The following is a 67084-nucleotide window of genomic DNA, read 5'->3' on the forward strand; positions in this document are numbered from 1 at the left end:
CCTGGGCCCCAAGGTCTGGGGCTGCCTACAGCTGTCGTGTCTACTCCTAGAAGCACCAGGCCCGGCTCACCCCTGCACCCCTGCTGAACCTATCAGAGCTGGCCGGGCCCAGTTTCAGCCAGGCCTGTGCAGGACGCCTGCCCGTGCCAGCAAACTGTGAGAGCAGCCTAGCTGCTTGCGTACCTCCAGTCGGTGAGTTCCATTGCGAAGTAAATGCTGCTCTCCCGAGTCTGCCCCTTCCTGCTCCGTGCCTTTGGGAAATGGCACCACAAGCACCGCATGCCAGGTGCCAGACCACTTCCATCTGTGATGCCCCAACTTGTCCTGTGTCTCCCAATATCATTGTAACGAACAGCAGGGCCCACCAGGTGCATCATGTCCCTGGGGGTGGGGACTATCCCGAGGACCCTCCCCAAGGGGCAGGCAGTGGGGCTTGGGGATCCACAGTAGCCAGGGCCCAAAGGGCAGCAGGGGTGTCAGTACCCACCTCCTGGGTGGGCGCTTGGGTCAGAGGGGTACAGAGCCTGCCTTAAACATCGTGACCACTGTTGAAGAACCATAGTGTTCAGAGCCCATGGGCATACCCAGGGCCACCCCCAGATTCGAGGGGCAGAGGGAGGGTGCAGCCCTATGGCCGCTCCATCTTCACTTGGAGTCCCTGGTCTCCTCTCCTGACAGCACAGGCCCCTTCCCCTTGTGTCTCCCACTCCCAGCCCTGCAGCATCCTTTCTCCTCCTGTCTTCCCTCCTTTTCCTGCCCATCCCTGCCCAGCCACAGCTGGAGAGAAGCTTCCAGAATGTGCCCCCCCCCCCCCGCTGTCACTGTCCCATCTCTCTCCACCTTGCAGCCACTTCTAGCTCTCCAATGTCACCAACGACCTTCTTGCTACCAATGCCTCTTGGCAGCTCCAGACAACAGACCCCCCCCCCCTTTCTGGAAGGGTGTCCTTGGCTTCTCGTACTGACCTTTCCCCGTGGCCTCGTGTTGGGTAGCTTCTGGGCCTTTACCATGTCTCCAGTTGGTAAAATGCCTCAAGGCCCAGTCCTCTCTTCTCTTTTCATGCTACACTCTCTGGAAAGCCCCCTCACCTGTCCTCAGAGATCCTAGGACACCCTCTCCACACCTCACTCCTGTCCGACGTCAAAGAAGGCTGCACGGGGCTCTGGAACCAGACGACTGGGCCAGGCTCCCACCATACACCCTGACGATCTCATTCATGCTTCCATGTCCACCCTGATGTCCTGGATGAGTTCCTGACCCCCATGTCCCGTGTCCAGTGGATGGCTCCTAGCCACCCGAGGGTTCTTGTCACTCCTGAGCCACGAGGCACTAGCACAAGGCACTCAATGGCCATCTCTAGGGTCTGAAATGCACAATGGCGTCACTCCGCTGCAGTGGACAGCTGCTGCTTGGCCCCACCATTTAGCCCTGGCTTTTGTAGGGAATCCTCCTGTCCCTCCCTCCCATGGGAATCCAGGGGGCTGGCCTCCCACCACCCATCCCCCCGCTGGCCAAAATGACTGGAGTGTGACCTGAGCAATAGAACAGCATTTATTTGCTGGGGGCATCCGAGAAAGAAGCTACACCTACACCCCGGGGGGAGAAGGTGTGCCTTGATGGCTGTGAACAGGAGAGTCCGTGGATACAGAGAACAGCCATCTTTTGATCCTGAGGCAATGGCCTGGACTGGAGAGGGGAGGCAGGAGGAGACTGTGCATCTGGCGGAACCGTCCATCTGCTGCCAGTACCCCTGGACTTCTCAGCTCGGTCAACCGGCGTTTCCTTTATGGCTTAAACCAGTTTCTTTCAAGGTTAAACCCATTACTGGATGCCAAATGCAGTTCCTTCCAGTTCAGAGTCCGTCTCACTCACCTTTAGTGGGATTCGAAATTTCAACAAAAATTTCCTGACTCAGAATAGAATGAGAGCATTGCAAAGTGCCAGAGAAGCTTCCCTGCTGTTGGACATTCCCAGCTCTGGGGGGTGGGGACAGGCAGGGACTTCTTTCTGCTCTTCAAAGCCTTCACCCTTTGGGCCTCTGTCTTCCCTGCCTGGCCACCCAGAATTCACCCTATGAGGCCCAGCAGGAGGGCAGCTTCCTTCTGGCCTTGACCGTCCTAGGTGTCCTCTGCCAAGGAGCAGGGCCACCAGCCCATGCTTCTAGCCCCTGCCCAGCAATCTGAGCGCTCCCCTCAGGCAGTGAGGTGTGTGCAGAAGGAAAGGCCCTGTGTCCATGTGGCAGAGGAAGGGTCTACTTCCACACTGTGGGTAAGCGCAGGGTGTGGGGGCCTGGCCAAGGCTGAGTGACCTCAAGTTAGTCACCTGTCATCCCTCGGTGAGACATGCCTATGTCCAGGAGAAAATAAGCAGAGGGAAAGGTTAACCCAAAGAGCTGTGACATGAAGGACCAAGACATCGCATCTCTGGGCCATGCTTGGCCACTGCTCGGTTTTTGGCCTGTGTGTGTATGGAGCACAGACCCCTCACCCCGGGGCTGGGTAAGGATGAAGGAAAGGGAGGTTTCAAGAATGGCCACCACGGTGCAGAGTTAACAAGTAGGAACCGGCGTGGCACTGGGACTTGCCTGAGGTCATACCGCAGAGGTCTCCGACTCCCTAACCTGCTTTTCCTTGTCGGGGGCACACTGGCTGCAGCAGCTGCGGGGGCCCCAGGGCTGGCTGTCACTTGACCCCCTGCCAATGTCCTGAACCTGTCTGAGGTCAGGTGACAGGACTGGGCAGCCTGGGCCAGCTGCTTTTCCTTTCAGGCCTGAGGAGTTTCTGGAGGTTTATTTTCAGTGGCCTAAACATGACAGGCCAAAGACCATCCCTTGGAACCTGTCCAACAGCCCCTTTTCCCCTCTGCACCCTGAGGCACTTCTAGAAGCTGGCCATGCTCAGATGCTGGCTTCCCGGCTTCACTGCTTGATGCCTCCTCACTGTCTTACCTTTCATGGGAGGTGGGGGGAGAGCCGCGTCCAGTGCGTGTGCTGTGCCTGCCCCCAGGGCAAACCAGGTACGTGGACCCGGGTGCCTGCCGGCTGTTATTCTTATTCGTATTATTATTATGAGTCAAATCGCAACAGGAGAACACATTTAATGCTACATGCAGCTTGTAGCCTGGCTGGGCTCCTCCCCACACCGGAGAATCCTATTTGGAGAACCCCTTCTCCACAGCTTCAGTCACTTCGGGGTGCAGAAAGCGGCCAGCGAGGCGCTCGATGTCATCCAGAGTCAGGCGGTTCAGGGACCTCTCATAATCCTGAGGAGAGAAGGCAGGATTCAGGGGGTGCCAGTCGGGGGTACCCTGCGGCAGGGGATGGGCGCAGCCGGGCTGGGGATGAATGTCCTGGGCTGCCTTGCTCACCCTCTGGAGCTGATCCAGGACCCTGGCCGCGTCCGCAGCGCTGAAGTGGCGGGCCAGGACTTTGGAGACGAGCTGCCAGGCGGGGGCCGGCGGGGGTGGGGCCTCGGCGAGTCTCCGGGCGGCGCTTTCTTCCAGCAACACCTTCTCCAGAGGTTTGACCACTAGGTTGAGCTTGGAATTGGGCCCAACGCTGTAGTCGGAGAGTCTCTTCCCATCTGGCAAAGAGAGATTGATAGAAGTCGTTACCCACAGGCGAAGCTCTGCGGCACCTGTCTGAGGAGGGTTCGGTCACCTCCCTGAGGGCAGAGTGACCAGCACCCCATGTCACACTCCTTCTCGGGCTCGGCCCAGACACCCCGTCCCCCGAATTCCTGCGCGGCTCCCTGGGCGGCTCCTCTGCCCGGGTACCTGCCAGGGCTTTGCCCTTGAATAGCAGCCGCTGCTGGCGCACGGGGACGTTGAGCTTCTCGGAGACCAGATGTTTCAGCGTGGACACCGGCTCGTCCTCCGACACCTGTGGCCGGGCCGAGGGTGCGAGGCAGAGGCTGAGTTCCCGGGGCCCCCGCTGAGGTCGTCTCCCCGGCCTCCCCCACTGCCCATCCCCCGCCCCGCCCGTCCCGTCCTTGCGCCCAGCGCGGGGGGTGGGGAGTGCGCGAGCCGGCACGCTGGCGGGGCCCCCCGCGACGCTACCTGCAGGCTGCACTCGCGGCCCTGGAGCGCTTTCACTGTCAGCTGCATGGCGGCCGCGGCGGCATCCACTGCGGCGGGCGCGCACCCCGACCGCCCCCCGCTGCGCGCCGCCGCCCCGGGCGCGCGCCGGAACCGCCCGTCGCCGCCGGAAGCAGCGCGAGGGACGCGCCCGGCCCCGCCCTTTCCCGCCCCGCCCCGCGCGGCCCGGCCCCGCCTCCACCGGCCCGCGAAGAGCGGACCCGGAGTCCCGCCTCGGGAACGTCGGGGAACGCCACGCGCGCTGCCGGATTTCCCTGCGGCCACGGTGCCTGGCAGCCCGCCACGACAGGGAGGAGGAGCGAGTTGGGCCAAGTTGGCTTCCGGTGGAAGCTGGGGCTTGGTGGGGGGGACGGAGGGCCGGGAGTGCTGTCGTCCCTGGCGGGCTGCTGGGGCTCGTGCAAACCCGGATTCTCTCGCTCGGGAGTCCACGTAAAGGCCCAGCGCGGCCAAGCTTTTGCCCTACTGCCCGAGGGCCCTCTGCCTCTCTTCTCTAGCCTGGCTGCAGAAAGTCAGCTGAGTTTGAGAGCTGGCTGGGGAGGCCGGCCTCTGCACTCATCCTGTCTTCATCCTCGCACGCTCACTCGAGAACAGTAGGGCCCACCTCTCACTGACAGGCAAATGCATGGGAAAGGAAGGTTAGAGAGAAAGCCTGCAGAGATCACATGGTCACCCAAGCCAGTTCCTCCATCCTGTGTACATCTCTACCCAGCCACACCCTTCCTGCCCCCACCCCAAGGGCAAAGACTGGAAGCCACCCAATCTTGCTTCTCTCTTTTATTGAAATATATTTTCTGAGCAGTGCTCACCTACCTAACTCAGCATGGCCTCTTTGGCACTGAAAGCTGGAGAATAAAAAACCAGTAAAAAAAATAAGCCTGGATTTTTTTTTTTTTTTCTGAGTGCATAGTGCATGAGAGCTGAAGGCCTTTGGTACACAAGAACTGTGGAGACAGTGGGCGGAGGGTAGGGGCGAAGGGTGGTGAAAGCTTGACCCAGGGGCCTCAGGGGACTGGGCACAGGCTACTGTAGATGAAGTGGCCGATGACCAAGGCCAGCATTTCTGAGGTGCCACTCAGTGCTACGATGAAGGGGGCCTGGGAGGCGTAGTCTGCTTGAAGGCGACGGAGGGACAGCTGCAGCATGGCCAAGGCCAGCAGGCTGTTCTGTACCCCTACCTCGATGCTGACCGTCCGCCGCTGGGCCACTGGCAGCTTCAGGCATGTAGCCAGGCAGTAGCCCACCAGGAGGCCAACCAGGGGCACTGTGAGGCCCACCAGCACGATGGGCAGCCTGACGCCTGCCAGGATGAAGACCCCCATGCGGTAGGCCAGGAAGAGGCCACCTAGGAGGAGCACAAAGCTGAAAGGCTTGATGACCTGCAGCAGCAACTGGGAGAACTTGGGGAGCTTGGACCTGATCACGACACCTGCTGCTATGGGAACGGCGATGAAGAGTAGGGTCCCCAGGATCTTGGAGATGGGCACATGCAGTGTTTCATGGATGCTGAGCAGGCGGCTGTAGAGAGCTGAGGACAATGGCAGGAAACCAGTGGCAGCCACTGTGGAGATGAAGGTCATGGAGATGGCCAGAGTAACGTCCCCTCCGAGGAGGAGGCTGAAGAGGTAGCTCCCCCCGCCGCCGGGCGACGAGCAGGTGATGATGAGGCCAAGAGCCAGGGCCTTGGGCAGCATGAAAACCTTGGCCATCAGGAAAGCATATAAGGGCATGACCAGGAACTGGCCCAGGAGGCCCAGCAGCATGGGCTGGGGGCTCTGCAGGAGCCCCTTCAGAACCTCAAGTTCTACTTTGCACCCAAATGAACACTTGTTGACAAAGAGAAGAGGCAGAAGCAAGTAGAGTATGGGGCTCTCTGAGAAGTGGACCAGCTCGGTGCCAAGACTGGTGGGCGTGTCTTCAGCAGGTGAGACCTTGATGCAGAAATCTCTCCGTTCCTCAATGAGCATGGGTGGGGCCTTGTGGGGATCCATAAGCTGGATGTGGAGTGGGGCCAGGCCGGGCAGGCCCGAGTGGATGCTGACCACAAAGCCGCCCCCGCCGCCCCAGGTTATGGCACTCACGTTTCTGATGGTCAGCACCTCTGTGTCCAAGGAGGTGACCCTCAGCGTGGGACCAGGTCCTGTCCTGTTGCCCTGGCCTGGGTACCGGCTTGAGATCACAATGATGCCCTCGCTCTCCTCTGGGAACTCAAACTCCATCACAGAGCCATCCCCAATGCTCAAGTATTGGCTCCCCGTCAGTGGCACGGTATGGCCCAGAGCTGTGCCGAGGTTGATGCTGGCTATTCCGTGGGCTCCCAATGGTAGGCTGACGAGTAGCAAGGAAACTCTGAGCAAGCCTAGGGGGCCTGGGCAAGCCCTGCCCTCACCCTGTCCAGGCCACTGGGAGCTGCCCCTGCCCCTCCTAAGCCCCATGGCTCCTCCCAGAGGACCGTATTCCCAGGCCCTCTGTGGCTTAGGAGAGCAGCCCCACTCGTGCCATCGGGTTGTCCGGAGAAAGGTCCATGGGCCGGGCCTGGCCCTGTGCTGTGTTCTGTGACAGTGGAGCTCTTCCTGAGGAGAGAAGGGACACAGAAAGGTATCTGGTAACGGTGAGCAGCTGTGAGTCCAGGAGCAAGGGGGTCTGGAAGCCCAGTGCTGGGAGACCCAGCAGAGCCCCTAGCCGCAGTCCCAGGAACAGAAAGGCAATGCCTAGTTGCGGCCCTTGAGTGCCATTTGTCTGTCCCCTTCCCCCGCATACCTGTCTCAAGTTTCCGAACCCTCACCCAGCGGGGCCGCCTACAGAAAGGAGTTCCCTTTCAAGCTGCGGCTACCTGCTGCTTTCCCTGGACTTTTCCAGCACAGCGAACATGCAGCAATGGCCTGATACCCGTGGATCTCGGAGAGCCACCCCTAACCCTGTCACCACCAGCCTGTTGCCCACGGGCTTCGAGACAGAGAGGGACCACAGTGACACTGCACTAGGATGAAATCTCCGAGAGACTGCACGGGGATGGCATGGAGACAAGCCTGCTGAGAACCGGGTGTTGAAACCCGGCTTGGGCCAGATCTGAGCGGCCATCAGGCTGTTTGAGTATCATCGGCCAGGCAGAGAGCAGCTGGCAAAGCAGGATGTATAGTGAGTGGGTAACCAACTGGTGAAGGGCCTCAGGGTTAACGTCCATCATCGCCATGCCATTGTGAACAGCCCTGCTGTGGCTTCATGGCCTACCGTACCTGCCGACAGTGGTGAGGCCGGAGTCCTGGGGCAGGAAGGAGGTCCTCTCTCCCCAGGGAAACTGCCAGAAGCGGGAGCAGGAGGTGGTCAGATAAGACCCTGTGTTTGCAGGGTGCCTTTCTTCCTCCTGTTGGAGCTCCCACTCCTCTGGCAGTCCGCAGTATTTGAGCCCCTTAGGAGCACTGTGTCACCTCTGAGAGGCTCTGTTCTGAGTCCAGGGGCTCCTCCCCATGCCCACACGAGGCCCTACCGAAGCTGAGAACTTCCAGTGGGACTATGAGCGGTTCTGGGTGGGGGGAGGGTGCCTGAGGATGAAGGGTTTGTCCACTTCCACTTCTCAATCTGGGCAGCCACTGTCACCTGCTGGAACTGGGGCAGCCAGGGTGGGTTGCCTAACCCTACCCTCACTCCTGTTGGTTGCCTCACTGCAGTGTCCCAGTCCTGGAAGAGGCTCTTGCCTCTCCAGATCCTATCAGTCGTTGGACCTGTTCCCCCTCATCTGAGACTGGGGGGCAGGGGAAGTAGGGGGTGAAGGGCAGGTTAAATAAAGCTCATCCCTGGGAACGTTCCCCCACCCCTGCATGCCATGGCCTCTGCTGGTTTGGAGTTTGGGTCACTTACCCTGGAGGCCTTGGTCCAGCTTTGCATGCCACCGCTGAAGAGGGAGGCAGGAAAACCAGAGGGAGTATAAGAAGCAAAGCGGAAGGGAGTCACAGGGAAAAGACGACAGCACTCGGGACTGAAGCCACTGGGGTGGTTTGAATCAGTTCAGAAAGGAGAGGAGGCTAAGGGCCATCCACCCTGTCCTTCCAGGTGGGCTGGCGGCTTTGAGTCACTGCAAGAGGGTTCTGGCCCAGATCCCACACCATTTCTGCTTGAGGGACTGGACGAGTTTGAGCAGCTGCACCCTAAGGCAGGGAAGGGAGCCCTCGGCCGACCGCTGTTTCCACACCGGCCTTGTGGTCGGTGTGTGCGCAGTCGGCATTGCTGACCCGGCTCCTCCCAAGCTGGGAGTCCGGAAGTTGCCCGCCTGGGCACAGAGCTCGAGCGCCAACCGCGGAGGGGGCGACGCGCCTCGCCGCCGGGCTCGCGCTGCGGTCCTGCAGTCGGCAGGAGGGTAGGCCGCCCGGGCGCTTCCCGGATCGCGCCAGGGGCCCTCACGCCACTCCCAGGCCCTGCGGCCGCGCCCGTCCCTGGCTGGGCCCGGCCGTCCGAGCGAGAGGGCGCGGAGCCGGGCCGGGGCCAGAAGCCGCCTTCTGCCCGCCCTTTCCGGCCCAAAGCTCTCACCTGCAGCCGAAGCCCGGGAGCTCGGCGCCGGGGCCAAGCGCCTGCCCGGCCCGCGGACGCCTGCGAGCTGGGCCCGCCGGGCCCCGCCTCGCTTGCCGGGGCCCCGCCCCCGACCCCGCCCCGCCGAGGCTCCGCCCCCAGGCGGCCGGCACGCCTCTCGCGGCCCGGGCCAGTTTCAAGCGGATATGACGTATCTGGAAGCGACGAGTCGGCGCGGGCGCACGGAGCGGGATGTCTTCCGGGTCGTGCTTGGTCCACGCCGCGTTCCCCTCGGGCAGGGGGTGCGAGTCTTCTGTAGCTGCTGACGTGGCTCCGGGCTCCGGGTAGGGGCCTTGCTCGTGCACAAACGCCCTGCGGCTGGCCCCAGGTTCCCGCCACCACCACGCAGCCGCCGGGCGAGCGAGCCCTGATAGCCTCCGCCTAGTTCCACCTCCCTTCGTTCAAGCAGTGACCGAGTGTCTATTTCCAAACTGGGAGGCATCGGTGAGCTTGTCCGCCTTTCAGAACTAGTTGGCGCCACTAGCAGAGTCTGAAGGCGTCGCTGGAAAGGAATGCAAACTGATGGCATAAGTTGGGCACAGAGGTGGTGAGAGTGTAGAAAGGACATGGGGGGGGCAATAAGCGAGTGCTGAGTCTAACGGGATTTATATGTTGTGAAAGGCTGCTGGGCAACTGCAGTCAGTCAGTGGCCACCCGCTGCTCTGGAAAAATTTGTCACGGCTCTGATGGAGGCTAGTGGTCCTGAATCACCAGTACGTGCCCACAGGAGGTGCTGGATCGTTGAGAATGGAAACAAAACAAACCAGCGTCTGTATTTTAGGTTAATTTTTCAGGCACCATGCTAACTTTAATAATAAAAATATTAGTTTAAATTTAAATACATTTTACTTAAAAATTGTATGTTTCATAAAGTTTACGTGGGCAGTGTATGTGATATGTAAACAGATAAACACATGGTGGGCTTTATGCTCCAGAGGGTTTGATCAGAAACATTCAGAGGCCCTAGCTCTCCGCTCTTCTTTAGCCTCAGAGGACCAGTAAGGCGTAAGCCATTTGTGTGTACTGTATTTCAACATCCCTGCTACTACCCCTCACAAATGAGGCAAACGGGGTCCTGATGGAAGTGGCCTGGTGCAGGAGAGAGGCCTGCGTTTGGCACAATACTGCAATGGAAAGTGCAGTTTACAAAAGGGCAGTGCGGGTCGGGGTGTCTGAGGACGGGTATTACCAGCCAAATGGAGAAGGCGAATGGGTCAGCCGGGAAGACCTGGGGAAGGAGAACCTAAAAGACTTGTCCTCCCTGGAGGAAACCTGTGTTTTAATACAACTAAGGGGCTCAAGGGGAGTAAATGTAGTTAGGAGGCTGCCCCCTTTACTGTCAGTCACCTGAGCCCTCCCTGAAAAGCTAGAGTGGGCTGGAGGGATGTCCAGCATGAGGGGATTTAGAGGTTTGTACAGAGGAAAAGGACAGTTACATTAAAGGTAAGAGAATATTCATAGTTGCTTTGGAGGATTAATAATTTACCTCAAGAGAGGAGGACGGGCTCTACAAATCAGTCAAGGACATCTACTTCCAAAAGAGAAGTCATCCGGACTGAGAGAACATGTGGAACAAACAGTGTGACAGTCAAAACGTAAATGCAGTTCAGACGGGAGCCCTGCCACCGTACTATGTAATAGGGCCACGGTGGCTACCCTGAGAGGTATGCTTACCTCCTGGTCTCCGGGCAGCCATCTCTAGGAATCTGTGTGGTGAATGAGTGTGCAGGGAAGACACGTTCTACACAAGCACAAGTATGGCATGCATTTGCTATTTATAGGGACGGGTGACAACTGTCATTTTTGCCTGCCCAACATCAGGTAACAGGACCTCGGTTTTCTTTGTGGAAGATGTCCCTGCTCCACATTTGGTACACAAGATCTGGATGTGGGTCACTGCAGCACTTGCCTCTGGGGTGGGCACATGCCTCAATGTAGCCCAATCGGAGCCAGCCATATCATAGGAGGATACGCCCATAATCTGACCTGGACCAATGAGAGCTAGTTCCCAGGGACTTGTGCTAGAACTGCTGGGAAGGCGGGAGTTCTTTTTTGGCTGGGATTACTAAACTGGGACCTCTACTACTGCTCCCCCTAAGTGGGGGAGACGGCATGTTTGAAAATGAAGCAAATTACAGAGAAAAGTAGAGCCAAGAGATGGAGGAAGCTCATGTCCCGATAACATAATTGGGGCTAAAATCACCTGTGAGCATTGGGGTCCGATATATGAGAACACTAAGTGTCCTCTCCCATGTCACTACTTAATTTTGGTTATGTCACTTTGGGTTCGGATCCTGACACTTAAAACCAAAGGTGACCTAACTCCTCAAGGGTAGGTGGGGAGAGGGGCACCAGCCCCGTACCCCGGTGGAGGAGGACCAAAGGATACAGCTTTGCCTCCACTTTGGAAATTTGGGCAGACTGTGCTCCACACCATCATTCGCTTCCTAGCCTGGGTTGGCCCAAGGGGGGATTTAAGCTGGCTTGGTGTTTCCATCTGTGTGACTGGTGACTCCTCGTGAGGGCAAAGCCCCCTGAGGAGTTAGGGACCATCACTGGGGCTCACTCTGACGGTCCCAACATGTAACCCAGCCCCGGCAGGCCCTTGGCAGGCATTTGGGAACAGTCAAGTGACCGCAGCAGTGGAATGAGGCAGTTAAATAGGGCTGCATGCCTCCCAGCCTCGCAGTGTGGACTTTCTTTGAGGTTCTGTTTCCTTTGGGACACGCTACCAACCTTGGGGAGCCCCACTTACTTGGCTTCTGGCCTCTCAGCTGCAGTGAAATTCTCCTAAACTTGCCAGGGACTTGTCTCTATCCTGCAAGTGGGGACAGTGACAGTCCCTTCTCGCTAGGGTTGTTGTGAGGCCCACGCAGGTAGTGTGTGTAACTGGAGAGCTGGTGGGAGGCGACGTTGGAATGCTGGCCCCACAGTGATCACTGGGGCAGCTCAGTGGGTACACAGGGCTTTGCGATGCTGTTCTCTCTCCTTCAGGGGACGTTCAGAATTTTTTTATGATAGGTTTAAAAGTGCATGCTTGTATGATACTACCCATTATCCATATGTCAAACCCATAGCCTGTATAACAGCAGGAGGGAACCCTGCTGTCAACTTGGGGTTCAGTGATGACACGTCAGGGTAGACTGGGGATGTGGAACTCTGCAGTTTCTGCTCAACATTGCTGCAAACCTAAAACTGTTCTAAGAATGTCTATAAATAATGCATGCACATTAAGCACTTGGCTCAGGGCCGGGCTGGGAGTGGACTGCTACGATCAGCATCTGGGCCCTTCTGGTGTCTCCACCTCCATGACCTTTGAGGTCCCGGCATCACCACCACAGCCTCTCCTTCTGGGCGGCCCTGGGGGCCTCTCACTCTTTTCCCTGCTCCTCACTTTCCTTTCTTGACACTCTGTTCATTCTGGCTGCAGTGAACTCTTAAAAGGTGAAGGCTCGGGAAGCCTGTCTCCAGAGCAGTACTCATGAAGTCCTGCGCCCCTGCCCCATTGAGGTCGCTTGGCTGGCTCCTGGTTTCCCCAGATCTAGGAAGTTCAAACTGCCTTTTTTCCTGTTTCTGAGTTCAGACCGCTTCTTTGCTCCTGGATGTGCCGTTCCAGCAATACTCCTTATAGTTTCTTTTTTTTTTTTTTTTAAGATTTTATTTATTTATTTGACAGAGATCACAAGTAGGCAGAGAGGCAGGCAGAGAGAGAGAGAAGAGGAAGCAGGCTCCCTGCAGAGCGGACAGCCCGATGTGGGGCTCGATCCCAGGACCCTGGGATCATGACCTGAGCTGAAGGCAGAGGCTTTACCCACTGAGCCACCCAGGCGCCCCCTCCTTATAGTTTCTTGCTGATTCTCACTCAATGAAGGGAAACAGAACCGTAATGTTTAAGAAATGATGAATAGGGGCATCTGGGTGGCTCAGTGGGTTAAAGCCTCTGCCTTCGGCTCAGGTCATGGTCTCAGGGTCCTGGGATCAAGTCCCGCATCGGGCTCTCTGCTCAGCGGGGAGCCTGTTTCCTCCTCTCTCTCTGCCTGCCTCTCTACTTCTGATTTGTCAAATAAATAAATAAAAATCTTAAAAAAAAAAAAAAAGCCAAATAGCTCACAACTTGGGCTTTGAAGCCCTGATCTCAAAGACATTCAAAGTAAAGTGACGCAGGTCAACACAAGCTCCTGAGGGAGGGTGTGGGCAGTGGGGAGGCACCTGCCTGTTTTTAATTCTCATCCCTGTCTGTAGCGGCCTTGGGGTGTGGGAAGGAGTAGGTGGCAGAATGCTCTCGCCTGGGCAGGGTTGCGGGAATGCCAGCGGCGAGCTGCGTGTCAGGGGAAGGAGCCCCGGAAACTAGCGTTGTCTATGGAGGCTGTGGGAGCGGGTCCGCCCCGGCCCCCGGCACATGAACGCACTTGATACCACTGGGGGCTACTCGTTTATTAAGAGCGCGTCCCGCAGGCCGGCCCCCTGATGGCCGTCACAAGGCCCCGCAGCGCCCCGCCAGCCCCGCTCCCCAGGGGCCGTTCCCGCGCAGGGCGAGGCCGGAGGCCGCCGGCTCCAGAAGTGCCAGCAGGCGCGGCCCCTCGGAAGGCGTCACACCGGAATTCGGATTGGCCCGAGAGGCGGCGAGCGGCTCCGGGACCCCAGCGCCCCCCCCCCGCAACCCCGCCCCGGGAGCCGCTGCCGCCGCGCGGGGGTCGGGCTGGGGCTCCCCGGGGGAGGCAGCTTGAGGAAATACGGAGAGGGGCGCCTGACCGCCCGATCAAAGCGGCTCCCGCCGCCCCCTCCCTCGGTCGCGCCCGGCCCCCCCTCCCCCCCGGCCCCCTCTGCCCCGGGGCACCGCCTCGGAGCCCCGACGTGCGGGGCCAGAGCGCGCTCGTCTGGCCTCGGGCCCGCCGCGGCGCCTCCTCCCGGCCGGGCGCACGCGGCCTCCCTGGGCTGGTCCTGCGCCCGGCCCGGCTAGCGGGCCGTGGTCCTCCTCGGGATGCAGCCCTCCATCTCCAGCGCCTCGGGCCAGCCTTCGTACTTGTTGGTGTGCTTGCTGTTCTTCACGTGCTGCGGGGGGGGGGGGGGGGGCGGGAAGCCCGGCCTGAGCCCTCGGGCGGAAGGGACGCAGGAGCTTCGGTCGCTCCGCGCTGGCGGCGGCCAACCGCGCGCGCTCAGGGCACCCCCGCCCCCTGCCGTCCGTCCCCGCGGCCCGATCCCGCCATCTGCAGCAGGGCAAGCGCTGCACAGGCCTCTCCTGACCCCACAGGGGGAGTGTGGGCGCCGCACGCCCGGGAAGGCGAGGAGGGAACGCGATGTCCGTTCCGCCCTCACCTGACCCGCAACGAGCTGCTGGAAGCTTCAGGAAGAACAAAGCCAGAGGGAACATTTCATCTCTTTTGTGGCAGCCAGAGCCTTCCAGAAACCATGGGAACAGCCTATTTGTCTCGTCTGGCTGTGCGTGGGGGTGGGGGTGGGGCCGGGCTGGGGGGGCGCTGAGGCTTTCCACCGGCCAAAGAGGAGCCTCCCAAAGAGGAGGATGGTGCCTGGGCCTTCCCAGCCCCTCGCAAGGGGCTTGACATGGTGGGTCTGGGGGACATGGCGGGTCCCTTAACAAGGGGCAGGGTGGGGTGAATTGGGGCACTGGGTCGTAGCAGGAGGAGACAGCACTGAGCATCTGGAAGGCGTCTGGGAGAAAGATTTCCTAATCATGAAAGCTTTCCCTGTGCAGACGGCCGATTCGGGGGGGGGGGGGGGGGAGTCTGAGGTGAGGGCTGAGGCACGCTGATGGGCTGGAGGCAGAGGGGTGGGAAATACCTGCTCGAAGGGGCTCTTGTTCTGCATGCCCTTGGCCCCCACAAACACCCAGCTATCCCGAAAAGCCAGATCCTTCACGTTCCTGCTGCCCAGATCGCTGAAAAGCTTCCTGGTCTCTTCATTCATCCTGGCACACACAAGGAAGAGCCTTAATTGGTCACCGTGGCAGCGTGAGGCTGAGGCCAGCCTTGGCAGTCACTTACTTGGTGGCTGGGTCGTCGTAGGATGCCACAAATACCAGGGTGCCTTCATGCAGCGGCCGAATAAACTTCAGCAGGTCGTTGACATCTGGGGTGACAGGTCCCATGAAACACGGAGCATCGGGCAGCACGGGGTGCCCACCCCCACCAGCCGCCGCTCTCCAAATAAAGAGACTAAAAGAAGGGATCAGGCCAGGGACACACCCATGAAGGGTCGCCGTGGGAGTGCAGGGACAAACTGGTATAGCAACCCCGATGAGTGTACACCTGTCCCTGTCCCTGCCTTTTCCGAACCCAAGGAGCCACAGCCATGGGCAGAGGGTGGCATGTCAGCGATCTGGTGATACATGGCGACTCACCTCCTGCCCACATGTCAAAGGCCCGGGCCTCGATGAGCTCGCCGCTGACCCCTGTGGTGACAGGGAGGGAAGGGGGTCCTGCTGCTCGAGCTGCCGGGCAGCTCCACCCGACCACCGCAGCCCCCCTTGAACGAGGCTAAGGACATGGCCCTGGCCACTGGGTGCAAACCTTCTGGAAGCTTTCTTTCACACCCCCTGTGCCCCCTCCAGCTTCCTGGAAACTTCTGGTTCTTTACTGCTACTGTGCTTTGCTTACTGGGTCACTTCTTCTGTGGAACCTTCAGATTGCATGAACATGAACCCCTGCCTAGGCCGCCCTGGGAATTCCCAGAGGGGCGGGCGGGGAGGAGAGGGCCGAGGCGAATGTCCAGATGCCTCCTCATGGGGAGGGCACGCGGAAGGAGGGGGGCAAGCCATGGCATGGCCCTGCTTCTCTGGTAGCAACTCTGACCCCACATCACAAGGACTCACCATTCACCAGGGCGACGTTCAGTCCACGGCCCACGTTGTCCTGGACACTGCTCATGAGCCTACCGGGGTGGGGGGCAGAGCCCTCAGATGGCACGTTTGCTCCACCGTCCTTCACAGATCCAGCTTCCGGTCTCCCGTCCCCCCACCGGCCACCCCGAGGAGCTCACATCTTATCTTCGAGGCAGATCTTCGGTCCGATGACATTGGCAGCCCCACTGACCATGCGGAAGGCTAGGTGCTCCTCGGGGCATGGCTGGGGCAGGCCACACTTGTACTTCCTGGCTCGTGGCTCTGAGCATGAACAGCAGGAGTGACCCATGGGCCTGGCCCTGGGATCACCTGAGATCTGAGACAGGAAGGTCAGGACCAGCCCACAGGGAGGAATGAGTGGCCACAGAACAGGGGACCAACAGGGGATAGAGAGGACATGGCTCAGGCCAAGGCCAGGGACACTTACACAGACACTCTGTGTCCTGCTGGGGCTGGCCTCAGGGCAAGGTGACAGGGATCTTAGGGAGGCCTTTATGCCACCGGTGGGAGAAAAGAGGTAGGAGGGCTGGCCTTGGCTGTGGCCTTGCAGGGAAGGAGCACAGGTAGGGGAGGAGGGAGCAGCTGGGAAAGTGACTCAGGGAAGTGGCGGTGAGGAAAGCACCTGACTCCCTCCCTTGGGCAGAAGTGGGAGGACCAGAGGAGGGGCTGTGTTACAGGTTAAACCGCAAAAGATGTCCTAACTCCCGCCATCTTTGAATATAACCCTATTTGGAAACAGGCTCACTGAAGGCCTGGTGGGTTAAAATGAGCTCATTGTGGGGTTGGGTTAGTTAGTTAAGCCTAAGTCCAAGGACAAGTGTCCAGTTCATGGCATTTGAGTCCAGAGGCCCAGGGACACTGGAGGCAGGGGGTGGGGTGCTGGCCGTGGAACTGGGTTGCGAAGGGAGGCTGTAGAAGTCTGTGGAGCTGGGGTGCCTGGGCGGCTCAGTGGGTTAAGCTCTGCCTTTGGCTCAGGTCATGATCACAGGGTCCTGGGATCAAACCCCGCATCGGCCTCTCTGCTCAGCGGGGAGTCTGCTTCCTCCTCTCTCTCTCTCTGCCTGCCTCTGCCTACTTGTGATCTCTGTCTGTCAAATAAATAAAATCTTAAACAACAACAAAAAAAAACCCGGGGAGCAGCTAGACCAGGCCCAGATGGTCTCGTGGGAGTGCCGACAGAAATATGGATGTTCAAGGTGCTTCCTGTGTGAGCCTAGGGTGAACGGCGCGGGGAGCTTGTCGTGGCTGTGGCCGGTGTGGGGTGGCCATGGACTGTGGTCTCGGGTGGAAATGGGAACGTGTTACTGGGCACTGGAGGAAGGGCGGGCCTCATCATAAAGTGGTAAAGAACTTGGCCCAGTCTGGTTCTGATGTCTGAGGAGAGGAGAACTTGTAGACACTGAACTGGGAATACCGAGCTGAGATTTCCAAACACAGCCTGGTTTCTCCTTGATGCTTGCAGAAAGATGTGAGGAGAGAAAGATAAACCGGAACGAGAATCGTTAAGCACAAAGGAACCAGAATGTGAGAACCGGGAAAAGACTCAGTCTAAGTGCACTGGTGTGGTCGCAGGACCGATCGCTAACGAGCAGAGGCGCGTGACTCGCGGTTCTACTTGGTCCTGTCCCCAAAGTCAGGAATCGAGGTGGGATTACCCAGAAGAGGTCTGCAGGGCCCTCCTGTCTCACACCTTAGAGTCTCATGAATCGCACAAGACACCAAGAAGGTTTTCGAAAATTTTATACCAGGAGAAACCCTGCCATCCTGGGCTGAAAAGGACAGAGAAAGGACAGAAGGCACAAGGGTGGCTCTGAGGGCGGAGCAGCGGCTGTAGAGGGCAGAGTCAGCACAGGCCCAGAGGGTAGGACTGCCTCCCCAGGAGCGTACCCTGCTCCCCCACCAGCTCCAGTGGGGCCAGAGGACAGAGCATTGGGCCTCAGAGGAGGCCTCTCAGGCCTTGAATCCTGACAGCATTTGCCCTGCTGGGTTTCAGACTTGCTGGGACTGGTGACCCCCTTATTCCTTCCAGTTTCTCCCTTTTGAAATGGAAAGATCTATCCTAGGCTTGTCTCACCAGTGTATTCTGGAAGCAGGTAACTGGTTTTCGAGGTCTGCAGCTGCCAAACAGTTGCAGTGGGCTGTGATGGCTAGTTTGGGGGGGGGGGTGCGTGCAGGGAGAACAGAGACTCCGGAAGTCTTGAGGCAGGCGGAGCTGAGAGCTGGGAGGACTGGGGAGGTGACAGTAGCCTTACCTGCGGTCCCTGAGTTCTCTGGGCCTGTGGGGAGAGAAAGCTGCTTGTGTTAGGGTGGAGGCCTCCAGGGGCTGGCAGCAGGGCATCCTGGTCCTGGCCCTGTACCATGGACTTGAGATGGGGGGCTGGTCAGGCTCAGGGGCTAAGCCAGACTCAACAACCCCCCCACCCCGCATGGCTCCAGGAAAAGGGTCAATGGCACTGTAAACAACACCCAGCGCCCCCTCCCCATTCCAGAGGCCTGGGGAGAGCCCACAGGGAGCAGCCAGGCTGTTTTCCCAATGTCTGGAGGGGTCCCCCTGCCCCTCGCTCAGACTCTGCTGACTCCAACAGGGCCCAGGGTTTTAACTGGCAGAGACGAGAGCAACTGGGTGATAGGGGGAGATGACCCGAGGGCAGCTAGATGGGGCCTGGCAAAAAGAGACATCCCCACCCCCGAGCCTCTGCCCCCAGGCCCAGAGTGCCCCCCACCGCCTCCGAGTGGCAGCCACTGCAGAGCGAGGAGGCGTCCCACACTTACTGGTGAAGAGCTGCTGGATGCGAGGAAAGCCACTGCCAGGCCCACCCAGGAGGATGCTGACCACGATCCACGTAAGGCCCACGGTGACAACCAGGGCCACAATGCGGAGGGGACCTAGAGGCAGGACAGACAGGGTAAGGCCACCCTAAGCCTAACCTGGGGCCTCTCAGGACTGCATCTTCCTGCCACTTGGAAGAACTGAGCAGAGGACCAGAAGGTGGGGGCCTGCTGCCATCCACGAGGCCTGGGAGGGGGACTTGAGCTCCTGTAGGTGGAAGCTTGGTCCTCTCAGCTTGGTCCTCTGTGGCACGTATGGAGCAGACATGACCGCTCCAGAGGCTGCCAGCCTCCCTCAGGAGTCCCCAAACTTTATGTCTTGGTGGCCACCAACATATTCACATCCCACCCGTCCTGTTCTCTTTTTGTCCCGTCATGATGAAGGAGAGGGTCCCTGCTCCTTCCAAAGACCAGTTCCTGCAGCTGCTGTGGAGCTGGACCTGAGCTCTCCTCCCGAGAATCGTTATCCACTCTTTCTCCTTGACCTGCAACACCTCCCATCGTAAGACAGCACAGGAGAGACCGTCAAATCACATCCCTAACCAGCCACTGACCTCTCTCCCCTCCCTTCCTCTTCCCCAGTGTCACCATCCACTCTCTTCCAACCTACTCCGGTGTAGCCTTGTCTCCATCAGCCCACCAAAACAGCTTGTGGCCAAGGTTATATATGATCTTCTTGGGGTAAACTCCCTGGGTCACCTGTCAGCCCCAATGTTCCTGACCTCTCAGTTGACCGCCTGGGTCCTCATGCTGGAAACACTTCAGTGGCTTCTGTGGCAGCACATCTGAACCCCCCACCTCCCTTAGATTGCCCTCTCCTCTCCCCTGAACTGCTGGCCACACCCAGCTTCTGGCCAAGGCTGTTTTCTCTGCCTACGGTCTACTCTCCGGAGAGGTGCCCTCACCTCCTGGCCCCCAATTTACCTACAAAGCAGTATTTTTTTGCTCCAGCCCTCGAGGATCTTGAGGCCACACCCTCCCAGCCAGTTCCTAAGCAGCGGCTCTAGTGGGATACATTTACAAGCAGCCCTGAATTCCAGTTCTTGAGTTCTGCTCGGCATCACCCACTCTCATCTGTTCCTCCCCCAGCCAAGCCACCTGTCTTGCTGTCGGGTGGGCCTAGGGCAGGTTTGCCACCGGTTCTTATCCAGCCCCATCGCTGCTCCAGTCAATTTCCACTCTAAGACCACGCCCCTCCGCGACTGCACCCCGTCCCCCGTCCCTAGCCGCCATGCTCCCTGCAGCCTCTCCCACAACTCAGGTTACTCAGTTACCCGCGTTGGGAGAAATCGACTTCCCTGATCCTCATTTCACAGCTCTTAACTTCCTGGGAGGTGAAAGGATTTACTCGAGGTCACAGAATGGGTGTTTGTGTAGGGCCCTCCATTTACAAAACCACATTCATCTGTCCACCCGGGCTCCTCCAGACACAGACCTCCGGACACCTGAGCCTCCAGTCTGGTCCCTTTTCCAACTACCTCCCATTCACTGTGGAAGCCACCCACCTGCCAATCTCATGTCCACTTCTCCCGCTTGGTTGGGGCTGCCGGCAGGAGCACTGCTTGGGGACCGTGCGCTGTGGGAGCAATACAGCAGAAGAGCAGGTTTGGGTGGAACTCAAGGATGGCCCTGGGCTTGGCCCCTGCTGCTGGGAAGACGTGATCGGTGCACCGGCTTGCTCGTCCAACGAGCTGGTGAGGCTCGTAGAGCACGCGGAGAGAAGCACTGCCAGGACAGGAGACTCCTCTGGAACCCGTCAGCTCACGATCGTGCCCACGGGAGCCTCTGGGGCCGCGAAGAAAAGGTGGTTCTCCCGGACATGGGCCTCCTTCGTGGGAGGCCCTGAACTCAGGCCGTCCCCCAACCTCCAAGGCTGGGGGACACGGACGACACGGGCTAGGCTGGTGTAGACTTGCTTGGCCGTGGGGGAGATACAAGCTGGCGTGGGCGGCAGTCCGGTCAGGCCAGCTGCCCGGCTGTGCTCCGCGACGGGCAGCGAGAGAGGTGCGCAGCTCCGCGGACCGGCACGGCAATGGCGGCCCGGGGCGGGGCCACAGCCCGCAGGCACCACCCCTGCCATCCGCTCCCGCCCTGCCGCCGCGCGGTCAAGGGTAGAAGACCGTGGAGTCCCTGCTCCCAGGTCCGCGGGTCCCGCCCATAGGCCCGCCTCCAGCAGGCGTTTTGGCCGGGGTGGGAGGGGTCTCCGCTCCGGTCCCGCCCCTGAGTGTTCTCTGGTCCCGCCCCCGGCATCAGCACCGGAGGAGCAGGGTGGTGTCGGCGGGATCCTACTTCCGCTCCGCGGCAGAAATCTCTCCTCGGGCTCCTCCAAAGTGGGAGATGCCTGCTTCGAGGACTGGGGTTGAGCTCCTGGCCTGTGGTCGGATTTCTGAAGCCTGGATGAAGCGACCGTATCTAGGGGTGTAATTAGAAATTGTTGGGGGGGGGGGGCGCCTGGGTGGCTCAGTGGGTTAAGCCGCTGCCTTCCGCTCAGGTCATGATCTCGGGGTCCTGGGATCGAGTCCCGCATCGGGCTCTCTGCTCAGCAGGGAGCCTGCTTCCTCCTCTCTCTCTCTGCCTGCCTCTCTGCCTCCTTGTGATCTCTGTCTGCCAAATAAATAAATAAAATCTTTTTGGAAAATTGACATGTGTGTCTTTAGAAAGCTGGAGACATAGAAGAGTCCACGGGAAAACGGAGAAGGTGAGCAGGTCGAGGCCAGAGTGACGCCTTCCCTCCCGCTCTGTTTTCCAGACGGAAGCACGTCCACGTGCTGTCGCCGGTCGCAGACTACGGAGGACTCGCTCCCGCCCTCTCCTCACCTCTCCCCTCCCCTCCCCTCCCCTCCCGCGGGAAAGGCCGCAGCACTCGGCCCAGCACGGCCCCGTCACGCATCGCCGGGAGAGCAGCACCCGCCATCGGGCGGGCCCGCCTTGCTCTCTGGAGGGCAGCGCCCCGGCGGCAGCAGAGCCCAGGAACGCGGCGTGCCCTGACCCGCCCATCGCGCCTGCGGAAACCTTCCCCAGTGAAGAATCCCAAACAGAGAAAGCTTGTAGCGCCGGGCAGCGACAGCTCGGGCTAGGATCCAGTACCTTCTCGGTGGGAGGAAATCAGTTCCCAGCCCTGCTGCTGCAGTCCGCGCTTAGCTTTTTTTTTCTTTGCCTTCTCATGGAACTTGGGATCCGAGCTAATGCCGACCACCCGTCAAACTCTCACAAGTCTTTCCTAACCCCAGGTGCACCGTCTCTCCCATAAGGCTTGCAGGCGCCGACGCCGGGCAGAGGGAGCTCCTGCTGCCCGCGCTCTCACTGTGCCCGCCAGGTCCGGAGCACCCGCCCACTCGGCAGTTCGGAGACGACCGTGTTTACATCTTGCCCAGGGCAGGAGTCTCGGAGAGGCTGCTTTAATGAGTCCCCCTGAGGGGCCAGAGGCACAACCGCACAACCGCCGTCCCCACAGCTACCCAGCAAGACACGGGATCCGCTCCAGGCCGTCGGGCCTGCGCGGCAGCCTCGCGCGACTCCCAGCTGCGCTCGCGGACTGGTTTTCAGCCAGGACCGGCAGCGCGTAGCCGCCTTCACGTCCCCGGCCCTCACGTCTCCGCCCACCCCCGTGCGGGCACGGGCCGTGAGGGGACACAGAACCTGTCCTCCAGGCGTCCCTACCTGTGCCCGTGTAGTCCCGGTAGCTGAGCTGCCAGTGGATGTCCTCAAGGGTTCTGTCACCTGCTTCTCTCAGTAGACACCGAAGCAGAGTTAACAGCGGATGGGGACCACCTAAGGTCCCATCGCCTGGGACCTCTCGCCTCCCCTCTACATGAGGCGACCAGACCTCAGGCGACAACTGATTTCTCCCACGCAGTCCTTCCTGCCTCCGCCTGTCTTTAATAACCAACAGCTTAAGGGACAGCAAAATGTCCTCAGTAGCCCCTCAGTCCAGTCTCCAAAACAGGCGGCAAGATTCGTCCTCATCCAGGCTCTCATGTCTCTCCTCAGTGCCTCCTCCTCCCTTCAAGCCAAGGGCTCAGGTCTGACCGTGCACCGGAATGCGGTCCCAGGCTGGAGGACCCCGCAGCGCTGCTCACGCGTGTGTCGGGGCTCGCGCTCTGTCTCCGGGTGGGAACCCAGATCTGAGCTAACAGCTGAACGACCTCACCAGTCCCTTGCTGCTCCACCTGAGGCTCAGCAGCATGCCCTGAGTGGGACGGGGACTCAGCACAGTCACCTGGAGCTGAGGGGACTGCTGGCTGTCCTCACCTGCGGCTGCTGCCATCCATCCCATGTAAGCACATGGACGTAAGGTGACAGATGGGTCTCCTCACCGTGTCTGTCATCTCTCTTCCCCGTTATAGACCCCCAGGACTGAGGGGACACTTGTCTTAGTTCAGCAAGGCCCAAGTTCTGTGTCAGATGGCAATGGGAGCTGAGGTGACAGCTTAATGCCCTCAGTTGGGACTTCTCTGTCTTCCCCATTGCAGGTTCCTAGAGCTGACAGGTGACTGTCATCAGGTCCCTCTCTCTTCCTCAGTCACCCAGGGGTCAGGTGACAGTTGACTATCATCACCAGGGCCCTTACGTGTATGCCCTGGTGTGGTGCTCAGATCTGGGGTGCCCTCATCTGGACCCTTCTGCCTGTCACACCACTCTCTGCACACATACCTGGTCATCCTGTGTTGGGGGCCCCAGAGGAGTTACGTCCCTCTTCTACTTTAGACTCCCGCTGCTCCCCTTATGTGGATCCTCCCACATTCCCAGGGGAATCCTCCCTGGTGATGCCATGCCAGCAGGTCCCCCAGGGAGCCTGGGGACCCAAGAGGACAATCCCCAGAACACCGCTCTCCTGGGTCACCGAAAGTCTAGGAATGTCTGTGGGTCTCTGCAGAGGACTCTGAGCTTGAGGACCCTCCCAGGGTCCGGACCGACTCCCTCATCTTCATTTATTTGACGGCTCCCAACCTCCAAGGGCTTGAAGTTATGCTGAAGTCTGTGTTTTGGGGATTAGTGAGGTTCCAGGATGGCTGAGAACTTAGAGTAGGCAGAACAGCGCCCTCTGGTGGTGAGCGGGGGGAAAGCGTGGTCACATCTTCAGGGACTCCCGCTGCCCCATTCCTTTGGTCACCCCAGCTCATCAGGCATGAGGTTGCTCTGCAGTCAAGGGCAAGACCCTTGGCAGCTCCGTGGGAGCCAGAGGGCTACAGCGGAACCTGCAAGTCCCTAGGCTGGCCCCCTCTAGCTCCTGCGGAGGCCTTTGCCACCGCCCCCTCTCCAGGAGGTCCCAGGCACCAGGAAGGACCAAGGCCATTGCCCACAGGGTGGAGCCTGGCCTCCAATCCTGTCCACATGGAGTCTTCTTGGCTGCTCTGCATGGACCTGGGCTGGGGTGGATCTTGAGGTCCAGAGCCCACTGAGGAAAGTCACCACTTAGGGGTATGTGATTTGTCCTAACCCCACAGAGCTCCCACCTTCCCTGTTTGGTGACCTCAGTGACCTCCCTCCTTACCTCATCTGAGTGTACCACCTGTCCTGGTCACAGGAGGGGATGGGGAGAGTGCAGATAGCATCCAGGAGGGCCGCTCGCGTACAGGGGCGACACATTCCCCTGGCTTATGGAGCGGAACAAGCCAGCCTGCCAGTAGCTTTTTATCTACGTATGGCTCCCACGTGGGAGCCTTGGCTCCCCCCCCCCCCCCCCCACCAGCCAGCACTCTGCCAGACTGCGTCCGTCTCCCTCGCCCTCACCAGGCTCTCCAGCTGGTTCTCACCAGCAGGACCAGGTAAGGTTTGGATGGCTGGAGTGAAAAGCTCCAGGTAATTGCTTCCCCAACAGGAGTGGGGAGAGAGGGGCTGAGCCCTGACAACCACGGAGCCCTGGGCTAAGTCTCCTCCTCACAGGGAGCGGAGCCTCCCCACTCTCCCCTGCCACCCTGAGTGATTTTCTGGACCACTTGTTCCCTCCATAAAATGTGCTGCCATCTGATCATTCTGTCCTTCCGTTCTAGGCTGGCTGCACCTCCCAGAGCCCCGGGCCCTGGTGCTGCACTATTGTTGAGTAGGGCTGTGGGGGAGGCGGGCACATGGGAGTGTACTGGGACAAGCACCCCCCCCCACCGCAACCGCCGGGATCCCTGGAACGTGGCCTTATTTGGAAAGGGGACTGTTTACAGGGGTAATCAAGGTTAAGTCAGATGGAGGTCACGGAAGAGAACGGCCCCTAATCTGATAGGACTGCTGTCCTAAGAGGAACCAAGAGACACACAACCACACAGGGCAGAACGTAGAGTTGGGTGCAGACACTGAGTGATCTGTCTGCCAGCCACGGAAGGTCCAGGATGCCGCCACAGTGGGAAGAGGCAAGGTGGGTCCCTAGAATCTTCAGAGGGAGCCTGGCCCAGCCACACCCGGATTTCCCACTTCTGGCCTCGGGAGCCATGGGAGGACACAGTCTTAGGCTTCCCCTCCCGGGCCCGTGCGCCTTGTCGCAGCTATGCCCCCTCCCCCCCCGCCCTGGCATCCAGGGTCAGTCACAAGAGCCCACTGCCTCTCCTTCCTAAACACTTCTTGCCTCCATGGATTGGCATGTAAAGGCCCTCAGCGATTCTGGGATGAGTCCTCACTGTGGTGGGGACAAGGTCAAGGCGGAGGAGGCCCATGTGGGCAGCAAGTGCGGCGGAGTGAATGTGGCCCGACCTCCATGGCCTGGTGACAAAATCCTGCGGAGGACGACTGAGGGAGGAGCACAGGTGAGTGTGCGTGCGGGGGGGGGGGCCCTCGGGGAGCAGGGCTCAGTCACGACTAGATGTGGGCTCAGGGTTAGGCCTGGACTGCCAAACCCGTGCTGGGGAGAGACGTGGCTGATGAGAACCGGGTGGTGGGATTCAGGCAGCCGTGGGCCCTTGGTGGGCCGGGCTGGCCCAGGCGCCCTCCTGCAGGGTAACAGGGTCAGAAGGAAACAAGCAGGGAGCAAGCAGGCGGGTGTGTTTGTGGATTTAATGGCAGGGGCTGGCTGTTTCTGCTTTTCCAGTGGTGAGTGGGCGGGCCATGGAGTGCAGAGTTGGGGAGTGCTGGGTGGGGGGAGGGCAGAGGGGCATCCAGGAGGCCCGAGACACCGGGGGCTGCAGGGCAGCACGGAGGTCCCTTCCAGCGGGTGACCAGGAATGTCGAGTGGCACTGAGACTGGTGTGAAAACGCTTGAGCCCGTCCCCTCAGTTCCGAGGACCTCGCTCACAGCCAGCAGGAGTGTGCGGTTGGCCCCTGGCCCACAGATGCCTGCCCCCCTCTGACATCCTTCCCCCTGCCCTGGGTGGAGGAGCCCAGGACAGATGCGAAAGCCACTCTACTTCCTTCTGTGGAGGTTCAGGCCAGTGGACAGAAGCTGGCTCAGGAAGGGCCAGTGGCAGCTAGAGACGGTCACAGCGCGAGTCTCGAGCGCTTTGCTAGTGGCGGAATGTACTGGGCCCGGGCTGGCCGGGGCCGGGAATGTGAGGCCGAGGCCTGTGGCCCTGGAGCACTCCCGATGCGAGGCTGGGGTGACGGGCAAGTGGGAGGAACAAAGACGGGGCCGAGGTGGGTGGGGTGGGGACCTGGGGCTCAGGGCTCAGGGCTCAGAGCTTGTGGGGGTTCACCCACTTGTAGGTGCCCTCGTACTGGAAGCCCACTCTCTTCATCAGATCATCTGCCTCCGCGGGGCCTCGGCTGGGAGAGTGACAGGCAGAGGGGAGCTGTGAGGGCGCCCTGGGCCCCTGCGAGCCATCCCTGCCCCCCCCCCCAGGCCCCCCGCCCGGCCCCTTACCTGCCGTAAAGGTAAGGGATGGGCTGGAGCCTCTCGTGCTCGATCTTGTGCAGCAGCGGCGTGAAGATCCGCCAGGCTTCCCGGAGCTCATCACTGAGGGGACACCGCACAGCTCTGGGGGTGCTGGCGGGGGCACGGGGCCGCGGCCCTGCCGCTTGGAGCCCAGCCCTGACCGGGTGTGCACCCGGGGCCCAGGGGCGCCCCTCACCTGCGCACGAAGTGCATCTGGTTCCCGCAGAAGACGTCCAGGATGAGGCGCTCGTAGGCATCGGGGAGCTTCACGTTCTGTGGGGGGAGGCTTTGTGCTGTGGCCGCCCGAGCCTGCACCGCCCCCCTCCCCCCCCACCGCCCGGGGCCAGGCGCCCACCTTGTATCTGTTGCCGTAGGTCAGGTCGAGCTCAGACTCCTCGGGGTTGAAGAACATGCCGGGCTTCTTGGTCATCATCTTGGTGTACACGGCCTCGTTGGGCTGCACACGGATCACCAGCTCATTGCGCTTGCACTGCTGCCGGAAGATGTCGCCGGCCACGTCGCGGAACTGTAGCCGCACCTCGGCCTTGCGCTCGTTCAGTGCCTTGCCGCAGCGCAGGACGAAGGGCACCCCTGTGCGGGGCGCAGCGGCGTCAGGCGGGAGAGGGCGCAGTGGGGCGCGGGGGCCGCACCCGGGGTTCGGGGGCACCTACCGTCCCACCTCTCGTTCTCCACATAGAGCGCGACGGCCGCGAAGGTGGCAGTGGTGGACCCGCGCGGCACCGTGGGGTCGTCCAGGTAGCCTTTCGTGGACTCCCCCTCTCCGCTGGGGTTCCCCACGTACTGGCCCAGGACCACGTTGTCCGCCTGCACCTCGGAGATACACTTCAACACCTTGACCTGGGAGCGAGCCGGGAGAGAGCGGCTCCTTGGGCGAGGGCGGCAGACGTGCGGCAGCTGGGGCACCACGCACAGCGGGCTTTCCGGCGGGGTGACCAGCCAGCACACACGGGGGGGGGGGGGGGGACACACACGTCGTCTGCATGGCTCACCATGCAGAGCCCGTGGCCGTGGCCCTCCCATCCGAGGGCTCCCTGGGACCACCCAGACCCGCCCTCCTTTTCTCCAGAAGGAGAGGCAGTGGGTGAGCCCGGGAGACAGAAGAGCCCCCTGCAGTCCTGGCGGCAGGGGGGCCAGAAGGGGACGCCTCAGGGCACCTTCTCGTCCCGGACATCGTCCGAGTCAGTGGAGGCTGGCTTCTCCATGGCCACGAGACACAGCATCTGCAGCAGGTGGTTCTGCATCACGTCCCTGCGGAGGGAGGCGCAGGTGGGCAGTTCAACTGCTGAGTCCCCCTGCGCCTCTGACCCCGGGCGCAGTTCCCGTGGAGGTCCCCTCAGGCAAGGAAAGAGATAGGGACACCCCCCTTTGCAGCTGACGCTGTCACCCACTCGTGAATCTCAATCTTGGGGGAGGAGGAGCCCCCAAGAACAGGGAGTGGTGACCCCGCAGAACAGCAAGATCGCACCCCTTGCCTGTGCTGACGTCCCGGGAAGGGGAGACACACGCTCACCGGATGATCCCGAATTCGTCGAAGTAGCCCCCGCGGCCCTCGGTGCCAAAGGGCTCCTTGAACGTGAGAATGACGCAGGCTATGTTGTCCCGGTTCCAAATGGGGCCAAAGATCCTGTTGGCAAACCTGCAGCGGGGGCAGTGTGGAGTGTGCTGCTGTACTTGGGGTGCAACAGCAGGATGGGTGGGGCCCCACGAGTGCCCACCCCATACCCAGGATCCGTCCCCACCCCGTCGCCCAGGCCAGGCCCCACCTCAGCACCATGAGGTTCTGGACCATCTCCTTGCCCAGATAGTGGTCGATGCGGTAGATCTGGTCCTCACGGAACAAGGAGGAGATATGGTTGGACAGCCTGTCGGAGCTCTGCAGGTCTCTCCCGAAGGGCTTCTCCACAATGACACGGTTCCAGCCTCTGCGGGAGCCCAGAGCTGTGTCACTGTCACCCTGCACCCTTCCTCGACAGCAAGGGCTGGCACCTCATCTCCCCCAAGGTCTCCGTCCTCCAGGAGAGGCAGAAGCTTCCCTCCCCGTCTTCATGCTCAGCTGGCCGGCAGAGCTCTGCTAGCACAGAGTCCCCAGACCAGAGGACACCTCCTGTCCACCATGCCCTCCATGCTACACCGAAAACTTCCTCAGAAGCCCTCCCACCCAGCCGGCTGCGGCTGCTCGCTGGGACGAGTGCTCCAGGGTCCTGTTCCCTTCCAGCCCCGGGGGTGGGGTGGGGGTGGGGCTGGGCTGGGTCTCTGTCAGGACTAGCCCGGGAGCTGGTGGGGGAGCAGGGGGATGTCAAGGGCACAGCTGTCTCCACAGATTTTAAAATGGAAGAACGCCCCTTTCTTGGCTAGTCCCCTTGGAGAGCTGATGTACCACTCTGCGTTCAAAACCAAAACGAAATGAAAGAGACGACTGCGGGTTTGAGGGACAAGCGGACTGGCAGAGGCCAGGGCGCCACAAAGCAAAATTCTTGCGGAGCAACACCGCCACCTCGTGGTCACCAAGGGGACCGCGAGAAGCACAAAAAAACCAGAAAACAGACCGGCGGCAGTTTCGTGGAGCAACACCGCCACCTTGTGGTCATCGCAGGAACAGCGGCGAGGGAAAGCTGATTTCTGGCAAGATGGGCCAGGAGGGCCCTTGGGAGGGTTTCCAAGGCAAGAAGCGCGGTAGCATTTCTGGCAAACGCTATTACAAAACCCCTGTGTTCATGCCCTATTCTCGTCTTTCAAGAGCTAACTCCAGTAGAGAACAAACAGGGGTCACCATCCTTTTCCAACTCAGTGGACTAGCTTGCCCCAGGGACTCTCGGACAACCACCAGGCCCGGCCACACCAGGACAGGGCACACCTAAGAGGCAGGGAAAAGACAAGCCTTACGTCTGGCTCATGCAGGTCTCGTGGATGTGCTTGGTGACCGCCTCGTACACCGTGGGCGGCAAGGCCAGGTAAAAGAGGCGGTTGGCCTGTGGCCCCTGGTGGAGAGCATTCACATGGCTGTTGAGGCGCTCGTAGGAGGCCGCGTCGTCATACTGGCCAGCCACATAAGAGTTGCGTGAAAAGAACTCCTCCAGCTTGGGCTTCTCCTCTGGTGTGGCCTGAGAAAGATTGACACAGGGACACTGACCCCTGCCCGGCCCTCCCCTACTCATACTGGTGCGCTCCCTCAGAACTCAAAGTCATTTGAGCACCACACCGGCTTCACCCCCATGTTGTCAGTTTTACATACTTATAGGGGAGGCCGAGGCAGCACACCACCACATGGGATGGGGCCCAGCAGTCACCTCTGGCGACCCCAGGCCCTGACATGAAGTCAGATTTCGGGAGGCTGAGACCTGGCTCTCTCCAAAGTCAAGGCACCAAACCATGGTGTGTTGGGGAAAGGCAGATGTGTAAGACTTTCGGGGTGAAGACACTTTTTGGGCTCTGGGCCCCCGGGGGGCGTGTATGGGAGGCGCAGCAGGGTCGAGGTCAGAGGGGAGTTGGAAACAGGGCTCCCATGCCGGCGGGCTCCCCGCACCTTGCCCTGTGCAGTGGTGCGGCTGGGCAGCACGGCTGCTGTGGGGAAGGCAAAGGAGAGGAGCGCTCCAGGCAGGAGGGGCACTGTCCCTCCTGGAGACCCCCAGAAGCCACTCACTTTGAAGAAGGGCTCGCTCTGTTTCCGGATGTCGGCCACTGTGAGGCGGGAGCGGGCGTAGCCCACGATGAAGGTGTCTTCAGGCAGAAGGCCATCCCGGAACAACCACCTGAGGGCATGGCATTGCTGGGGCCAGGGCAGGGAGGGCAGGTAGGGCTGGGGACGGTGGGGACAGTGCGGGGACATGCTTACCAGATGGTGGGGTAGATCTTCTTCTTGGCCAGGTCGCCCTGGGGCGGAGGGAACAGGCGTGGTTAGGAGAAGCTGGGGGCTGGGGGCATGACCTAGATGGTCTCCTCCCCTTCAGTCCGGACGCTGGCTCAGGGTCACCACTCAGCCGCAGGAGGCACCGCGACCAGGCCACCTGCCCTGTGACCACACGTACCACTCAGATCACAATCTCTGGTCACAGGGTGAGCAGGCGAAGCCACACCCAGGCCAAACGCCGGCTTCTGAACCGTGCACAGGCTAACGAAGATGCCTGAGAGCTCTCGAACCAAAGGGCATAACCTATGGCGTGAGATGCCGCTTTAGCTCAGGCCTAATGAGCTCAGGGACTGATTTACGAAGTCAGACAAAGGAGTAGAACTTTAAAGCCAACTTTAAAGCCAAACAAATTACAAGGCAGGGAATAATGAAAAATAAACGTTACTAAAACAGAAAATAGGGGCGCCCGAGTGGCTTGGTTGGTGAAGCATGGGCCTTCAGCTCAGGTCATGATCCCGGGGTCCTCGGATCAAGCCCCGTGTAGGGCTCCCTGCTCGGTGGGGAGTCTGCTTCTCCCTCTGCTACTCCCCATGCTCATGCTCTCTCTCTCAAATAAATAAATAAATAAAATCTTAAAAAACAAAACAAAAACAAAACCAGAAAATAAACCCAAAGAAAATATTAAGAAAGCCAAAACCTGGTGTTTGCCAAAGACGAATAAAAACACAACTTTTTAAAAATTCCAAGAATTCCACCAAAATTGCAGAAACAGGGAACTCCATTCTGGGGCAGACCCTGACTCTATAACCAGAATATATAACCCACTCATGCACCAAAGTAAGAAGACGGCCCCATGGAAAACTGATTAGATTCTAACAAACACACGAGAAAGTACCCAAGATCATCAGTTGAAGGGAAAAGGCAAGTGAAGCCCCTCGCGGCTGTTTCCCGGTCGTTGGGACGGCTGTAAGCCGGAAGGCCGGCAACACCAAGTATCAGAGAAATGGAGACACAGCCCAGATACTCAAGTGAGAGATGGAGAGAAAGGCCCTATACGTTCTTTTGTTAAAAAAATTTTATTTATTTGACAGAGACGACAGCGAGAGACGGAACACAAGCAGGGGGAGAGGGTGAGGAGGAAGCAGGCTCCCCGCTGAGCAGGGAGCCCGATGCGGGGCTCAATTCCAAGATCCCAGGATCATGACCTGAGCCAAAGGCAGACACTTAATGACTGAGCCACCCACGCGCCCAGCCCTATACATTCTTAAAAAAAATATTGATTTATTTGAGAGAGAGAGACAGACACACACACACACACAGCACAAGTGGGAGGGGCAAAGGGGGTGGGAGAAAGAGAATCTCAAACAGACTCCATGCTGAGTGTGGAGTCCAATGTGGGGCTCGATTCCAGGACCCTGAGATCATGACCTGAGCTGAAACCAAGTCAGACGCCTCACTGTCTGTGCCACCCAGGTGCCCAACAGAGTCCTATATTGTGATAAACTTGTGCAACCTACTGCACCATTGAGATTGGTGCATTTCAGTGCATTTCAACTTTGTCCAAAAAAAACCAAACCCTGAAAAACAATTGTTGAGCAAAGAGTGGGGAGTGGGTGAAGGAAGACAGAATTTCAGTATGCCTGGGTGGCTCAGTCAGTTAAGTGTCTGCCTTTGGCTTAGGTCATGATCCCAGGGTCCTGGGATCAAACCCTGCATCGGGCTCCTTGCTTGGTGGGGAGCCTGCTTCTTCTTCTACTTGCCATTCTCCCTGTGCTCTGTCAAATAAATAAATAAAATATTTTTTTAAGAAAAGAGGCAAATTATCATGGGAACTGGGCAATGGACCATGGCCATTTGTTGCGCCTTTTTTTTTTTTTTTTTTTTGAGAGAGAGTGAAACACGTAGGCAGGGGGAGGGAGAGAACCCCACCAGGCTCCACACTCAGCAGAGTCTGACACAGGGCTGGATCTCTCAACCGTGAGATCACGACCTGAGCTGAAACCAGAAGTCGGACGCTCACCCGACTTGAGCCACCCAGGCGCCCCTCGTGGCCCTACGGCACCAACTTTGCCGATGTGTGAAGTTTTCCACAACAGAAAGGTGTGAGCACACGGCAACTTCAAGCAACAAGATGGCAGATCCCAGAAATTCCAAAGAGGACGCCCTAGAAAGCATACCAGTTCGGTCCCTGAGCCACGCCAATATGCTTCAGTTCTGTGAGCAAAGGAACTCTCCAGTCCAGGTGAGAGAGGCAGAGGCAGGAATGGCCACAGGCTCCCGCGGACCAGCGGGGCATGCACCCTTCCATCTGCCCACCCTGTGATCAGGGTGTGGGACGGGCCTGGGCTGCGAACCCATGATGCTCCGGGCACTGCCGATCAGTGCCGAGACAGTAAGGCAGGCTGGAGCAGGCTGGACTGGCTGTAGGCAGAAAAGTGGACTCTGGGGATAAGGACCTGAATATTCAATGCAAAACTGCCTTTGAGAAGCCATGTAACCACTGGATAAGCTCATTTCTATGAACTCTTGGACCTGCAAACGGGAAGCCCTATGGCCAGAACCAAAGCAGGACCACCATGGTTCAACCCCCTGCCCCCACCCCTGGGAGAGCTTTAGGAGGGCCCGCAGGGAGCCCCGAGTGGGAAGTCCCTTCTCGGGGGGGGGGGGGCAGGTGCAGGGCTCAAGGGAGCCCTGTGCCTCAAATGCTCGAGTTTCCTCCTGGCCTTTGCTCCACCAAGGCTCCTGGGGCAGCCTGCCGTTCCCCCAGGGTTTCAGGTGAGGGTGTGCATGTGGGCCCAGCCTTTCATGAGCACCAAGCCCACAGTGACAAGTGTTTCCTGGTCCTCTCTGGGCTCCACCAGGATCCCCAACTCCTAAAACAGGTGGTTCCCAAACCAGGGTTGGCTGTGTGGGCACCGCTGCTCACATCTGCTCACTGTCCACAACCGATCTCCCCAGCAGTCTGCAGCAGGTCCCTGTCGTCACGGCCACCTTCCTGCAGCTGCTCTCACTGGTGCTTCCTGGTCCAACTCCAACCCCCCGCCCAGGGACCCCACTACAGCAGACAGTCAGTGGCCGCCTCTGGCTTCTCCCACCAGCAGGGCTGGAGGGAGACTCTGCTCAGGTCATGTTTGCTTATGATCAAACTCCAGTGGGCTGGGAAGACTCAGGACAGGCTGCGGGCAGCAGACTGGTGGCAGCGGACAAGCCTGCTGTCTGCTGAGTCACGACGCCCAGCACCCCAAGCTGTTTGTTCCTGCGGCTTCCCTTGGGATTAGCTACCGACAGAACCTGCTTGCCTCGTTCAGCTCAGCCCCGGCGCCCAGAGGCCTGCTGGGCTCCAAGTCGTCCAAGGGCCAAGTGAGGTACGACCCAGGACGGTGGTAGGGGTTCCTGCTGGTGGCTACCCGGCACGGGAGGTGAGCTGGTCAGCCCTCCCCACTGGCCTAGAGTAGACTCCTTCGCAAGAGTGAACATGGGAAGACACGGACCAAACCTCAGCACACGGGGTGGGGGGGGGAGGGGCGATTACAGGGTCTCTTGGAGAAATGCGAATCTTTCCCAACCCCCTTATTTCCGTCTGAGGGCACAGCAGTGGGGAAAGAGCTGCCTGGGGACATGTGGGGACATGTGGGGACTTTAGCAGAAGAAGGAGGACCTCTTAAGCTCACCAGCTACCAGCATCTGTCCCAGCTGGGGCAAAGGGACTTGGGTCACCGCCTGCCTGTTGCCACCTAGTCTGACCACAGCTTCTAGTTTTATAAGCCCCCAAACACTGTCGACATCTCTGTGAGGATCCGAGGGCAGAGTAGGCAGCCCAGTCCCTCAGAGGCCAGCCGCCAGCTGGAGGCCTGGAGGGGTGGGCCATCCCGGCCCCCAAGGGTCACCTGGGTCAAGGATGTGCCTGGGCTCTTGGAGTGGAGCCCGGGCCCTGGCTGCAGCCCAGCTCTCTCCTGGGAACTGGGGAGAAAGAACCTAGGGGCTGTTGAGGTAAGTTCCCTCCTCCACCCTGGGGTTCATGAATCATCAGGCCTTTGGGGGAAAGTGCCAAGGTCATCATGACGCAGCAAGAATCTTATCGACCCAAGGGGCAAAAGCAACCCAGAAACGTCCCCAAAAGACAGAGGAGCCAGGACTCTCAGGTAACCCATTACCTAGGCAGACATTGGGACGAGGCCTGAACAGCCATCAAGTCCATGGTCTTTATGGACCAGGTGGGGAGACTGAGGTCCAGAGAGGTGAGGGCCTTGCTGAGAAGCCTGCAGTGAGCCGGCAGTGCCCACGCAGACTCCCTGTCCTGTTCTCCCCCCACTCCTTTCTCCATCCCCTGTGGCGGGGGAGGCCTCCAGCCTGTCCAAGGTTCTATCAGGTGGGGGAGGACATGATGTGCCAGGCCCAAGGCTCCCCTCTCCCCAGCTCTGGTCTATAAGGAAAAACTGGTTTCTTTCATTCCAGAGCTTTCCAGACAGGGACATTAAGTATCTCCACTCCCTTCCTGGCTGGGGGTGGGAGTCCTGGAAAGGGGGGCAAGTGGCCACATGGGAGGAACAGAGAGCAGCTCAAAGCCTATTGGGTAACTGTGAGCCAGCATCAGGACGCTCTCAGGAAGGAAGCTGGGCGGGAGCGTGAGGCTTGGGTAAGCAGAGGAGGAATGAGGAAGGGCAGGGGACGGCCATGTGGGCCCAGCCTGCTCTGGGGCCTTTGCCACTGGGGGCTCTGCGTCTGCTCTGCTGTGTGGAATGTTCCCTGACCCTGGCTCTGCCTGGGACCTGTATGCTGGAGGTGGTGGGGGACACAAGGGCCCACTGGTGTTTTTGGTCACATGTGCCACTAGAAGCTCTGATTGGGCTAGGAACTCCCCTTGGGTCCCTTCCCCCCAGCACACAGATCACATGGGGAAGGTGGGGCCGGCACTCACTGTACTGTAGAGAAGGCACTTGGTTGCTATTTGTTGGATGAATGAGCAGTGAACTTGTGGGTTTTCCACAAGAGCAGGTCTGGGAGAGTGCGCCCTCAGCACCACTCTGCCTACCTCTTCTAAGCAGGGAGTGGACACCGGAGGCTGGATGGTGGGAGCTGTTCTAGACGCTGCCCAAGCACGGCAGGCCCACCCACCTGGTTCCAATCCCCTTGAGTGGATGATTCTGGACAGGGGGATCCCCCCACTTCCCACTTCTGCTCTGGAAGGGTCTGGCTGTCACTCTCAGAGCAGAGGAGAGCAAAGGGGAACCCTACCAGTTGCAAGGGAAAGTTGCTCAACATCGAGCCGGCCACAAGCAGAGGCACTGACCACTCAGAGAATAAGCTCAGCCTGAGGTCCCTTGACATTGGTTTCAAAAGCCCCCATTTGCTCTGCAGAAACACTGAGGTGCAGAGGAGGAGGGCCGCTGGCCAGTCCTGTGGCGAGCTTGGGTGTTCTCAACAAAGCATCTTAGGAGCTGACAGCCCAGAGTCCTAGACCATTTTTGTGGCCTGGGACCCTCTGGTGGAGCTTCCCAGGGCAGCCTGGTATGGGGGTGGGGGAAGGAAGAGGCATAATCCTGAGTAACTTTCTCCTCCAACCTGTTTCTTGGACCTAATGGTCAGACTCCCAGCTGTGAGAGCTCGTGGCCAACACAGGTTAGGGTTAGAGGAGCACACACTGGGGCCAGGGTAGAGACGAAGGCTGCTCCCCTCCAGCCCATGTCCCTATGTCCCCCTACTGTAGGTGTTACAGAATCAGGAGATAGTGCTGGCTGGCGATGGCCTACCTTCCTTCCCTCCCTCTGGCTCTCTGGCAGAGCCCCATCTCACAGCCAGCACCACCTGCTGCCTCCTGCTCTCCTTTGCGGAGTTCTCCTTGGAATCACCAAAGTTGGTGGGCACAGGCTCTGTCTACAGAGCACACCTTATGAACATGAACTAGGAAGCAGGTTCTGCCAGAGCTAAGGGGACCGTGACGTGGATGGCGCAGAGAAATAATGTCCACTTCACCAAGAGCTTGATAGTTCTGGGGGAATTCTTGCTTAAGCTTATACGACAGGTTATGGGCAGAAAGGGCCACAGGATGGTTAGCAGGGTCCTGCTCATGCTGAAGGTGAAGACGAAGAGCTGCACTAGGACTGCCCTCCCTCTCCTGTCCCCACATCACGTGTGGTCTGTGTGCTATACCTGTGCCTTGGCTTCTACCGTTTGATCTTCTAGAACAAAGTGTCAGTTCCACAGGCTGAACAATAGGATGGGGTGGGACAGGTCATAGCTTCTCTGCGGGCTTTGGGAGCCGGGGTAATGACGCGGTACTCAAAGGAAGGGCGAGTGTTTGTTCCCAGGGAATCTGTGGTACCGACAGAGAAGGTGAAGCTTGGGCCTCAGAACATGCCTTTGCAACTCACTGTGTGACACCTACCAAGCCAGAAACAGGTGTGAAAGAGATACAGAGTGAACAGCCTGTCCTGTGCATAGTTTGCCCTGCGGAGGAAGAAGTCCAACGAGAGAGTCTCTAAAGTCTCCTGCGCACAGACTGGGCGCATACTGGGTGGCACTGGGATGGGAGTGGCAATTGAGCAGAGGCCCTGGGGCCTCCAGAGTGGGCTGGGAAAGCCTGGGCACCCAGGAGGTAGGGACCCGAGGCAATGTCACCCTCCAAGCCTGGGGGAGACTCACCGATGCACCCATGATGATGAAGATGTGTGTATCAGATTGATGGAAGGCATTGCCTTGGTACAGCTCTTCACGCAGGATCCCGCACACCTGGGTCCGGCTCAGGGCCACCTGCTCTGCCATGATGCTCTCTGGTTAAAGAAAGGCTCGTTGACAAAGCAGGAGAACAACAGAGCGTGGGGAAGTTGGCCATTTTCTGCTGGGGTCCTTTGGGGTCTCACCCCAAGATGCCTGCTTATTGAAATGCTTCCCTGAATGGCAGGGAAACAGGACGGTTGGGGGCTTAGGAAAGTGCAGGCTCTGGGCTCCCAGCAGAGTGTCCAAGCGGCTTTATTTCACAGGATTACTAGGGGATCCCAGCTAGAGCCTCAGCTCGGCAAGACCAAGTCAGGCTGCTGGAGCACTGCACAATCTGCCCAAGCCACCTCTCCCCAGACGCCAGCGCAAACTCAAGGAGCTGGATGGAGCACGTTAGAGCGGGTGCCGAGTACGGAGCGCAGGCCGGGAGACGCCGGCGAGTCGCCGCCCCTCTCGGGGTCCCGGTCTCCTCGGGGGGTCCAACGGAGGGACGCAGGGGACACTGGGACCAGTTACACCCTCTCGATTTTGCCCCGCTCCCAAGCCTGGCAAATCAAACGGCCTCGCGGCACAGCACGCTACGCGGCTGGCGCGGCGCCTAGCCACTACGTTACCTGCGCCTCGCCGCCGTCGAACGCCGCGCTCCCAGCCTCCGAGTGCCCGGCCGTTTCCGGAGGCTGCTCCCCGCCGCCTCATTTAAGCGGCGGGGGCGGGGGCCTGGGCTGAGCTGACCGGCCTCAGGCGAGGCGCGTGGGTGGGGCCTCAGCGGCCCCTTGCCCCGCGGGCGGGGCGGAGCCAGGGCGCGGGAGGTGCGCGCGCATCCCGCGCTGGGGCGCACGCGTCCACGCCCTCCCGCCCTCCAGCGGCGTCAGGCTCCCACCCTCGGCCCGCCCCGCCCCTTGGGCACCTGCGCGAGCCGCCCGACTGCCGGGCGCCTTTTCTCCCCGCCGCCGCTGCGCCGCGTCCTCGGTACCTCGCGTGTTCCCGTGCAGCTTTGCACTGTTCGCCCGCGTACCCATCCCTGGCTCGGCCTAATCCTACAGTCCAGTTTTTTCGCCCGGCGCGGGCGGCTCTGCGCCCTCGCGGAGGGCTCCACTTCCGCCGGCAGTGTGGCCACGCCTCCTCGACCCTATTCCTGGGCGGGGATTTCTGCAGCTCGGTGGGCCTCTCGTTAGCTCCTCCCCTGGTGGGGGCGGGGCGGCCCGACATCCGAGAGATGAGGAAGAGAGTGAGTCGCGACGCCCCCCAAAGTAGCAAGTGTTGCGTATCATGAGGAGCGTCCTGTGGGCAGGCCAAGGCTGGCGGACTCGGGTTGCCTTCTGGAACAGCGTCTTGCACAATTCTGCTGGCTCCCAGGCGGGGGCGGGGCTTGCGCGTTTTACTTCCGGATCCCACAGCTACGACACCGGAAGCCGGAAGTGTGAGTTTCGGCAGCGCGAGAAGGGAAGGGTGACCGTGGAACCCGGACTTTCTCGGAGCTCCGGGGACCGACGAGTGCTCGCGGCTCACCGTTCCTGCCCTTCTCACGTCGGACCGACTCTGCTGACAGGTGTGGTCCTCTTTCCGATCACAGGGTACTACTGGTGGGCATTCTGCCGCCTCCGAAACTCCCCGGACTTTCAAGTTTACCCCTCCTGTTGGCCGTGGCCCATTTCTGCCGCCTGCTTTTACAGCACTGGCCAAAGCGACGCGATGCAGGAGGCGACTTACCTTGGCGGCAAGCGGGACTGTTTCCGCCTCTCTCTCTCCGCCACCGTTGCGGAGTCTGACCACACCCCTGCTTCGTGGATGAATCTTTAGTTCGGAGACATTTTCTGCTCATCAAACTTAACTGCATTCGGGGTTGTTAAATTCTTTTAAAAGGCCCCAAATATGGTTGGCCCCAAATATAGCACCTGTGTATCTTACTTCATGTGCCTCAGTTTGCTCAGTTTGCAACAACGATTAACGTACCCGACCTCAAACCGTTTTCTGTGACTTGAGGGCGCATGAGCCATCCTGGCATGTATGAGGAGCTGCAGGGACGCCACTATATAGCTGGGGCAGAGTGAGCGCGGGGAAAATACTTGCAGAGGAAACGACGAGGGACCAGATAATTCAAGGCTTTGCAGACCGTCTTGGGACCTTAGGCTTTTACACGCAGGGCAATGAGGAACTGTGGTAGGGAACAGTGTAGAGGACGGACAGGATCGGCATTACTTTTTAGGGTGATCTGACCCCTGTGGGAAGAACAAACTATAGGGGCAAAGGTAGGAGCATGGTTAACTGTCAGGATGTTATCCCAGATAAGTGTGCTTTGAGCATTTTATTATGAAAAATTTCAAAGGAAAATTTCAAAGACGTACAAAAGTAGAAAGAATAGTATAGTAAATCCTATGTCCTCACTTCCCAGCTTTGACAGTTGTCAGCTCATGCTAATTTTGTTTAATTTATACCCCTCACAATCCTCTTCCTTTGTTATTTTCCATAACAGCTTTATCAAGATATAATTCTCATACCATATAATTCACCCATTTAAAGCGTACAGTTCAGGACTCCAAAAAACCACTTGCCTCCTTAGCTGTCACCGCATTGCCGCAGCTCTCCCAGCTCTTAAACTCTTAAGCTCCATCAATAATTCTGTTTCTATGGATTTGCTTTTTCTGGACAGCTCATATAAATAGAATCATACAATATGTGTGGTCTTTTGTGAGTTGCTTTTCTCTTTCAGTGTCATGTTGGCAAGACTCGTCCACCTTGTAGTGTGTGAATGTACTAGATTTTGTTTACTCATCAGCTGATGAACGTTTGGGTCATTTCCACGCTTTAGCTGCTGTGAGTAATACTGCTCGGAGCATTTGTGTGTGCACATGGGTTTTTGTTTCTCTCAGATACCTAGGAGTTCCCATATTATTTTGAAGCAAACTTCTGACACCGTATCATTTCACCTGTAAACATTTCAGCATGCATCTCTAAGAAAGGATTAAGAAACAACCACAACACCACTATGCCACTTAAACACTTAACATTAAGTGCTTACTGTCATCAAATAGATTCTGGGGTACATTACGACAGGATTTCCTGATGCGTTAGATGTGAGCTGTGAGACAAGGTGAGGTGGGGGTCAAGAGGGGCTCTGAGGTTTTTGTCCAGTACCTGGACATCAGCTGACAAGAAGGAGGGTTGTGGGTGGAACTGGCTTTTGGGAGCCACCAGGAGTGCAATTTTAAGGTTAGTTTTGAGAACATTACCAGGTAGCCAAGTGGAGATGTTGAATTTTCTATGTGTCTGGAATTCAGGAAGGAGGTCTGATTTAGGGTGTTGTCACCATGAAGATGGGGTTTAAAGCTGTGAGGCTGAACCGGCTCTGTACCGGAGTGACTGCAGGTAGAGAAGCGATCCCAGAACAGAGCCCAGGAGTACCACAACGTGATCAGGCGGTGTGGTGAGGAGGAAGGGGCCTGAGCATTAGCAGCTAGTGAGCCAGGAGAGTGGGCTTTTCTGGAAGTCCAGGGAAGGATCAGTGGCTCATCACAGACTGCTCACGGGTTCATGGGGGGGCATTCAGTGGAGCAGGAACAGTTTATTCAGCATTAAAGCTGTCCTCTCTCAGCTTCTGCAAACTTGTATTGGGATCAGCCTCCTCCTCTGGGTAGTCTGCCTTCTTGGGCAAAATTTAAAAGGGCTCCAGGCTAGTGCCGGCCCACAAGGCCGACTTCTGTAGTTCGTAAGAGAATGCAGACAACTCTGCCTTGCTCTCTGCCGTGTTGTCTTGGGCTATGAGCCCACGTCCCATTTTCAGATTCCTCAGCATGCGTCAGATATCCCCTTCAGGCCCTCATCATGTTCTCAGTGGTGTCCTTGAAACTCATCTTACTAGGCAGATTAACTTCTTAGAGCTGCTGTGACAGATAACCACAAGCCGACTGGCTAAGACAATAGACCTTTATTCTCTCCCAGTTCTGGAGGCCAGAAGTCTGAAATCAGGGTGTCTTCAGGGCCACGCTCCCTCTGTAGGCTCTAGAGGAGGATCCTTCCTGCCTCTTCTAGCTGCTGGTGGCTCCAGTCCTTCCTTGGTTTGTGGCCATATCATTCTAGTCTCTGTCATCATGTGGCCTTCTCCATGTCTGTGTTTCTTCTGTCTCTTATAAGGACACTTGTCATCGGATTTAAGGCCACTCTAATCCAGGATGATCTCATCTCAAGATCTTTCACTTACTTACATCTGTAAAAAAAACCCTTTTGTCCATACAAGGTCACATTCACAGGCTATGGGGGTTAGGATGTGGACATACCTTGCTGGGATTCTGATTCAGTGCACTACACGAGGTAATGAGCTGACATCTTCACTACTGCTTGGAGGTGTATGTGGCACATAGCATGATACCTCCCCACAAAAACAATCCTCTCTGTAAGTCCCTCCTCTTGTGAGATGCTTACCTTGACTTTACAGCCTGGAGGTAGGTCCTAGGCAGAGTTTATAACAAGTGCTAAACCACGGCCTTTCTGACCCCACGTATGGGCCTGCAACTGCCTTTGGAATGAGAGGATATGCCACCTTGTAGACGGAAAAGCCTGTCTTGGGTTCCTGTTACACCTGATAAAGTGCTCGGTGTTCTGCTTAAAGCGTGGCCCAGAACTCCTGCACAGACTACACTCCTTGCCCTGCAAGGTAAGAGAATTCTGGGTCTTATGGGACACGTCTGCTCCCTTTTTCCTCCAGACCCTGACTTGTTGGATGAGCAGGCCCCCCTGGAAGAGTCCACCGTGTGAGATGGTGCAGCCCAGTGGCGGCCCGACAGGGGACCAGGACGTGCTGGGTGAAGAGTCTTCTCTGGGGAAGCCGGCCATGCTCCACGTCACTTCTGAGCAGGGCACTCCCGAGACCTTCCAGCGCTGCCTGGAGGAGAATCAAGAGCTCCGAGGTGAGAAGGGCGGCAGGTGTGCTGAGTCAGACGTCAGAGGTCCCAGCCTTGCTGGAGGGGGAGGCTTTGTCCCCTCCTCTGCCTGTGTTTTTACCGGGTCTGGGGTGGGGGTGCCCCTGAGAGCCAACTAGTGATTCGAACTCAGCCACTCTTCCTTTGGGTTTCAGGTGGGCTCCCTGGAAGTGGACCGTGAGGGTTAGATGGCTGTGCGGGGAGTTTATTGAGAGTGCTCAGAGGACCCGCACCCGGGAAGGGGAGGACAGGGAAGAAGTGGGGGTGGGGGGCCCAGGGAGAAGCTGGGCTGCGGTGCAGGCTGACCCCGCAGGGAGCTGTGGAGCCGGAGTGACCTTCTGAGTCGTCCCAAGTCGGGCTGGCTGTGGTGGGCCTTGTCCGTCTCCATCCCTGTCCAGAAGCGCACGCGGCTGTTCTGGGAGTGGCCCTGCGGCTCCCGGGGAGGGGAGGGTGGGTTAGGGACGGACCTGCACCTGCGGGGGAAGGGGGGCGGTTTCTGGTGCCTCTGGTGCGGGCAGGAGCACGGACCAGGTGGTGGCTCCCAGAACCATCCGGTTTCTGTCTTCACCTCGATCTGCACCCGCTCGCCTGCCACCATCTCACTTGTTTGGGTGGGGGGTGGCTTCTTCAGCTCCTAGGGGCCTGCACATGCCTCTCAGGTGGCTGGCTATCCTTGAGTGGGGCATATCTGTGGCCGCCCTGCAAGTGACAGCATCCCGCCCACCGTGATCCTGCTGAGACATCTGGGGGGTGGTCCTGGCCGCTCACTTGGTGTCGAGCAGCATCCCTGGCCTCCTCCACTAGATGGCAGTAGCACTCTTCCAGTTACCACAACCAGCACCATCCCTAATGTTGTCCAGTGTCTTGCTGTGCTGGGGTGACATAGAGCTGGCAGCCGGGTTGGGGGTGGGGAGACAGCTCAGCTTGCACAAGGATGTGTGTGGGCTCTGCTGGGTGCCAGGAGGGTGCTCCAGCAAGAGGGGCTTGGGGGCAGGAGTGGCAGGCCCGCTGCAGAGGGCTCACGGCCCCGCAGGCTCCCTGGCCACAGAGCTCTTAAAGTGGCACCCTCCAGCCACGCGGCCTGAGCCGAGGATGTGCGGTGCGTTGGTTCTGCACCTTGCTGTCAGTGAGTGCTGTGTGTCATGCCCTGGGTCACTCCTGGGGCACTGAAGGTGTCTGCCCCCAGCAACGCTCAGGATTGTGCCCAAGAAGGGCACAGGGGAGAGGACATAGACTTTGCTTAGAATGTCGGGGGGGGGGGGAACCTCATGGAAGAGGTAGCGTGTAGCTGGGGTAGGAGTCCACTTCTGTGACATGTCCAGGAGAGGCGGATCCAGAGAGAGAAACAGAAGCGTGGATTCCACAGGCTGGGGCTGACAGCGAAGTGCCTGTGAGTGGGTTCCAGTTTTTTGGGGAGCGGTGATGGAAATGTTCTGGAAGTAGCTAGAGGGGATGGGTGCATAGCTTTGTGAATAGGCAGAAGCCACCGAAACACCGGGTACTTTAAAATGATGAATTTGATGTGATATGAATTTTGTTTCAATAGAAAAGGAAGTTGCACGTGAGTTGAGGTTTAGGTGGGGGCTGGGCAGAGTTGCAGCAGGTGGAGGGTGGAGGTGGGTGGGGGAGGCGTGCCTGAGGCGGGAGGCCCCTGTGTAAGGGCCACAGTCTGCTTTGCTCCCCTGCAGGGAAGGAGTCACGTGGGGACAGAACATGCAGAACGTGTCTGTGGTGCTGGCCTCAGACGCCACTGGGGTTCATCAGGGTTTTGACCAGAGAGTGACATGAAGCTACTGCCCGTTGCCATCTTGAAGAGTTCCGTGGTTTTGAGATCCTTCGCGTGTCACGGAGCAGTTCGGTCACCGTCCACGTTCTTCCACTGCCAGGGGTGTGCCTGGGCGTGGGGCTCTCCTTTCCTCGGCCTGTGCCGACTGCCTGGCCTTGGCACACACTCATCCCTCGGCCTGGTGGGAGGGGCCTGGCTGTTCCGCGACCGATCGCTGGGCCCTGCTCCTGGGAGTAGCCGTGTTAGCCCCGGGGAGGCTCCCGGAGGTCAGTCACTGGGCCGCTTGGAGCCTCCTGGGCCTCCCAGGCTGCAGCCGCCCATGCCACAGGGTGCTCTGCGCCCGTGGCCGTCCCGGGGTCTGCGCGTAGCCCTGGTTCCTGGTTCCGAGGGTACCGACGGAGCCGCGGGCCGGCAGTCGCGCCTCCGCCTGGGGCCGGAGTACCCATGAGCTCCAGGCGCTTAGAGAGGAGGCGGCCCTTGCCGCGCGCGCTCAAGCCACGCCGAGGTGCTGCCCCGGGAAGGGACCGCCCGGTCGCCCGCAGCTCTCACCGGGTCCTCTTCTCGGCCGCCAGACGCCATCCGCCAGAGCAACCAGGTGCTGCGCGAGCGCTGTGAGGAGCTGCAGCGCTTCCAGGGCAGCCAGAGGAAGGAGAAGGAGTTCCTCGTGCAGAAGTTCCAGGAAGCCCGGAAGCTGGTGGAGAGACTGAGCCTGGAGAAGCGCGAGCTGCGGAGGCAGACGGAGCAGGCCCTGCAGGAGGTGGAGCACCTGAAGCGCTGCCAGCAGGTAGCAGGGGTGGCGGGCCGGGGTGGCGGGCAGGGGTGCTGCCCGGGGGGGGGGGGGGGGGGGGAGCGGCGGCGAGCGGCGGGGCCGGCGCCCTGCGTTCCAGGAGCACAGCGCGCCCCCGGCACCTGCCGCCTCGGGGCTCTGCGAGGAGGGTTCGCGGAGCGCAGAGGGGCCGGCCCGTGGCTCCTGGTCGCGGCCGCCGTGCTCAGGGACAGCGCCTGCGAGCAGGCGGGAATTGGCAAGGACGCGGGGGGCGCGGGGCCACGGCTGCTGCCGGGATGCAGCGGGTGGCAGCTTCCGGGGCCCCTGGCCGGCGGGGCTGTGGACTGGCCGTTTCTCCCGCGGCCTGGGGGTGACAGCCCACCTCGGGCCCCGCCATCAGAGAAGTCTCCCTGAGCGGTGCTGTCGGGGGACTTGAGCGCGGTCGCGGTCCTGTCAGCCTGGAGCTCCCGCGGGGCTGACTTTGGTCTCCGCACATCCCCGTCCCCGGGGACACGAAGCTGAGAGTGTGGCCCAGTTCGGCCCTGCCAGGAGTCATGTGATCAACAGAGATGGCCTGTCACGGCGCTCGGGAAGGGGTGTACCGGGTGCCTGGGGCGACCCTGACAGGGGACCCCAAACTGGGCGGCTAAGGAAAGAGACCTGTATTGTCTCCCAGAAGCCCAAGAGCGAGACATGGGCAGGGTTGGTGCATTCTGGGGGCCCCAGGGGGAGAACCTGTTCCAGGCGGCTTTCCCAGCCTCAGGCTGTGCCTGTGGTCCTTGGCCTTCTTTGACTTGTAGATTTATTCCTCCGTGTCCCTCTGTGTTGTCACATCACCTCACTGTGTGTTTGTATGTCTCTCCTCCTCTTCTTTTTTTTTTTTAAGATTTTATTTATTTATTTGACAGATCACAAGTAGGCAGAGAGGCAGGCAGAGAGAGAGAAGGGGGAAGCAGGCTTCCTGCTGAGCAGAGAGCCCGATGTGGGGCTCGATCCCAGGACCCTGAGATCATAACCTGAGCCCAAGGCAGAGGCTTTAACCCACTGAGCCACCCAGGCGCCCCAAGTCAGTCATTTTGTGCCTATTTTGTGTGTATTACAGTCATTGGATCCTCCCCTCCAGCATGACTTAATCTTGATTGTAACTTGATTGTGTCTGCAAAGCCCTGTCTCCTCGTCAGGTCCCATCCGTAGGTACTGGGGGTTAGGGTGTGGACGTATCTTTTGGGCGCCACCATTCAACCCATCCTAGGCTTGAACAGGTAGCCTCAGGCTCTTTGCTAAATGCCTTCAGAGCCTCCCCTCTTGCCCCACCCACGTTGAGGGATGCTGGCCTCACAGCTGACAAGTCCGTCAGTAGTGGCTATCGGAGCAGACGTGGCTTCGTGTTGCTGGTGACAGCGTCAGCTGGTGCCAGTACTTGGAAAAACGAGTCGGCATTTTCTCTTCAAGTTGCAGATGTGCTTGCCCCTGACTCAGCAGCCTCCCAGCAGGTGCACCTGTCTAAAGAGCCTGGCTCCGAAACCTGGGCATGGCGCAGGTGCCCGTCACTGGAGAAGCTGGTAGAAACGTAGGGTGGAAGTTTTTTATAACAGCTTTACTGAGATAAAAGTCACATACCGTAAAATTCATTGTTTTAAAGTACAGAATTGGGGCACCTGGGTGGCTCAGTGGGTTGAACCTCTGCCTTCAGCTCAGGTCATGGTCTTGGGGTCCTGGGATGGAGCCCCGCATCGGGCTCTCTGCTCAGCGGAGAGCCTGCTTCCTCCTCTCTCTCTGCCTGCCTCTCTGCCTACTTGGGATCTCTCTCTCTCTCTGACAAATAAATAAATAAAATCTTTTTTTTTTTTTTAAAGTACAGAATCCCTGTTTTTTTGGTATGTTTATAGACTTGTATAACCATCATCACTCTCTGGTTCTAGAACATGTTCATCCTTCCCTGCCACCGCCCTGCCAGTAAACCCCGGCCCCATTAGCCAGTACTATGCACCCTCTCCCTCAGCCCCCAGCACTGTCCAGTCTGCTTTCTGTCTCCAGGTTTGCATCTTCTGGGATCCCATGGGATGTGCCCCTCACATCTGGCTTCTCTCATTCAGCATCAAGATTTTGGGGGGGATGCTACTATGTACTTTTTAAGAGTTTTATTTATTTATGTAATCTCTATACCCTGTGTGAGGCTTGAACTCATGACCCCGATATCAAGATTCACATACCTCTCCAACTGAGCCAGCCAGGTGCCCCCAGTAGTGCTGCTGTGAATCTTTGGGTGTGGATGCGTGTTTTCATTACCGAGGACACACCTGGAGTTCCCCTGTTAATTTGAAGCAAATTCTAGACGCCATATGATTTCATCGGTAAACATTTCAGTGTCTGTGTCTAAGAAAGGGCTTAAAAGAGAGATAACTGCAATACCACTGTCACATCTGAAATAGTTAACATTGTTTGGTGTCCTCAACTAGACACAGTATATATATATTTTTTAACTTTATTTATTTGACAGAGAAAGATCATACACAAAGTGAGACACAGGGAGGAGTCAAGAGGAACACTGAGGTTTTTGTCCTGGTAGCTGGAAGATGGATTTGCCATCAGCTGACAGGAAGGGGGGCTGTGGATGGAACTGGCTTCTTGTAGCTGTCGGCCATGCTGTTTCTGAGGGCGCTGCTAAATATCCAGGGGACACGTTGATGTGACAGGCCAAGTGGTGGGGGTGTTTGCACTGTTCAGTGGGGAGACCTTCGCTGAGGTGCATTCTAGTAAGGACCAGAACACAGTGAGGGGCTAAGCCACATGGGGTATCTGAGGAAAGCCTGTTTTAGAGGCAGGAGGAAAGCATGTACAAAGGTCCTGAGGTAGTGACATGCCTGTCATTTTCAGGGCACACCGTAGAGGCAAATGTGGCTGAAGCTGTGTGAAGGTGGCTGAGGGGTGGGCGGGGAGAGTCATGGTAGGGGCTGTAGGGGCAGGTTATGTGGGCTTAGTAGGGCCAGTGGGAAGATTGGGGCTTCGACCCAAGTGTCACAGGAACAGTAGGGGCTGCTGTGCTAGTGTGAGACATTATCTGGTTTCCTGTTGACTGTAGAGTATGGGGGGGTATTATGGGGTGGAGTTGTGTGCCCCCAAAAGGAATGTCCACATCCTAAACCCTGTATTTCAGAACATGATCTTATTTGGAAATAGGGTCTTTGCAGAAGTAATGAAGTTCGGATGTGGTCATACTAAATCCCATGATCGCTGTCCTTAATGGGAGAGAAACAGGCACAGAGACATCCAGGGAAGACAGCCTTGTGATGACGGAGGCAGAGAGTGGGGGGTCCCCCCCAGGCCCCTCAGAAGGCGCCAGCCCTGCCCTTGCTTGCTCCTGGACTTCGGAGCGACAGTACGTTACTGTTGTCTTATGGTCCCCACCTTGCAATCCTTTATGGAAGGCCCAGGAAACTCCTCCAGGTGCAGGAGTGGAGGAGGGCCCAGGTGGAAGTCCCTCCAGCCCCCGGGGAGGCTGGCCGGAGTGGGCACTGGCCCACAGGGTCTGTTGGCAGGCCCAGGCGACGCGGAGTGTAGGGCAGGTGGCTGGATAGCTAAGCTGAGGCCCCCGAGAAGAGTCTGTCTTGGAGGTGTGACTTGGCCAGTGCTCCGACCTGCAGGGGTCCGGTGGGCCTGGAGACCAGACCCGTGTCTGGAGATGCAGAGCAGAAGGGCAGGATGGCAGGCGTGCTGTGTGCCTGTGCGCAGGAAGCCAGGGCCAGGGGCATGGAAGGCAGGAGTGGCAGTTTCCTGGGGGCGGTGGGGGGTCTGGCCGTGGGGGACTGAGGCGCCGACTCTGGGCTTGAGCCGCCTAAGGTAATGGGGGACCTGGCCTGGACAGTGCGATAAGGGAGACCGGCCATCGGGTGTTTGGGCAACTCTCGAGTTTTGGCCCTGGTAGAGAGCCTCTGGAAAGCGGCTGGCCATCTTGGCTCTGGTAGCCTCGGCTTGTGGGCGGGAGCGCGCATGTTGACGCTGTCTTCAGGTCCAGCCTCCCTTGGCACCACGTCCTGCCAGGCTCTGTCCTCGTGACCGTGAGGCCACTCTGTGCCTGTGTCTGCAGGGATGGGGAGGCATCTTGGGAGGCTTCTGAGGTGAGCGGTGGTGACATGTCTTTATCCCTGCCCACTGCCCTGGGGCTCGGGGGTGCCAGGGGTGGGCAACTGGTGAGGAGGCATCACTGATAGGAAGTGGCTTTTCTTCACGCAGCAGATGGCCGAGGACAAGGCCTCCGTGAAAGCCCAGGTGACATCCTTGCTGGGGGAGCTCCAGGAGAGCCAGAGTCGTTTGGAGGCCGCCAACAAGGAGCGGCAGGCTTTGGAGGGCAGGTGAGTGGGGAGGGAAAGCCCGCCAGGGCTGCTGCTCAGGTACCTGAGAGGAGGGAGGCATCTTCAGAGCCTCCAGAGGGTTCCTCTGTCCAGGCACAGGGACCACCATCAGAAGGCCCGCTGCCCACGTGCCACCTGATGGCCAGGTTTGTGAGTGGCCTGCCCAAGTCAGTGGCTGGCCGGCTGCTCCTTGCTGCCACGTGGGCTTCCCGTAGGTGCGATGGGCGGGTCAGGGCACGCCGCGTTCCTGGGCTCTGCTGCCGCCGGGGCGCTGCCCTCCAGAGAGCAAGGCGGGCCCGCCCGATGGCGGGTGCTGCTCTCCCGGCGATGCGTGACGGGGCCGTGCTGGGCCGAGTGCTGCGGCCTTTCCCGCGGGAGGGGAGGGGAGGGGAGGGGAGGGGAGAGGAGAGGAGGGGAGAGGAGAGGTGAGGAGAGGGCGGGAGCGAGTCCTCCGTAGTCTGCGACTGGCAACAGCACGTGGACGTGCTTCCGTCTGGAAGCGGGAGGGAAGGCGTCACTCTGGCCTCGGCCTGCTCACCTTCTCTTTCCCGTGGACTCCTCTGTGTCTCCAGCTTTCTGAAATCACATGCATCACTTTTAGGACAATTGGGCGTCTTTTCTGCCTGTGTTTTCCTATGTACATGAAGGAACCCGCTAGAGGCAACTTGGGGCCATTCGTGACACCACGCGGACATTTATGGCGGCACCTGTGGGCTCCTGAGCAGTGTCTGTTTGTGTCCCTCCCCTCACAGTGGGCCCTAGATGTGCTGAGCTGGCCAGCTTGGACACAGAGGCCTTGCTGGGGTCTCAGGGCACTTGGTGTGGCCATTTGGAGAGCTTTCTGCTTCACACACACACACATACAGAGGCCCCCGAGCCCTGGGCATGTCCTGTTGTCCCCCTTATTCCAGGGCCCCGGGCGGACAGCAGCTCCGTATGGCGATGTCAGTGTCAGAAATGTGCTCAGCGTATTTGGACAGGTGCAGAGAAACAGCGAAACCAGTGGCCATTCCCGGCAGCCCCTGTCGCCTCTGCAGTGGGGACTGTGCAGGGCTTTGGGCCAGCAGGGCGACGTGGCCAGAGCCTTGGACTGGAGATCTGGGGAGCTGTGGGGACATAGGAGAGTGGAGCTTGGAGACTGGGGGCTGTGGGTGATACGGCTCCGAGGATGCCGGGCTGTGGCAGCCATGGCCATGGCCAGGCGGGTGGGAGGCTCCTCTTCCAGATGTGTGCCTTTGGGACTGCAGCTGAGCCATTGAGCTTCTAGAACAGGGAGTGGGAGGGAAGGAGTCAGCCCCAAGCCAGGCTCTCTGCGATAGTCCCGTGTTCGGTAACCAGCTTCCATCTTCCCCTGCCGTGGGCTTGGCCGGGTGCGCTGGGGCCCTGCTGTGACCGTCCCCTTCCGCGCCAGGGCCCGGGCGGCCAGTGAGCAGGCGCAGCAGCTGGAGAGCGAGCGGGCGGCGCTGCAGCAGCAGCACAGCGTGCAGGTGGACCAGCTGCGGATGCAGAGCCAGAGCGTGGAGGCGGCCCTGCGCATGGAGCGCCAAGCAGCCTCGGAGGATAAGTGAGTGGCCCGGGCCCACGCGAGGACACCAGGGCCCCACGGGCCTCCCTGCCACCAGCCCCAATGTGACCCGGCTCTGAGACAGGGATCCGTGCTCTCCGGCCCACGCTCGGGTCCTCCCGCGTGGCTGCAGCGTGGCCCGCATCGGGTGGCCTTCGAGCCTCTTCTCGTCCTCAGCCTCTCTCCCGTCCCTTTCTGCTTCTCACGGGGCCGTTCCACCTGATTCTAATCGGTCCTTGTTTCGACAAACGGTAGCCTTAACACAAAGCGTGCTCACCATGTGCTGAAGCCGGCCCGAGGGCAGAGGGCCTGTAGGCACAGAGGCCCCTGGAGGCCCCTGTGCTGGGGACAGGCGTGGAGGGGGTGGGCTTGCGAGCGGAAGCGTGGTGGCGGAGCACAGGGCGCTTGTTTCTTCAGCGGAGGCTCCTCTTCCACAGGCGGAAGCTGGCCCAGCTGCAGGTGGCCTATCACCAGCTCTTCCAGGAGTACGACAGCCATGTCAAGAGCAGCACGGTGAGCAGCGAGTGAAACCGAGTGCCTGTGGCGGGCACGTCTCCGGGACTGGCCACCACGGATGTGCCTGGGTTCCTGTCCTTGCGGCTGAGAAACACAAGGGCCCAGGGCGCTGCTGCCCCGAATTTAGGACTGTCGGAGTGCGAGTTCCTTCCTGAAGACTTGAGAGAATTGTGTCAGAGCTTTTTCAGGGTCGCAGCGCAACAGCTCAGGGCAGGACATGGGGCAGACTGGGCGGGCCTCTCGGTGCTCTCTCTGTGGGTGGGGACACGCTTGTAAGGGGACAGCATTCGTGCGGGACACCAGCTCCCACAGAGGAGGATGGCCTTGTCCCTGGAGGGGCTGGAGGCAGGCTGTGTGGCTGAGGAGTCCGGGAAGGGCGTGTTGAGCTGGGCAGGAAGTTGTGCCCCCTGACCTCAGAGGTCCCCCCACACCCTCTGCCTTTCCTGTGCCCTGCCCGCGCTGACGCCTGGTGGCCAGCCGGGACTCGTCTCTTGTTGCTTTTGGCTCTTGTCACCTGGGGCAGCCACTGGCCTGGTGGTGGCCCGGCTCCTGCCCCGGGCTGGCTGGGGCTCCCTCACTTTCCCCTTGCCCATTTCTAGGGAATGCAGCTGGAGGACCTCAAGCAGCAGCTCCAGCAGGCGGAGGAGGCCCTGGCGGCCAAGCAGGAAGTGATCGACAGACTGAAGGAGGAGGCCGAGCAGCACAAGGCCGTGATGGAGACGGTCCCTGTGCTAAAGGCGCAGGTGAGGGCGCCCCCCTGTGGCCGGCGGGGCCTGTGAGCACTGGGACCTCGTGTGTCACTGGCGTCTGTGGGCCGGGGCTCCTCAGAAGCCCCTGGAGCCCTCTGTCGGCACTCTCGGGGCAGCCTTGCCCTGCACCATGGAGCCTGGGAGCCTGGGAGCTGGACCTCCTCCATGTCCCCCAGCACGGAGAGTCGGACGGGCGGCCGGCGGGCGGCTGACGGACGGCGCACGCGGCCCCTCTTGTGTCTGCCAGGCGGATATCTACAAGGCCGACTTCCAGGCTGAGAGGCAGGCGCGGGAGAAGCTGGCAGAGAGGAAGGAGCTCCTGCAGGAGCAGCTGGAGCAGCTGCAGAGGGAGTACAGCAGGCTGAAGGCCAGCTGCCAGGAGTCGGCCAGGTGGGCCTCGCCGTCCAGCCTTGCAAGGAGCGGGGCCGGGGGCTGGGGGCTGTGGTGGTAGCCACCCACATGTGGCGGCTTCTGAGCTGGCGCTTGTTGCCCCTCGTCCCGCCCCAGCCTGCCGGCTCTGTTGACCAGATGGTTTCTCTTCTCAAAGGATCGAAGACCTGAGGAAGCGACACGTGGAGGTCTCCCAGGCCCCCTTGCCCCCCACTCCAGGTGAGGGAGCTGCAGGAGGGTGGAGAGGGCAGGGTGCTCTCCGGAGGGTAGTACTGCTGTGGGGGAGTGGGGGGAGGTGGGGAGGAGCTGGTGGTGGTGACCCCAGAGCTCAGACCCGACGGTCCTGTCAAGTCGCAGTACTCCGTGCCGCCTCCTCTCTTTCCCCAGCTCACCCCTCCTTCCACCTGGCCTTGCCCAGCCAGAGGAGAAGCCCCCCCGAGGAGCCGCCTGACTTCTGTTGCCCCAAGTGCCAGTACCGGGCTCCGGATATGGACACGCTGCAGATCCACGTCATGGAGTGCATTGAGTAGGGGCTGCCTGGGGGGCGGGCGGCCCGGAACAGCGCCCCACGAGCTAGCTCTGGGACCTTCTGCTTCAGCTGCCCCGGCTGCTGGCCTGCGTCTGCCCTGTCGCTTGGAACCCACCGGGCCCGAGGCTCTGCTCTTCTGGTTTGTTCTGTCTGCTTGGACCACTTGTCTCTGGGGCTTCCTCTTCTTCCATGGCCAAGTCCAGAATCACGGCCAGGGCTCTCCAGGAACTCCTCGAGCTGCTGCGGGCAGAAGGTTCTCCTCACCCGTGAGCTCCTGCACGCCGTGGCATCAGGGCACTCGTGGGCCGTGTGCTGTTCCGTGTGGGGGCTGCCTCGCCATTGGATGGCAGATATTCACTCGTGAGGCCCGTGTGGGTCGTTACCACTCAGTGTCACGAGCGATGCTGCGACGAACATCTTCGCGTGTCACTGACGTGTGTCTTTGGGTCAGATTCTTCGAAGCCGCCCCGTGGAGCAGTTGCCAATGGGTGCATGGGGCCCGTGTGTCGCCCCTGCTTCCTCAGAGCCTTGCCCGTTGTGGGGGTGTCCAACCTGTAGGCTTTGGCCATCTGTCCGGCACGTGGCTCTCTGGTCACAGTGAGCCTGAGCATCTCTTCAGAGCTTGAAGGATCCTTTCTGATTTTGCGGTTAATGGCTTGTTTGTGTGTTTTGCCCATTTTTCTGTTGAGCTGTTAGTCTTCTGCTCCTCAGTGTCTTTGAGCTCTTTGGTCATTAGTGGGACCGGCTCTCATGTGTGATAGAAACTGCACGTATCTCCTCTTGCTCTGCGTCGGTGCAGGTGGGTTTTGGACTTGAAGTTTGTCATCTTAATGTGGCCACGGTTCTCCACCTTTCCTTCATGGCCTGGGGTTTACTGTGGTTGTGACGTTTCTCACGCGCACGCTAACACCCGAACCCCGCAGCGCGCTCTTGTCCTCCCTGAGCGTGTTGCCGCCTGGCGTGAGTGATGGTGGCTGTGATTCGTCATGCTGCAGAGGCTTGCGATGCTGTTCCCTGCTCCAGCCCCAAATGCCCCAGCCTTGGGAAGGGAAGCCCCTGGGTGACCATGGGCAGGTTACAAACACTAGAGGGCTCCTTACTGTTGTTTTGCAAGATTCTGGATGTTTCCTCGATGTCAAAGCCAAGGGCATCAAGCCTGCCGTTGTCAGGCAAGGACAACAGAAGTATGCCACGGTCTCCCCGGGTTGGGAACGGGATGTCACTGAAGGCGACCTGGTCAGCAGCTGGTTCTGAAGACGAGCCTGGGCCAGGGGTTTGCTGGGTGTGTGCAGGCAGCTGTTCCATGGGAAGGTGTTTAAGGCTTCCGGGTGCTGTGTCCCAGTCCTGACCCTGTAGTTTTTCTGCAAGAGCACTTTTAGTTTTTGGGAAGGAATGTGTGCATTTCCCTTGGCTGCTGTAGCAAATGACCGACTTGGCTTAAAACAAGTCATTCTTTCATGGTTCTGTAGTCAGGGTGCCTTGGAGGTCAGATCAGTTCCAGGCCTCTCTCCTGGCCTCTTGGGGGTGGCCCCTGCTGTTCTTGGCTGGTGGATGTGTTGCCCCAGTCTCTGCCTCTGTAGTGACACGGCCTCTCCTTCTTCCCGTGTCATCTCTCCTCGTCTCTTAGAAGCACACCAGTCACTGGCTTGGGGCCCACCCGCGTCATCCAGGATGAGCTCATTTGGAAATCCTTTATCTTCATTAGATCCACAAGGACTCTTTCCAGCTCCGGTCATAATCCCAAGTTCTGGCATTAGTTCATGCCTGTATCTTTTGGGCCACTGTTCAGCCTAGCGCAGGGCCATCTTCTGGAGCACATAGTCTAGGACACAGGCGGAGGAAGAGCGGGGTCTCCAGGGCTGGCCGCTCTGTTGAGGGACTCATTCCCTGGGGTGGTGGTGGCTGCTGGGTGCTCCTTGCAGGCGTGGGGACTGCTGCTGCTTGGGACACCTTGGCTCCAGCTGGCCACCGCTGGGTGGCCATGGGCAGGAGAAGGAAGGTTGCGGGCCACGGTGGGATGGGGTCGCAGGCCCATTGGGTGCCCCGGGTAACAGCCGCCAGCTGTGGAGGGAGGGGCTTTGTGCTTTCTAAGGGGCATGGACGAAGGCGTGGGGGGGTCCTCCGCGGACTGGAGAAGGATGGGACCCAGGAGTAGTGAGAGAGGCCGGCGTTCTCTTCCTGGGGCACTTTCCTCAGGTCCTGGTGGTGGCGCCCCACCACGGCGGCCAGGAGCTTGGACGGGTGTTGGTGCCCGGGCCCCAGGCTGAGTCAGGGTCTGCTCTTCTGAAGCGTCCCCTCCTGGGCTGCCCGTGCCCCCTGCCTCCTTGTGGCCCGTGTGGGAGCAGCTGTACACTGGACAGCCATGACTTTCCAGCGGGCCACTCACCTAGAAACCCGGGATTCCACTTTCTCCCCTGCTGGCTTTCCTTTGGGCTTCCAGAAGAAGTGGTTGGATCCTTTCTGTGAGGGGAAGCAGCCTGCCTACCTAATGATCTGTGGCTTCTTGATCTTCAGCACCCTGGCTTTGGGAGGCAGAGACAGAGAACTCGAGGCACAGCCTGCCAAAGCCCAAGTCATTCTTGCTGCTGGGACCACAGCACGGGCTGTTACCCGCCGGCCCACGTGGCCAGAAACCCGGGGGATCCCAAACGGCACCGTAAGAAAGCGGTTTTCCGTCGCTGGTAACTGAAACACAGACTCCAGCTGCATGGAAAGTGATGGGGGGCAAGGAACAGATGAAGCCTGGCGGCCGGGTGTGAAGGGCTGGGGGCTGCTGCGGCCGGGAGAGGCAGCCTTGCACCATTTGGGTGGATGTGGCTGGTGGGGTTGCCTGTAATTACGGTTTCCTTTTGTATTTGCGTAGTTGCTAAGTGACTCTAATTTGCATGTATGACTCTGATAGGTAGAACAGCCTGTTTGTTCAGAGTCCGCCTGGCTGGCTAGCGCGGCCCGGAGGTGGTGTCTGCTGGGGCCGAGAGAAGCAGGACTGGCTCTCCAGGGGGATGCCTCAGGTGCCTGGTGATCACTGATGTGCTAGGAAGGGAACAGGGCTGAGCCGGAGCTGCCAGGGTCCCACATGCCCAGGCGGGGTGAGCGGCAGGCAGGGCTGCGGGGCAGCGGAGGGTGTGCAGCGTCCCTGGGCCTCCCGGGGCCTCAGTCTCCACGTGCAGGAGGTGACAGCAGAGCTGCGGCTGCCCTGGAGGGGCTCCTGGGAGCTGGCTGAATTCTCATCTGGTCTCCCAAGCACGGGCGGGGACAGCGACTCCGGCAGGTGTCAGTAGTAGTGCTCGTCAGGAGGGACCGTGTGCGCGTGCCCGCACATGTGTGCATGTGGGTCCTCGAGATTGTTTTCGCACCTCCTCCTCTGAAGCTGCTGTTAGTCTAGTCCAGATGGCAGATCACGTGAGTGTGTATTTTTATGTAGTGGCTTAATTATTCTTTCGTGTAACAGCTGAGTAGTGAGCATGTGAACATCGGGTTTCTTTCTTTTTTTGAGTATTTTTTTAAGTTACTCTGCATTTCAGCCACTCTGGAAAACGGTATGGAGATTCCTCAAAAAGTTGAAAATTGAGCTACCTTACCACCCAGCAATCGCACTACTGGGTACTTACCCCAAAGATACAAATGTAGTGATCCAAAGGGACACCTGCACCCCAGTGTTTCTAGCAGCAATGTCCACAATAGCCAAACTATGGAAAGACCCTAGATGTCCACTAACAGATGAATGGATAAAGACGATGTGGTTCATATATACAATGGAATACTATGCAGCCATCAAAAGAAAACAAAGTCTTGCCATTTCGAATGACATGGATGGAACTAGAGGGTATTGTGCTGAGCGAAATAAGTCAATCAGAGAAAGACAATTATCATACGAGCTCACTCCTGAAATTTAAGAAACAAAACGGAGGATCATAGGGGCAGGGAGGGAAAAGCAAAACAAGAGAAAACCAGAGAGGGAGACAAACCATAAGAGACTCTTAATCTCAGGAAATAAACTGAGGGTTGCTAGAGTGGAGGGGTGTAGGGGGATGGGTGGCTGGATGGTGGACCTTGGGGAGGGTATGTGCCATGGTGAGTGCTGTGAAGTGTGTAAGCCTGGCGATTTCACAGACCTGTACCCCTGGGGCTAATAATACATTGTGTGTTAATAAAAAAAAGTCATTCTGCATTTCTAGAGCTCTGTTTTATGTAACAGGTACTTTAAGTAGTAGATATTGTGTCTATTAATACACATCCTCAGGGTTCCACCTCCTTTACTGTTCATTTTCTTCTTTTCCTCTTTCTCTTGTTATTTGTTGGAAGTCCTTGTTGAAGAAGGAAACAAACTTCCCTGTAGTTTTCGTGAGTAATAAGCAGCCCTGGCTATCAAAGCAAGTAGCCTGAGCCCCACATCTGGCTCCACACCTAGCCAGGAGCCCACTTATTTCTCTCTCTCTCCCTCTGCCCCACCACTGCCACTTTCTCAAAAATAAATAAATAAAATAAAGTAAAATAAAATAAAAATGGCCTCTGATTCTTCAGTATCTGCTGTCGTGGTATTTCCATGATCTGATTGAAAGGTCAGTTTCAGCGGTGAGCTTGCATCTTAACAGCAGTGAGATTTTGCTTGCGAGTTTAAAGGCACAGTCTGCAAACATCTGTTCAGTAGGGTGCTGCCCGGGGCAAAAAAACTAAGACAGATGTGCTTCCAGATGACCGATTGCTGTTTAACATATAATTGGAGTATATATAAAAGATGAACTGAAAAGCTAGGAAAATACTTGAAATCTTTCCCTATCAAACGTTCCCTCCTAAGCTTCGATATTCTCTTTCAACAAAGGAAATATCTTAGGAGAGTATTGATGCCTGGACCAGGAGTTAGAGAAGCCTGGGATTTTTTTTCTGAAATTGAGTGAAGTGTATTTTCTTCTTCCTTTTTTTAGGTTTTTATTTGAGACAGCATGAGTGGGGGCAAGAGGTAGAGGGAGAGGGACAAGCATACTCCCCGCTGAGCAGGGAGCCCGATGTGGGGCTCGATCCCAGGATCCTGAGATCATGACCTGAGCTGAAGGCAGAGGCTTTACCCCACTGAGTCACCCAGGCGCCCCAAGAATGTTTTTTTGTTTATATATGTGGCATTAAATTGTCATCCTTAAAAATATGTTTATTAGTAAGATGTGAACAGTGGGATTATTAATAACATTAGCTTGAACTCCCCCATTAAAGGATCCTAAGAGAATACTATGAATAATTGTATGCCAACAAGTTAGGTAACTTTGATGAAATGGACAAATTCCTAGAAACACAGACTATTAAAATGGATTCAAGAAGGAATAGAAAATCTCCACAGACCTATCATGAGTAAAGAGATTGAATAGTGCTGTGATCTGAATGTTTGTGTTCCCCTAAAATTCGTATGTTGAAACCCTGACCTCCCAAAGGATGGTATTAGGAGGTCGGGCATTTGGGAGGTGATTGGGATGAATGGGATTAGTGCCTTTAAGAGGCTCCAGGGAGGGCGCCTCGGTGGCTCAGTGCGTTAAGAGGCCCCAGGGAGCTTGCTTGCCCCTTCCCTCACATGAGGATGCCAGGAGAAGTCTGCAGTCAGGAACAGAGCTCTCACTTGACCATGCTGGCCCCGCGATCTCAAATTTCTAGATCCAGAACAAATGAGAAACAAATTTCTGTTGTTTATAAGCCACCTGTCCGTGGCATTCTGTTAAAGCAGCTCTAATGGACCAAGTAAATCAGTAATCAAAACCCTCCCAAAAGAGAAGTCCTAGACGGGATGGCTTCATTTAAAGAATTGACACCAATCCTTCCTAAACTCATTCAAATAATAGAAGAAGAGGAAATACTTCCTAATTCATTCTATGAGACCTTTCGTGAGCATTACCTTGATGTCAGAGCAAGACAAAGACATCACAAGAAAGCTAAAGCAATATCCCTTATGAATGTGGATCCAAAGATTCCTGACAGAAAATGCATCAGACATAACTCAACACCTGTTTCGTGATAGAACACTCAGAAATCTGGGATTAGAAGGGAACTTTCTCAACATGATAAAGGGCATTTGAAACCCATGACTAACATTGTACTCAATGACTTTCTCCCTAAGATCAGGAATAAGGTAAGAATGACCACTTTTGCCACTTCTGAACATTGTGCTGGAGGTGCTAGCCACAGAAATGAGACAAGAAAAAGACAAAAGACATCCAATTAGGCAACAAAAAGACACATAAGACCTTTATACTGGAAAGAAAGAAGTGGAACTATCTCTGTCTGCAGATGGTGTGATCATACATACAGAAAATCCTAAGGAATCCACAAAAAAATGTTGAAGGTAATAAAAATTCAGCAAAGTTCAGGATGTTAAGATCAACATGCAAAATTGGTTGTGTTTGTATCTACTAGCAATTTGAAATGAAATTAAGAAAACAGTCCTATTTAAAATAGCAGCAAACAGAGCAAAATACTTGGGAATATGTTTAGCTGAGGAGGTACAAACTTGTCTGCTGAAAATGACAAAACATTGTTGAAAGAAATTAAAGATGATCTAATTAAATAAATAGCAGATTTGTTTATAATAACCAAGGGCTGGAAACTACCCAAATGCCCATCAACAGTAGAACAGATAAACCATAATGCCATAGATAGCTGACAAGAAGTTCAGTCGCATGACATGTGAAATTGTCGTTGTGGGATTAATGAAATGAATGGGGCAAGTCTATCAGACGGTCCAAATCTGTTCTGATCCTGGCTGGGGTTTGGTGCCATCTAGTGGCAGGTATTGCTGTGGTCTAAAGCACTGATGAAGGTTCTGGGTCCCATGGCTGGGCCAGTTACTATGGGAATTCCCCAGTTAGCTAGGACTTGTTTTATTTACTTAATCTGGGGATATTGGGTTGGGAGAATACGGGGCGGACCCTCCCTCCATATTGCTTCCTGAGACAAAGTTATGTGCCTACCCTTCCTGATCCGCTGAAAGCAAAAACCTTAGCCTGCCTCTGTTTGACAGTGGAGGCTGGGCAGGGGAGGGGAAGCAATAACCAATAGGGTTATGTCTGATTTTCAGCTATTTAAGGGCTAACTGTGTTATCAGGTTGTGTTTCCTGTTTATATTCTTGTGCTGCTATCATTTATTGGGGTACTATACTGTAGAGGCAGTAATGAACTGGGTCTGTATAGCTACATGCCAGCTTGGCTGAATCCTTCTGAAGCCTTTTATTGTGAAATATAACACATATACAGCCGGTTGCACAAAATCAAACATCGCCATAACTTCAGAACATCCCTTGTACCTTGTCCAAACTATGACTCTACTTCATTCCTAGAGATAACCACCACCCTTTTATGTTACTCTTTTTTTCTTTGTAGTTTTGCTACTATTTTAGTTATCTCTTTTTTTTTTTAAGATTTTATTTATTTGACAGACAGAGATCACAAGGAGGCAGAGAAGCAGGCAGAGAGGAGGAAGCAGGCTTCCCATGGAGGAGAGGGTCCGATGCAGGGCTTGATCCCAGGACTCTGGGATCATGACCTGAGCCGAAGGCAGAGGCTTTAACCCACTGAGCCACCCAGGAGCCCCGAGTTATCTCTTATTTTGTAATCATTCTTCAGGATTGTCTTTTTTTCCTCTTCCTTTTTTACCTTTTAAAAAACCACCTATTGAGGTGTGATTGACATCTGAAAAGCTGTCCATACGTAACATATACAACTCGATGAGTTTGGGGCTAAGTGTACTTGTGAAACCATCACCACATATTTATCCTAAAGACACAAATGGAGTGATCCGAAGGGGCACATGCACCCGAATGTTTATAGCCGCAATGTCCACAATAGCCAAACTATGGAAAGAGCCTAGATGTCCATCAACAGATGAATGGATAAAGAAGATGTGGTGTAGGGACGCCTGGGTGGCTCAGTTGGTTAAGCTGCTGCCTTCGGCTCAGGTCATGACCCCAGGGTCCTGGGATCAAGCCCCGCATCAGACTCCTTGCTCGGCAGGGAGCCTGCTTCTCCCTCTGTCTCTGCCTGCCATTCTGTCTGCCTGTGCTCGCTCTCACTCCCTCTCTCTCTCTCTGACAAATAAATAAAATCTTTTTTTTTTTTAAAAAAGAAGATGTGTTGTATGTATACCATGGAATACTACTCAGCCATCAAAAAGGACAAAATCTTGTCATTTGCAATGACATGGGTGGAACTAGAGGGTATTATGCTGAGCTGAATAAGTCATTCAGCGAAAGACAATCATCATATGATCTTCCTGATATGAGGAATTTGAGAAGAAGGGTTGGGGGCCGTGGGGGGCAGGGAGTGAAAAAATGAAACCAGATGGGACCAGGGAGGGAGACAGACCATAAGAGACTCAGTCTCAGGAAACAAACCGAGGGTTGCTGGAGTGGAGGAGTGTGGGAGGGGCGGGGTGGCTGGGTTATGGACATTGGGGAGGACATGTGCTACGGTGAGCGCTGTGAAGTGTGTAAGCCTGACGATTCACACACCTGCACTCCTGGGGATAATAATACATTATGTGTTTTAAAAAAAAAGAGAAACTATCACCACAATCTATGCCATAAAATTTTCTCCTGCCTTGATGATGATGATGTGTGTTGAGTACACTTAACATAATATCTACCCTCTGAGCAAATTAAAAAAATATTTTATTCATTTATTTGACAGTGAGAGAGAGCACAAGCAGAGGAGGAAGCAGGCTCCCTGTCAAGCAAAGGAGCCTGATGCGGGGCCCCATCCCAGGACCCCGGGACCATGACCTGAGCTGAAGGCAGATGTGCAACAACTGAGCCCCCCAAGTGCACCCTAAGCAAATTAAAAAAAAATTGTTTTTTATTTGACAGAGAGATAGAGGCACAAGTAGGCAGAGTGAGAGGGAGAAACAGCCTTCCTACTGAACAAGGAGCCCGACTCGGGACTCAATCCCAGGAACCCCGGATCATGACCTGAGCCAAAGGCTTAGCCGACTGAGCCACCCAGGCGTCCCCCTCTGAGCAAATTTTAGGCATACAATACAGTGCTGTTAGCTAGAGGCGCTATGCCGTGTAGATCTTGGTATTTATCCTACATAACTAAAACTTTCTATCCTTTAACCATTTTTTCTCCATTTTCCCCTCCCACTAGGCCCTGGCAACCACCATTCTACTCTCTGTTCCTATGAGTTTGACTATTTTAGATCAACATATGAAGTCATATAGTATCAGTCTCTCTGCACGTGGCTTATTTCCCTTAGCATCACGTCCTCCAGGTCCGCCCGTGTTGTTGCCCATGGCAAGATTTCCGCCTTTTTTAGGCTGAATGATATTCTCTTGTATGTATAGACCATATTCTCTTCATCCATTCATCTGTTGATGGACGTCGGACGTCGGGTTATTTCTGTTTCTTGGCTATTGTGAATATCGCTGCAGTGAGCCGGGGAGTGCAGATATCTCTTTGGGATCCTGGTTTCAATTCCTTTGGATAAATAATCACGAGTGGGATTCCTAGATCATATGGTGGTTCTATTTTTAATATTTTGAGGAATCTCATACTTTTCCCCATATTGACTGTACCAACTTACATTCTCACCAAATAACAGGCATCCTAACAGGTGTGAGGTGGTATCTCATCATGGTTTTGATTTGCATTTCCCTGATGATTAGTGACGTGGATTACCTTTTCATGTACCTATTGGCCATCTGTATGTCTTCTTTGGAGAAATGTGTATTCAGGTCCTTTGCCAATTTTAAAGTTGATTTAATTATTTGGTGTTGAGTTGTATGAGTTCCTTACATATTTTGGATATTAACCCTTTATCAGATACATGGTTTGCAAATATTTTCTCCCATTCTCTAGGTTGCCTTTTCATTTGGGTGATTATTTCCTTCCCTGTGCAGAAGTGTTTTAGTTTGATGTGGTCCCACTTGTCTATTTCTGCTTTTGTTGCCTGTGCTTTTGGTGTCACATCTAAAAAATTGTTGCCAAGACCAATGTCAAGGAGCATTCTCACTATGTTTCCTTCTCATAGTTTTATGGTTTCAGGTTTTATGATTAAGTCTTTAATCCATTTTGAGTTTATTTTTGTGTATGGTGGGTCCAATAGGGATCCAGTTTTGTTCTTTTGATTGTAGCTCTCCAGTTCCCAATACCATTACAAACACTATTGTGTTTCTTGGCACCCTCATCAAAGATTAATCGACCATATATAAGTGAGTTTATTTCTGGAGTATTCTGTTCCATTAATCTATGTGTTTATTTTTATGTCAGAATGACATGCTATTTTGATTCATGTAGCATTTTTTCTTTAATAAATGGTTTATTGATATTACATTAAAAAGAATGACAAAATTGTATTATCTATATTTCTAGATTGAATGGCCACCCCATAGAAGGCATCTTTGGAATAGTAAAAAGTTTTAAGAATTTGTTTTCCCATAGCCATAAAGCTGTCATGCTCAGTTTGGGTAACATTTCCCTCACCCCCAGGCTCCAGTCACTGACAGGAGGAAACCAGTGTCAGCGTCAATATTTAGCAGCATTTCAAAAAAGCATTTTTTTCCTCTTGAATAAAAAGTTAAACTATTCTTTTAGTGCAGCAGTTTCATATGGTCTTATTACTTCTATACACCAGATATGATCCTTTCACATTTATGTAGGTAAGTCTCTCCCATTTTTTTTTTTTTTTGAAGACTCCCAAAGACTTTGAGGATTTTATTTTTATTTTTTTAAAGATTTTAATTACTTATTTGACACACACAGAGAGAGAGAGAGAGAGATCACAAGTAGGCAGAGAGGCAGGCAGAGAGAGAGCAGGAAGCAGGAGCCCTGCTGAGCAGAGAGCCCGATGTGGGACTCGATCCCAGGACCCTGAGACCATGACCTGAGCTGAAGGCAGAGGCTTAACCCTCTGGGCCACCTAGGCACCCCTATTTTATTTTTATTTTTAAAACATATTTTATTTATTCTTTTGAGATATGGAGAGCGAGCATGAGAGAACATGAGCTGGGGGACAGGGGGCAGTGGGAGAGAAGCAGACTCCCCGCTGAGCAGGGAGCCCAACTCAGGGCTCGATCCCAGGACCCCGAGACCACGACCTGAGTCAAAGGCAGATGCTTAACCAACTGAGCCACCCAGGCACCTTGAGGATTTTATTTTTTCACAATGAAAGAAAAGAGGAGGGTCAACCCATGACGGTCAGCCCAGCCAGGTAAGTAGACCTGCTGAACTCAGTTCCTGGTGCAGGAAGCAATCTGACACCCTCCCCTCGCTCTCAGCTCTTAGAAAGGGATCTGGGAGGGATAAAAGCAGTACGGAAGGCACGTGCCAGAGAACTTGGGACAAGGCTTTCCGGTGCTGTGGTTCAGCAGCCTTTGGGAGGCGGGGGAACCAGAGGCCAACGCCCTCACATGTGAAAAGGCTGCTAAGAAATCAGCTAGGGTGTCGGTTAGATGCCCTTTGAAATCCAGCCTGTACTTGCTTTCCTGTGAAGTGAAGGGCTTGAGATGTGCAGAGGCATCTGAGACATGTGTAGGGGACCCTTCTTGTGCAAAAGGCAGAGAGGAGCCTCTTCAGGAAGGCTTTCTACTCATTTGTTTTCATGTCAGCTCACCATCTAGGCTAGGAAAGCCGCTGGGAGCTCTGCCCACTAGCTTTGAACTTGGACACCGCACCAATACTACACAGACGACCAAATGAATGACATTTTCCTGGTTCTGCTGCTGCTTTGGACTGAATAGGTGTGATCATGCTCGAGAAAAGTGTGTGAACATAGGCCCAGATTCTGTTAGTTTCCACTGCAGAAAATCAGCGAAGCGCTCCTTAGCTCTTGTATAATTCAGTTACTGGCTTTGCCCAGCTTCGGGGTCATCATCCATCTGCTGGACTAATCATTCCCCCATGACGTCATCAGTCCCGCGCACAGCAGGTGGATTGAAGTCCCGGTTAACTAGGAGGTGACTCCAACGTCAGTGGAGATGATCTTTGAGTGTCTCCAGCACAACGTTCAAAGTGATCACCATGTTAGATCCAGCTCACAGCTTTTGTCCAGGGCTTCAGCCTGGACTAATGTCGTAGGAAAACTGTCCAGCAGCCAGTGCGGCCAGGCCCGTTCTCCAGCTCTGGCATCATTAGGCGGGTGATCACATGACCTGGAACCACAAGACCTTTCTCCCTGTACTGCTTTGCCATATCACCAACTTGGGTGATGCTGGCTTTGATGTTCCTGCACAAGAAGTAGCTGCTGGAGAGATGCTGGAAGCCAAAGGATGACTGTGCGCAGGAGTTTGGAAGCCATTGCCTTTGCCAGGCAGGGAGGGGGTGGCCTAACAGGCAACCCTGACAGCAGCCTTGGAGAAGCTCCGGGAACTTTGTTGCTTCTGCCTCTGACACTCTTCCCTTGCCAGGGACTCCTGATTGCTATAGCTTTGTAATACAATTAAAAATCAGGAAGCCTGATAGCTCCAGTTTTGTTCTTCTTGCTCAAGATTGCTTTGGCTATCTGGGGTCTTTTGTGGTTCCATATGAATTTTAGGAGTGTTTTTTCTAATTCTGTGAAAAATGCCATTGGAATTCTGATAGAGATTGTTTTGGGTACTGTGAACATTTAAACAATATTAATTCTTCTAATCCATGAATATTGGTTATCTTTCCATTTATTTGTGTCATCTTCAATTTCTTTCAGAAATTGTTTTATAGTTTTCACTGTACAGATCTTTCACCTTCTTAGTTAAATTTAATCCTAAATATTTTATTGTTTTGATATGATTGTTAGTGGGATCATTAACTTATTTTTGAATAGTATATTGCTAGTGTATAGAAATGGCAGATTTTTTAGTGTTGATTTTATATCCTGCAACATCACTGAATGCATTTATTAGTTCTAACAGTTTTTGGTGAATTCTTTAGGGTATAGTTTTACCATTTCCTTTATTATTTGGATGCCTTTTATTTTTTTTTCTTACCTAATTGCTCTGGACTTTCAGTAATATGTTGAATAGAAATGGTGGGGGTGTGGGGGTGCCTGGGTAGCCCAGTTGGTTAAGTGTCTGACTTCAGCTCAGGGTCCTGGGATTGAACCCCACATTGGGCCTTGCACTCAGAGGGGAGTTACCTTCTCTTTCTTCCTCTCCCTCTGCCCCTCCTCCTGCTTGTGTGTGCTCAATCTCTCTCAAATAAATAAATAAAATCTTTTTAAAAATGGTAAGAGTGGGCACCTTTGTCTTTTTGTTTTGTTTTGTTTTGTTTTCTGATCTTAGAGGAAATCTTTCAACCTTTCACCACTGAGCATGATACTAACTGTGGGCTTGTCATAGATCACCTTCATTATGTTGAGGTACATTCCTATAACATAATTTGTTGAGTTTTTTTTTTTTTTTTAAAAGATTTATTTATTTATTTATTTGACAGAGAGAAATCACAAGTAGATGGAGAGGCAGGCAGAGAGAGAGAGAGAGGGAAGCAGGCTCCCTGCCGAGCAGAGAGCCCGATGCGGGACTCGATCCCAGGACCCTGAGATCATGACCTGAGCCGAAGGCAGCGGCTTAACCCACTGAGCCACCCAGGCGCCCATGTTGAGTTTTTTTTTTAAATCATAAAAGGATGTTGAACTTTTTTCAAATGCTTTTTATGCATCTATGAGATTATTCTGATTTTAATCCTTCATTCGTTCCTGTAGTGTATCATATTGATTTACAGATATTGAACTATCCTTGCATCTCAGGGAAATATCCCACTTGATCATGGTGTATGATCTTCTTAATATGAATTCAGTTTGCTAGTATTTTGTTGAGGATTTTTGCATCTATGCTCATTTCTGATATTGGCCTGTAATTTTCTTTTCTTTCTTTCTTTCTTTCTTTTTTTTTTTTTTTTTGTAGTGTTCTTACCTGGCTTTGGTGTCAGGAGAATGCTTACTTCCTAAAACAGTTTGGGATCATTCGTTCCTATTCAATTTTTGGAAGAGTTTAAGTAGACTTGACATTAATATTTCAAATATTTGGTAAAATTCACCAGTGAAACTATCTGGTTCAGCACTTTTCTGTGTGTGTGGGTTTTGATTACAGATTCAATCTCCTTACTCATTATTGATCTGTTCAGACTTTCTTTTTCTTTCTGATTCAGTCTTGTTAGGTTGTGTGTTTCTAGGAATTCACCTGTTTCTTCTAGGTTATCCAATTTGTTGACATATAATTGTTCGTAGTAGTCCCTTAATGATCCTTTGTATTTCTGTGATATTGGTTTTAATGTCCCCTCTTTCATTTCTAATTTTATTTTATTTTTTGAATCTTCTCTTTTTTTCCTGAGTCTTAGCTGAATGTTTGTCACTTTTGTTTATCTTTTCAAGAAAACAGTTTTGTTGATCTTTTCTCTGTTTTTTATAGTCTTGGTTTCTTTTTTTAAGATTTTGTTTATTTATCTGAGAGAGGGTGAGTGAGAGTGCACAAGTTGGGGGAGCGGCAGAGGGAGAGAGGGAGAGGGAGAAGCAGGTTCCCCATGGAGCAGGACCCTGAGATCATGACCTGAGCAAAGGCAGATGCTTAACTGACTGAGCCACCCAGGTGCCCCTGGACTTAGTTCTTTTTATAAGACCTTAAAGTATAGAGTTAGGTTGTTTACTTGAAATCTTTCCTTTTCTTAAATGTAGGTATTTATTGCTAAAAGCCTCCTTCTTAGAACTGCTTTTGTTGTACCCAGTAACTTTTTTTTTAAGTTGTGTTTCCACTTTTGTGTGTATCAAGATTTTTAAAAAAGATTTTATTTATTTATTTGACAGAGAGAGGCCGTGAGAGAGGGGATACAAGATGGGGGAGTGGGAGAGTG

At 56.4% G+C, this 67084-nt stretch overlaps 4 protein-coding genes and 1 pseudogene across 11 annotated transcripts; 1 reads left to right on the forward strand and 4 right to left on the reverse strand.

The window, feature by feature from the left end:
- Nucleotides 1-3078: 3078 nt before the first annotated feature.
- Nucleotides 3079-4203, reverse strand: UBL4A (ubiquitin like 4A). The gene is made up of 4 exons (XM_059157500.1): nucleotides 4057-4203; nucleotides 3775-3880; nucleotides 3367-3581; nucleotides 3079-3261 (listed from the first exon to the last, which is right to left on the reverse strand). Exons 1-4 carry the CDS (start codon nucleotides 4102-4104, stop codon nucleotides 3151-3153), a joined length of 480 nt encoding a protein of 159 aa, XP_059013483.1. The 5' UTR covers nucleotides 4105-4203; the 3' UTR covers nucleotides 3079-3150.
- Nucleotides 4204-4285: 82 nt separating this feature from the next.
- SLC10A3 (solute carrier family 10 member 3) lies at nucleotides 4286-8610 on the reverse strand. Of its 2 annotated transcripts, XM_059157499.1 has the most exons (3): nucleotides 7951-8610; nucleotides 5271-6665; nucleotides 4286-4702 (listed from the first exon to the last, which is right to left on the reverse strand). In XM_059157499.1, the coding sequence occupies exons 1-3, from the start codon at nucleotides 7975-7977 to the stop codon at nucleotides 4700-4702; spliced, it is 1425 nt and encodes a 474-aa protein (XP_059013482.1). In that variant the 5' UTR covers nucleotides 7978-8610; the 3' UTR covers nucleotides 4286-4699. The 2 variants fall into 2 exon arrangements, with proteins under 2 accessions (XP_059013482.1, XP_059013480.1); XM_059157497.1 differs by lacking the exon at nucleotides 4286-4702 and having other exon boundaries at nucleotides 4855-6665.
- Nucleotides 8611-13074: 4464 nt separating this feature from the next.
- On the reverse strand, nucleotides 13075-37888 carry G6PD (glucose-6-phosphate dehydrogenase). Of its 6 annotated transcripts, none has more exons than XM_059158610.1 (21): nucleotides 37697-37888; nucleotides 36649-36776; nucleotides 29992-30029; nucleotides 29800-29908; nucleotides 29043-29260; nucleotides 27923-28081; nucleotides 27670-27795; nucleotides 27314-27407; nucleotides 26810-26996; nucleotides 26494-26729; nucleotides 26335-26411; nucleotides 26127-26219; nucleotides 19849-19919; nucleotides 18287-18400; nucleotides 17767-17790; nucleotides 15652-15775; nucleotides 15485-15543; nucleotides 15014-15064; nucleotides 14658-14742; nucleotides 14455-14581; nucleotides 13075-13707 (listed from the first exon to the last, which is right to left on the reverse strand). In XM_059158610.1, exons 1-21 carry the CDS (start codon nucleotides 37740-37742, stop codon nucleotides 13612-13614), a joined length of 2262 nt encoding a protein of 753 aa, XP_059014593.1. In that variant the 5' UTR covers nucleotides 37743-37888; the 3' UTR covers nucleotides 13075-13611. The 6 variants fall into 6 exon arrangements, with proteins under 6 accessions (XP_059014593.1, XP_059014591.1, XP_059014592.1 ...); XM_059158608.1 differs by having other exon boundaries at nucleotides 37631-37888; XM_059158609.1 differs by lacking the exon at nucleotides 37697-37888 and adding an exon at nucleotides 37338-37542.
- Nucleotides 37889-38118: 230 nt separating this feature from the next.
- Nucleotides 38119-52943, forward strand: IKBKG (inhibitor of nuclear factor kappa B kinase regulatory subunit gamma). Of its 2 annotated transcripts, none has more exons than XM_059158614.1 (10): nucleotides 38119-38272; nucleotides 41426-41627; nucleotides 43998-44209; nucleotides 48425-48543; nucleotides 49955-50107; nucleotides 50545-50620; nucleotides 51223-51366; nucleotides 51620-51762; nucleotides 51920-51981; nucleotides 52150-52943. In XM_059158614.1, exons 2-10 carry the CDS (start codon nucleotides 41441-41443, stop codon nucleotides 52290-52292), a joined length of 1239 nt encoding a protein of 412 aa, XP_059014597.1. In that variant the 5' UTR covers nucleotides 38119-38272; nucleotides 41426-41440; the 3' UTR covers nucleotides 52293-52943. The 2 variants fall into 2 exon arrangements, with proteins under 2 accessions (XP_059014597.1, XP_059014598.1); XM_059158615.1 differs by having other exon boundaries at nucleotides 48428-48543.
- Nucleotides 52944-63883: 10940 nt separating this feature from the next.
- LOC131821100 (adenylate kinase 4, mitochondrial-like) lies at nucleotides 63884-64525 on the reverse strand (annotated as a pseudogene).
- Between the last annotated feature and the right edge of the window lie 2559 nt (nucleotides 64526-67084).

This window comes from Mustela lutreola, chromosome X (genome assembly GCF_030435805.1).
Source record: "Mustela lutreola isolate mMusLut2 chromosome X, mMusLut2.pri, whole genome shotgun sequence".
Classification (NCBI taxonomy): domain Eukaryota; kingdom Metazoa; phylum Chordata; class Mammalia; order Carnivora; family Mustelidae; genus Mustela; species Mustela lutreola.

Bases quoted from the DNA above. Each gene is read 5' to 3' on its own strand.
- IKBKG (XM_059158614.1), top strand. From the start codon at position 41,441: ATGAGCAGGCCCCCCTGGAAGAGTCCACCGTGTGAGATGGTGCAGCCC. The intron at 41,628-43,997 runs GTGAGAAGGGCG...CTCGGCCGCCAG, and splicing joins GGAGAATCAAGAGCTCCGAG to ACGCCATCCGCCAGAGCAAC. The intron at 51,367-51,619 runs GTGAGGGCGCCC...TGTGTCTGCCAG, and splicing joins TCCCTGTGCTAAAGGCGCAG to GCGGATATCTACAAGGCCGA.
- G6PD (XM_059158608.1), bottom strand. From the start codon at position 37,742: ATGGGTACGCGGGCGAACAGTGCAAAGCTGCACGGGAACACGCGAGGT. The intron at 26,997-27,313 runs GTGCCCTGAGGC...GCTCGCTCCCAG, and splicing joins ACGATGTCCGGGACGAGAAG to GTCAAGGTGTTGAAGTGTAT. The intron at 15,544-15,651 runs GTGAGCTCCTCG...CCACCCCGGTAG, and splicing joins ATCTGCCTCGAAGATAAGAT to GCTCATGAGCAGTGTCCAGG.
- SLC10A3 (XM_059157497.1), bottom strand. From the start codon at position 7,977: ATGCAAAGCTGGACCAAGGCCTCCAGG. The intron at 6,666-7,950 runs GTAAGTGACCCA...TTCTCTCCTCAG, and splicing joins GCTGGACCAAGGCCTCCAGG to GAAGAGCTCCACTGTCACAG.
- UBL4A (XM_059157500.1), bottom strand. From the start codon at position 4,104: ATGCAGCTGACAGTGAAAGCGCTCCAGGGCCGCGAGTGCAGCCTGCAG. The intron at 3,582-3,774 runs GTACCCGGGCAG...TCTCTTTGCCAG, and splicing joins CAAGGGCAAAGCCCTGGCAG to ATGGGAAGAGACTCTCCGAC. The intron at 3,262-3,366 runs GTGAGCAAGGCA...TTCTCTCCTCAG, and splicing joins TCCTGGATCAGCTCCAGAGG to GATTATGAGAGGTCCCTGAA.